This window comes from Ranitomeya imitator, chromosome 7 (assembly GCF_032444005.1).
Source record: "Ranitomeya imitator isolate aRanImi1 chromosome 7, aRanImi1.pri, whole genome shotgun sequence".
Taxonomy (NCBI): Eukaryota; Metazoa; Chordata; class Amphibia; order Anura; family Dendrobatidae; genus Ranitomeya; species Ranitomeya imitator.
This window is the reverse complement of record NC_091288.1, coordinates 12,775,358-12,847,446: the sequence shown is the minus strand read 5'-3', so window position 1 is coordinate 12,847,446 and position 72,089 is coordinate 12,775,358. Positions and strand designations below refer to the sequence as shown.

The 72,089-nt window shown below is 44.8% G+C and overlaps 3 protein-coding genes across 4 annotated transcripts; 1 reads left to right on the top strand and 2 right to left on the bottom strand.

The window, feature by feature from the left end:
• Nucleotides 1–20,140: 20,140 nt before the first annotated feature.
• LOC138644388 (keratin, type II cytoskeletal 8-like) lies at nt 20,141–39,443 on the bottom strand. Its single transcript, XM_069732703.1, has 9 exons — nt 39,084–39,443; nt 29,850–30,058; nt 28,514–28,574; nt 28,019–28,114; nt 27,681–27,845; nt 26,608–26,733; nt 25,752–25,972; nt 24,658–24,707; nt 20,141–22,297 (listed from the first exon to the last, which is right to left on the bottom strand). Exons 1-9 carry the CDS (start codon nt 39,441–39,443, stop codon nt 22,155–22,157), a joined length of 1,431 nt encoding a protein of 476 aa, XP_069588804.1. The 3' UTR covers nt 20,141–22,154.
• Nucleotides 39,444–40,998: 1,555 nt separating this feature from the next.
• Nucleotides 40,999–52,523, top strand: LOC138644389 (keratin, type I cytoskeletal 18-like). 2 transcript variants are annotated; one of them, XM_069732704.1, is made up of 8 exons: nt 40,999–41,520; nt 43,025–43,107; nt 44,179–44,335; nt 46,520–46,684; nt 48,444–48,569; nt 48,738–48,958; nt 50,402–50,430; nt 52,386–52,523. In XM_069732704.1, exons 1-8 carry the CDS (start codon nt 41,143–41,145, stop codon nt 52,475–52,477), a joined length of 1,251 nt encoding a protein of 416 aa, XP_069588805.1. In that variant the 5' UTR covers nt 40,999–41,142; the 3' UTR covers nt 52,478–52,523. The 2 variants fall into 2 exon arrangements, with proteins under 2 accessions (XP_069588805.1, XP_069588806.1); XM_069732705.1 differs by having other exon boundaries at nt 50,402–50,445.
• A 1,937-nt stretch (nt 52,524–54,460) lies between these two features.
• Nucleotides 54,461–68,144, bottom strand: ARPC2 (actin related protein 2/3 complex subunit 2). The gene is made up of 10 exons (XM_069732702.1): nt 67,899–68,144; nt 65,393–65,427; nt 64,370–64,482; nt 61,441–61,486; nt 61,030–61,216; nt 59,699–59,792; nt 59,395–59,521; nt 59,128–59,228; nt 58,907–59,007; nt 54,461–54,807 (listed from the first exon to the last, which is right to left on the bottom strand). The coding sequence occupies exons 1-10, from the start codon at nt 67,970–67,972 to the stop codon at nt 54,783–54,785; spliced, it is 903 nt and encodes a 300-aa protein (XP_069588803.1). The 5' UTR covers nt 67,973–68,144; the 3' UTR covers nt 54,461–54,782.
• Nucleotides 68,145–72,089: the final 3,945 nt, after the last annotated feature.

Genomic DNA, 72,089 nt, shown 5'->3' with positions numbered 1-72,089 from the left:
CTGCTGAGCCGTGTATCTAATCCTATCCTGTGTGATACTGACTGCTGAGCTGTGTATCTAATCCTATCATGTGTGATACTGTCTGCTGAGCTGTGTATCTAATCCTATCATGTGTGATACTGTCTGCTGAGCTGTGTATCTAATCCTATCCTGTGTGATACTGACTGCTGAGCTGTGTATCTAATCCTATCATGTGTGATACTGTCTGCTGAGCTGTGTATCTAATCCTATCCTGTGTGATACTGACTGCTGAGCCGTGTATCTAATCCTATCCTGTGTGATACTGTCTGCTGAGCTGTGTATCTAATCCTATCCTGTGTGATACTGTCTGCTGAGCTGTGTATCTAATCCTCTCCTGTGTGATACTGTCTGCTGAGCCGTGTATCTAATCCTATCCTGTGTGATACTGACTGCTGAGCCGTGTATCTAATCCTATCATGTGTGATACTGTCTGCTGAGCTGTGTATCTAATCCTATCATGTGTGATACTGTCTGCTGAGCTGTGTATCTAATCCTATCCTGTGTGATACTGACTGCTGAGCTGTGTATCTAATCCTATCATGTGTGATACTGTCTGCTGAGCTGTGTATCTAATCCTATCCTGTGTGATACTGACTGCTGAGCTGTGTATCTAATCCTATCATGTGTGATACTGTCTGCTGAGCTGTGTATCTAATCCTATCATGTGTGACACTGTCTGCTGACCTGTGTATCTAATCCTATCCTGTGTGATACTGACTGCTGAGCTGTGTATCTAATCCTATCATGTGTGATACTGTCTGCTGAGCTGTGTATCTAATCCTATCCTGTGTGATACTGACTGCTGAGCTGTGTATCTAATCCTATCATGTGTGATACTGTCTGCTGAGCAGTGTATCTAATCCTCCTGTGTGATACTGCTGAGCCGTGTATCTAATCCTATACTGTGTGATACTATCTGCTGAGCCGTGTATCTAATCCTGTCCTGTGTGATACTGTCTGCTGAGCCGTATATCTCATCCTATCCTGTGAGATACTGCTGAGTCGTGTATCTAATCCTATCCTGTGTGATACTGACTGCTGAGCGTGTATCTAATCCCATCCTGTGTGATACTGTCTGCTGAGCTGTGTATCTGATCCTATCCCGTGTGATACTGTCTGCTGAGCCGTGTATCTAATCCTATCCTGTGTGATACTGTCTGCTGAGCTGTGCATCTAATCCTATCCTGTGTGATACTGTCTGCTGAGCCCTGTATCTAATCCTATCTGTGTGATACTGTCTGCTGAGTCATGTATCTAATCCTATCCTATGTGATACTGTCTGCTGAGCTGTGTATCTAATCCTATCCTGTGTGATACTGACTGCTGCGCTGTGTATCTAATCCTATCCTGTGTGATACTGTCTGCTGAGCTGTGTATCTAATCCTATCCTGTGTGATACTGACTGCTGAGCTGTGTATCTAATCCTATCCTGTGTGATACTGTCTGCTGAGCTGTGTATCTAATCCTATCCTGTGTGATACTGCTGAGCTGTGTATCTAATCCTATCCTGTGTGATACTGACTGCTGAGCCGTGTATCTAATACTATCCTGTGTGATACTGTCTGCTGAGCTGTGTATCTAATCCTATCCTGTCTGATACTATCTGCTGAACTGTGTATCTAATCCTATCCTGTGTGATACTGACTGCTGAGCTGTGTATCTAATCCTATCCTGTGTGATACTGTCTGCTGAGCTGTGTATCTAATCCTATCCTGTGAGATACTGACTGCTGAGCCGTGTATCTAATCCCTTCCGGTGTGATACGATCTGGGGTTGCACTCAGCACTACAGCCCCTATTATGTGTTTTTCCCTCTTTTTATGCTGTTTGGTTTATCTACAATTGTGGCAGAGATTTGTCATTGACACATTGAGGTTTTCCCTCTGATATTTGCCGTTTTGCATGGGACTGCCAGCATCATCCACAATATTCTGTAATCTAGGGAGACCCCACAATGTTCAGACTGCTCCCGCCCGGCTCTGCTGCATCCCCGCGTACACAGACATATTCTGATCATCGTCAGTGAAGACTTTCGGGCTCCTCCGTCAGTTTCTTGGTGTCTCAGACGCAGCAGATGGGCCGACGCCGTGTACAGGAAGCACCCGGGAGAAGCCGGCTCCGCTCGGCCCACAAGCCATAATGCAATCCGATAAGTGATCTGGGGAAAAAGGAACTTTCATTTGTTTGCAACGATGAAGTGGTTTGAGGCCAATGCTGTAATAGGACATTGTGATGTCACTGAGGGGTCTCTGCTGACTGGTGAGGAATAATCCCCCCCGCAGAGCTCAGCATAATCCGGTATTACAGGGTGGCCCATTGTTTAGACATCATCCATTCCTTCACTATTGCTTCCCTGGCAGGTGCTGGCCCTCCGCTGATCCGATCAGCAGGTTCATCTCTGTCGGACTCGACGGCCCCGTTATGGACGCCCTGATTGGTAAAACATTGAATTTTCCACTCATCTATGCCGGGTCCTGAGGCTCTAGGGGGCCGAGTCATCAAACTCCAGTTAGAAGCAGCGGAGAAGCCGGGTCAGGCCGGTGCTTGGCTATGCCGTAAAACTCAGCAAAAGTGACACCATTTCTTAACCCAGAAATGCTACTCCAGTCCCACACTGGAATACCATCTGTGGTGAAGATGCTCAAAGTTCATTAACTCTCATACTACAGCGAGATCTTCATTAAGACTGCTGTACACTATGTCATTTCTAATGAATCAGCCCCTGTAGACTAGTGGTGTGCCAGTCATGCAGGAAGACCAGGGCTACAGCCAGCACTAGGGGGAGCTCACTACATACAGATTTATACAGCCACCACTAGGGGGAGCTCACTACATACAGATTTATACTGTCACCACTAGGAGGAGCTCACTACATACAGATTTATACAGCCACCACTAGGGGGAGCTCACTACATACAGATTTATACAGCCACCACTAGGAGGAGCTCACTACATACAGATTTATACAGCCACCACTAGGGGGAGCTCACTACATACAGATTTATACAGCCACCACTAGGAGGAGCTCACTACATACAGATTTATACAGCCACCACTAGGGGGAGCTCACTACATACAGATTTATACAGCCACCACTAGGAGGAGCTCACTACATACAGATTTATACAGCCACCACTAGGGGGAGCTCACTACATGCAGATTATACAGCCACCACTAGAGGGAGCTCACTACATACAGATTTATACAGTAACCACTAGGGGAAACTCACTGCATAAATTTATACATCCACCACTAGGGGAAACTCACTGCATATAGATTTATACAACCACCACTAGAGGGAGATAGCTGTCTTTGGGTTCAATCTATGCAGTGAGCTCCACCTAGTGTTGACCAAAGGCAGACACAGTTCATCAATTCTCTTTGGCTGTGTAAAGAGAATCAGAACAGTTTGGGGGCCATTAATTATGTGCACTACGCCAGTATTAATGAATGGAGCTTATTTTTGTGTTTATGTCAGATTTGGCGTAAGTTCCTTAATAAATCCCCCCCTATGACCCTTTACAGAAGCGTTGTGACATTTCCGTCCACATTCACTGGATTTCATTTCTCTGGATGGTTCTGCACTTTTTGGGTTTTGTTATAATCGGCTCCTTCTTGGAGAGTCATGGAAACACAAGACTGGCAGTACCCGTGGTCCCGGCCGCTGCACAATGACAACTTTACAATGTTTGACTCGGGAGATGGCGTCTGCGGCACCTGAGCTCTCGGCTCGTAAAGACGGCAAATACAAAAATGTCGAGCGCCGGATCTGGCGCTGTCACACGGGAGGATTAATGTGTTTGCTGTAAGGACTTATTCATACAGGTAAACAGTCCCGTTAAGTAGCAGCCGGCTCAGCGCTCGCTCCATTACCGGGTGCAGATGGCCGGACGCGCTCAGCCTCCCACCACTGCCATTAGGGCCTTAATAGAATTTCATCCAGAAGCCGAATAAAGACTGAAAGGAAATGGAGGCGTGAAAAGGCGAGAAAAGGCCAATTCTACTACGACTTCCAGAAATTGTGGAGGCAACTGCATACCTGAGCATAGCTGAGCATTGTCCTCCAGAGCTGCACTCACAATTCTGCTAGTTGTCATAACTAAAGACAGCAAGAGAGCTCACAGACATCCTCCTAACAGCCAGGATACTGGGATAGTGAGTGCAGCTCTGGAGGATCATACTAGATAACTAATGTAACGCACAGCGGCTTGTAAAAGTCTCGGCACCCCTCGTGAAAATTACTGTAATTGTGAACAGTCAAGAAAGTTCAGATTATCTCTAAAAGGCCTAAAGTTACAGATGACACATATCCTGTATATTGCCTAAAATACCGAGGAAATGTGTCATCTGTAACTTCAGGCCTTCGAGAGATAACTTCATCTTGAACTTTCCTAATTGTTCCTGTATTATCCTCCAGAGCTGCATTCAGTATCCCACTATCCTGGCTGTTAGGAGGATGTCTGTGAACACTCTTGCTGTTTCCAGTAATACAGGATGTAACTCAGGATTAGTAATGTAATGTATGTACACAGTGACAGCACCAGCAGAATAGTGAGTTCAGCTCTGGAGTATAATACAGGATGTAACTCAGGATCAGTAATGTAATGTATGTACACAGTGACTGCACCAGCAGAATAGTGAGTGCAGCTCTGGAGTATAATACAGGAGGTAACTCAGGATCAGTAATGTAATGTATGTACACAGTGACTGCACCAGCAGAATAGTGAGTGCAGCTCTGGGGTATAATACAGGAGGTAACTCAGGATCAGTAATGTAATGTATGTACACAGTGACTGCACCAACAGAATAGTGAGTGCAGCTCTGGAGTATAATACAGGATGTAACTCAGGATCAGTAATGTAATGTGTGTACACAGTGACTGCACCAGCAGAATAGTGAGTGCAGCTCTGGAGTATAATACAGGAGGTTACTCAGGATCAATAATGTATGTACACAGTGACTGCACCAGCAGAATAGTGAGTGCAGCTCTGGGGTATAATACAGGAGGTAACTCAGGATCAGTAATGTAATGTATGTACACAGTGACTGCACCAGCAGAATAGTGAGTGCAGCTCTGGAGTATAATACAGGAGGTTACTCAGGATCAATAATGTATGTACACAGTGACTGCACCAGCAGAATAGTGAGTGCAGCTCTGGGGTATAAAACAGGAGGTAACTCAGGATCAGTAATGTAATGTGTGTACACAGTGACTGCACCAGCAGAATAGTGAGTGCAGCTCTGGAGTATAATACAGGATGTAACTCGGGATCAGTAATGTAATGTATGTACACAGTGACTGCACCAGCAGAATAGTGAGTGCAGCTCTGGAGTATAATACAGGATGTAACTCAGGATCAGTAATGTAATGTATGTACACAGTGACTGCACCAGCAGAATAGTGAGTGCAGCTCTGGAGTATAATACTCAGGATCAGTAATGTCTGTACACAGTGAGTTGGACATATCACTGGTCTCTTCCTTTCCACTATGGTGTCGTCCTCTGTGTGCGGCACATGACGTACATCTGCTCCGTACAATATGGCTGCATTCCTGCCCTGCTCGGCCGTCACCCCACTTTCCTCTCGTCTCTCCCTCCCGCCCCTTTGCCTTTTTTTAAACTTGTTAAGTGCTTCCTCTGTTTGTTTTGTTCTTCCATCCAGGACAGTGTTTATATTTCTCTGGCTCATTTCCAGCAGTGAAAACCATGAATTTCCGTGAAATGAAGACGTCAGCGATGCTCTGCGGGGCGACACTGAAGCCATGAGTGAAAGTCCTGACATTGCAGAGGGTTTGACCTGCGTGATATCACACTGAGAAAAACAGAGGAGGACACTTCATTTATGGATTCTTTAGCTATTTCTGGTGGAGGGGGATCCCGGACATTGTAAGACCCCTGAACCATTATAACCATTGCCAACAATTACACTATGTAACAATTTTTCTTCCTGGCTTCCAAGTGTAATATTTCAACTGCTTATGTTTAAAGACTATGGAAAAACGACTTCATTCAGCACAAACTTTGATTTTATGACCACAGGGCAGAACAATTTCATATTTATTATGTATAAAAAAGGAAATTACACTATAACTATACATTTTTATAAAAAAAAATTTTCTTCTGTGATCAGGACATTGAAATTTTGAAATTTGTCTGTTTTCGGGAAAATTCTCCATTCATATTCAATACTGAGGAGTCTTCATTCTCCTGATCACAGAAGCAAAGTTTTTGTGGAACAACAACTATTTACTATTTGTTTTAGGCATAACGGGTTAGGAAAACACAATTTGCACCCAGGAATAATAAAAAATACAAATGTGTTACATAGTGTTATAAAACAGTCTACAGGGAGCTCCCCCTAGTGGGCACATGTAGAATTTTACATATCACTATGGCTCTGCAGGGGATTTGAAGCTCTCTGTCAGAATAATGGAGATCTTATTGCCATAAAGATATTAATCGGTGCCAAAAGGGATGTGAAGATTTTTTAAAGTGACGACAGATATTCACTGTACATAATAATAATTACCCTAAATATTTTATGTCATCTCTCATGTAAAATCTCCTTAATTCACCCAGAAAATCAACAGTTGTAATAGAAAGAAGTAGATAAAATGGATAATAATGTGTAAAGGAAAAAAACAAGGTAGAAAATAAATATAAAACTATAAGTAAGTAATAGCTACATTGTTGCAGTATCAGAATATTGCATTAGTCTTGTCACAGGACCAAAATGAAGCGAGCACCTATGGGAGATGCAGAGTTAGCGCCTACAAAACGTGTTCGTGATGCTCAATTATCACCAATAATGTGCATTGTGCTGTACAAGAAGCTCCGGGGGCTCAATGCAACAAACGGGACCCTCCAACTCTGACAGTGAGAGAGGTCTGTGCTCTTATGGACCAGAGGGACCATGGACCCCCACTGGCACCAGCTGCTCCATGACCACAAACTCCATCCAACCTGCCCATAGATGGTCTATAGCAATGTAGCACGAGCCTGAAGACATCGAACTGTCTGGAATGAAATAAAGAAAATAAAAATACAGAATTCAGATAAATATAATGGTAAAACTGTAAATGTGGAGGTTCGGGGAGAACAATACAGATTCTGGACCACTGATCCTGGAGGTGAGCAGAGGACATCAGCTGGAGATGGTGACCAGAGACCAAAGCTCAGAGGAATCTCTCCGATCAAGACGACACAGATCAACGTTTATCTAATTTCCCAGAACCTTCCGTACGAGAGACGACGAGACGACTGACGTTATTATTCAATTACCAGAACCATGAACATTGGGTGACCCCGACGGTTCCAGCCGCTGCCGCCCTGCGCTGTCATTTATAACATTATAACAGGTTATAACATTATAAGATAATAATAAGTAACACTAACAGCAACAATAATAGGAATATAGTAAATAATAAACACAGCGAATAATATAAAAATACATAGAAAATTGTCCAGAAGGAAATAAAGGTAAGGGAAATGTAAATTCACGAATTTAATGTAACTATAATCTGATGTAACAGATACATCCCAGCCCGACAGTACACAACTATTCTGAGCCATTGTACTCCCTAGTAAGAGATGTGGATATTATCAGTTGTTATCTGCTATAATACCTCCCCCAAGTGGATACAAATATAACTGCTATAATACTGTACCTATGTACAGAGATCTAACTACCATAATACTGCTCCTATGTACAAGAATATAACTACTATAATACTGCCCCCTATGTACAAGAATATAACTACTATAATACTGCCCCTATGTACAAGAATATAACTACTATAATACTGCTCCTATGTACAAGAATATAACTACTATAATACTGCTCCTATGTACAAGAATATAACTACTGTAATACTGCTCCTATGTACAAGAATATAACTACTATAATACTGCCCCTATGTACAAGAATACAACTACTATAATACTGCTATGTACAAGAATACAACCACTATAATACTGCCGCTATGTACAAGAATATAACTACTATAATACTGCCCCTATGTACAAGAATATAACTACTATAATACTGCCCCTACGTACAAGAATATAACTACTATAATACTGCCCCTATGTACAAGAATATAACTACTATAATACTGCCCCTATGTACAAGAATATAACTACTATAATACTGCTCCCATGTACAAGAATTTAACTACTATAATACTGCCTCTATGTACAAGAATATTACTACTATAATACTTCCCCTAAGTACAAGAATATAACTACTATAATACTGCTCCCATGTACAAGAATATAACTACTATAATACTGCCCCCTATGTACAAGAATATAACTACTATAATACTTCCCTGTCATGATTCCAATGGCAGGGAATCACAAAAGGACAAGCACCAACGAGCTCTAGGGTGATGGAACCTGAGCTGACCGCGACCCTAAACCTGAACACACAAATAACAATAGCCGGGGAACGTGCCTACGTTGATCCTAGGCGTCTCGCACCAGCCGAAGATCTAACTTCCCCTATTAGAAGAAACACAGACCTCTCTTGCCTCCAGAGAAATACCCCACAGAAATAGCAGCCCCCCACATATAATGACGGTGAAATGAGAGGAAGGCACATACACAGTATGAAATCAGATTCAGCAAAATGAGGCCCGCTAAAACTAGATAGCAGAGGATACAAAAGTAAACTGCGCGGTCAGCAAAAAACCCTTCAAAAAACCATCCTGTAATTACTTGAACTCATGTTCCAACTCATGGAACATGAGGAGCAATTACAGCCCGCTAGAGCAACCAGCAGCAAAGAAACAATTATATGCAAGCTGGACAAGACAAAAATAAATCAAAACGTGGAACAAGAAAATCAAAAACTTAGCTTGTCCTGAAGATTACTGAAGCCAGAAGCTGAGGTAACAAAACACTCTGATAACCTTGATAGCCGGCGGGGAAATGACAAGAAAGCCCGGTTAAATAGGAAACTCCCAAATCCTAATAGAACAGGTGGACACCAGAGACAGCAGAACACAAATCACCCAGTACCATCAGTAACCACCAGAGGGAGCCCAAAAACAGAACTCACAACAGTACCCCCCCCTTGAGGAGGGGTCACCGAACCCTCACGAGATCCACCAGGGCGACCAGGATGAGCCCTATGAAAAGCGCGAACCAAATCATCAGCATGAACATCAGAGGCAACCACCCAAGAATTATCCTCCTGACCATAACCCTTCCACTTGACCAAATATTGGAGTTTCCGTCTGGAAACACGAGAATCCAAGATCTTCTCCACAACATACTCCAATTCTCCCTCCACCAGCACCGGAGCAGGAGGCTCAGGCGAAGGAACAACAGGTACCTCATACCTCCGCAACAACGACCGATGGAACACATTATGAATAGCAAACGATGCCGGGAGATCCAAACGAAACGACACAGGGTTAAGAATTTCCAAGATCCTATAAGGACCGATGAACCGAGGCTTGAACTTAGGAGAAGAGACCTTCATAGGAACAAAACGAGAAGACAACCACACCAAGTCCCCAACACGAAGTCGAGGACCCACGCGGCGACGGCGATTAGCAAACTGCTGAGCCCTCTCCTGGGACAACTTCAAATTGTCCACCACATGACTCCAAATCTGATGCAACCTATCCACCACCATGTCCACTCCAGGACAATCAGAAGGCTCCACCTGACCAGAGGAAAAACGAGGATGAAACCCCGAATTACAAAAGAAAGGAGAAACCAAGGTAGCAGAACTAGCCCGATTATTAAGGGCAAACTCGGCCAGCGGCAAAAAGGTAACCCAGTCATCCTGATCAGCAGAAACAAAACACCTCAAATAAGTTTCCAAGGTCTGATTAGTTCGCTCCGTCTGGCCATTCGTCTGAGGGTGGAATGCAGACGAAAAGGACAAATCAATGCCCATCTTAGCACAGAACGTCCGCCAAAATCTAGACACAAACTGGGATCCCCTGTCAGAAACGATGTTCTCAGGAATCCCATGCAAACGAACCACATTCTGAAAAAACAGAGGGACCAACTCAGAGGAGGAAGGCAACTTAGGCAAGGGTACAAGATGAACCATTTTAGAAAAGCGGTCACACACAACCCAGATGACGGACATTTTTTGAGAGACAGGGAGATCCGAAATAAAGTCCATAGAAATGTGCGTCCAAGGCCTCTTCGGGATAGGCAAAGGTGACAACAATCCACTGGCTCGAGAACAGCAAGGCTTAGCCCGAGCACAAACCTCACAAGACTGCACAAAAGAACGCACATCCCTAGACAAGGAAGGCCACCAAAAAGACCTGGCCACCAAGTCTCTTGTACCAAATATTCCAGGATGACCTGCCAACGCAGAAGAATGGACCTCGGAGATGACTCTACTGGTCCAATTATCCGGAACAAACAGTCTTTCCGGCGGACAACGATCAGGTTTATCCGCCTGAAACTCCTGCAAAGCACGTCGCAAGTCTGGGAAGACGGCCGACAAAATCACCCCATCCCTAAGGATACCAGTGGGCTCAGAATTTCCAGGGGAGTCAGGCACAAAACTCCTAGAAAGAGCATCCGCCTTCACATTCTTTGAACCTGGCAGGTATGAAACCACAAAATTGAAACGAGAGAAAAACAGTGACCAACGAGCCTGTCTAGGATTCAGACGCCTGGCAGACTCAAGGTAAATCAGATTTTTGTGATCAGTCAAGACCACCACACGATGTCTAGCACCCTCCAGCCAATGACGCCACTCCTCAAATGCCCACTTCATGGCCAAAAGTTCCCGATTACCCACATCATAATTCCGCTCAGCGGGCGAAAATTTTCTAGAAAAGAACGCACATGGCTTCATCACCGAGCAATCGGAGCTTCTCTGTGACAAAACCGCCCCCGCTCCAATCTCAGAAGCATCAACCTCAACCTGAAAAGGAAGCGAAACATCTGGCTGACGCAACACAGGAGCAGAAGAAAACCGGCGTTTAAGTTCCTGAAAGGCCTCCACAGCCGCAGGAGACCAATCAGCAACATCAGCACCCTTCTTAGTCAGATCCGTCAAAGGCTTAACAACACTAGAAAAATTAGTTATAAAACGACGATAGAAATTAGCAAAGCCCAAGAACTTCTGCAGACTCTTAAGAGATGCAGGCTGCGTCCAGTCACAAATAGCCCGAACCTTGACGGGATCCATCTCAATAGTAGAAGGGGAAAAAATATACCCCAAGAAAGAAATCTTCTGGACTCCAAATAGACACTTTGAGCCCTTTACAAACAAGGAATTAGCCCGCAGGACCTGAAACACCTTCCTGACCTGCTGAACATGAGACTCCCAGTCATCAGAAAAAAACAAAATATCATCCAAATACACAATCATAAATTTATCCAGATATTCACGGAAAATATCGTGCATAAAGGACTGGAAGACTGAAGGAGCATTAGAAAGTCCGAAAGGCATCACCAAATACTCAAAATGGCCCTCAGGCGTATTAAATGCGGTTTTCCACTCATCACCTTGCTTTATTCGTATAAGATTATACGCACCCCGGAGATCAATCTTAGTGAACCATTTAGCCCCCTTAATGCGAGCAAACAAATCAGTCAACAAAGGCAAAGGATACTGATATTTTACGGTAATCTTATTCAAAAGACGATAATCTATACAAGGTCTCAAGGACCCATCTTTCTTGGCCACGAAAAAAAAACCTGCTCCCAAAGGGGACGAAGATGGACGGATATGTCCCTTTTCCAAGGACTCCTTAACATAATCCCGCATAGCAGTATGCTCTGGCACTGACAGATTGAACAAACGACCTTTAGGAAATTTACTACCAGGAATTAAATCTATAGCACAATCGCAATCCCTGTGAGGAGGAAGCGAACTGAGCTTAGGCTCCTCAAAAACATCCCGATAATGAGACAAAAATACAGGAACCTCAGAAGGAGTAGATGAAGCGATAGAAATCGGAGGTGCATCATCATGAACCCCCTGACAACCCCAGCTTAACACAGACATTGATTTCCAGTCAAGGACTGGATTATGAGTTTGTAACCATGGCAGACCAAGTACTAGAACATCATGCAAATTATACAGTACCAGGAAGCGAATCACCTCCTGATGAACGGGAGTCATACGCATGGTCACTTGTGTCCAGTACTGAGGTTTATTCATAGCCAAAGGTGTAGAGTCAATTCCCTTCAAAGGAATAGGGACTTCCAGAGGCTCCAGACTAAACCCACAGCGATTGGCAAATGACCAATCCATAAGACTCAGGGCAGCGCCTGAATCTACATAGGCATCGACGGAAATGGATGATAATGAGCAAATCAGAGTCACAGACAGAATGAACTTAGACTGTAAAGTACTAATGGCAACAGACTTATCAACCTTTTTTGTGCGTTTAGAGCATGCTGATATAACATGAGCTGAATCACCACAATAAAAGCACAACCCATTTTTCTGCCTATAGTTTTGCCGTTCACTTCTAGACTGAACTCTATCACATTGCATTATCTCAGGTGCCTGTTCAGAAGACACCGCCAAATGGTGCACAGGTTTGCGCTCCCGTAAACGCCGATCAATCTGAATAGCCATAGTCATGGACTCATTCAGACCTGTAGGCGCCGGGAACCCCACCATAACATCTTTAATGGCCTCAGAAAGGCCATCTCTGAACTTTGCAGCCAGGGCGCACTCATTCCACTGAGTAAGCACTGACCATTTCCGAAATTTTTGACAATATATTTCTGCTTCATCTTGCCCCTGAGAGAGAGCTAATAAAGCTTTTTCAGCCTGAATCTCTTGGTTAGGTTCCTCATAGAGCAAACCCAATGCCAGAAAAAACGCATCCACATTAAGCAACGCAGGATCCCCTGGTGCCAATGCAAATGCCCAATTTTGAGGGTCACCCCGCAGGAAAGATATAATAATCTTAACCTGCTGAGCAGGGTCTCCAGAAGAGCGAGATTTCAAAGAAAGGAACAGCTTGCAATTGTTCCTAAAATTCAGAAAACTAGATCTATCTCCAGCAAAGAACTCTGGAATAGGAATTCTAGGTTCAGACATAGGAGCATGTACAACAAAATCTTGTATATTTTGAACCTTAACAGCAAGATTATTCAAGCTGGAAGCTAAACTTTGGACGTCCATGATAAACAGCTAAGGTCAGAGCCATTCAAGGATTAAGAGGGGGGGGGAAAAAAAAAAAAAAAAAAAAAAAATCAGCCAGACTGCAATTAGGGCTAGGCAGCAACCTCAGAGGAGAAAAAAAAAAAAAAAACTTCCTCAGACTACTTTTCCTCCTACTTCAGCCCAAACATTTTGGGCCGGCTATACGGTCATGATTCCAATGGCAGGGAATCACAAAAGGACAAGCACCAACGAGCTCTAGGGTGATGGAACCTGAGCTGACCGCGACCCTAAACCTGAACACACAAATAACAATAGCCGGGGAACGTGCCTACGTTGATCCTAGACGTCTCGCACCAGCCGAAGATCTAACTTCCCCTATTAGAAGAAACACAGACCTCTCTTGCCTCCAGAGAAATACCCCACAGAAATAGCAGCCCCCCACATATAATGACGGTGAAATGAGAGGAAGGCACATACACAGTATGAAATCAGATTCAGCAAAATGAGGCCCGCTAAAACTAGATAGCAGAGGATGCAAAAGTAAACTGCGCGGTCAGCAAAAAACCCTTCAAAAAACCATCCTGTAATTACTTGAACTCATGTTCCAACTCATGGAACATGAGGAGCAATTACAGCCCGCTAGAGCAACCAGCAGCAAAGAAACAATTATATGCAAGCTGGACAAGACAAAAATAAATCAAAACGTGGAACAAGAAAATCAAAAACTTAGCTTGTCCTGAAGATTACTGAAGCCAGAAGCTGAGGTAACAAAACACTCTGATAACCTTGATAGCCGGCGGGGAAATGACAAGAAAGCCCGGTTAAATAGGAAACTCCCAAATCCTAATAGAACAGGTGGACACCAGAGACAGCAGAACACAAATCACCCAGTACCATCAGTAACCACCAGAGGGAGCCCAAAAACAGAACTCACAACACTTCCCCTAAGTACAAGAATATAACTACTATAATACTGCTCCCATGTACAAGAATATAACTACTATAATACTTCCCCTAAGTACAAGAATATAACTACTATAATACTGCCACTATGTACAAGAATATAACTACTATAATACTGCCTCTATGTACAAGAATATAACTACTATAATACTGCCACTAAGTACAAGAATATAACTACTATAATACTGCCACTATGTACAAAAATATAACTACTATAATACTGCCCCATGTACAAGATTATAACTACTATAATACTGCCCCTATGTACAAGAATATAACTACTATAATACTTCCCCTATGTACAAGAATATAACTACTATAATACTTCCCCTAAGTACAAGATTATAACTACTATAATACTGCTCCCATGTACAAGAATATAACTACTATAATACTGCCACTAGGTACAAGAATATAACTACTATAATACTGCTCCTATGTACAAGAATATAACTACTATAATACTGCCCCTATGTACAAGAATATAACTACTATAATACTGCTCCTATGTACATCTATATTTGCAGTAGTCTTTTGAGTCCAGTCTCTGTGACTTTTATTGCTTATCATTTTGCAGGTTTATTTCTTGTTCCTTATGCCTGAGAGTCATGTACTGTTTTGCACATTAATATTTCCCAGATGTTCCCAGACATTATATATAAGTCCATGTTCCTCTCAGTGACCTCCTTTGTTGGTGTTTGTTATGTCTCGGGGTCTTGGTGGTCAGTCGGGGGATTTGCTCCTTTGGTCGGTGTGTGCGGCACATTATGGACCTTTCTGTTCTCAGACTTTCGCCGTTCCTTTATAAGGCAGCGATTCCTTTCCTCGGGTCGTGAGACCCATTATTTGCCCGATAAGCTGGGAATGAGCCGCCATGGCTGGATGCTATTTATACTGATTACAAATGATGCTTTCATCTCAGTGTAAATCCCGTCCGGCTGACATGTCGCAGGGTCCGGGCCCCCCGGGAGTTCACAGCAATGTTTCTGATCACGCGCCATTACATTGACTCATTATAGATAGAAGGATCCAGGACGGGCAACCAATCACCGGCGCGTCACCACTTTCCATAACAGACCGAGGTCTTAGCTCAGAGATCATCTCAGAGTCAAAATCTTAAAGGAAATGTTTAAAGGCTGCTGGGATATAGGATGAGGAGCCCCGTACATACACGATAGGATGTCATGGTGGACAGATCAAGAACGTTACTCACAAGGAGGCAACAAGCTTGATGTTACATCCGTACGAGCCACCGACAGATTGTACAGAGGAGCCGTCCGAGGCTCGGTCCAGGAGACGTGGTTACATCACTACATCACACCCGCTGTGCCGGGAACAGAGATCTCTGCTCATCTGGAAATTGGTACAGGTGTTTTTTTTTTACCAATGAAGGAGAAAGAGGACGGGCAGCATCATATTCTGAGTGTGAACTGGGGCCATCATATTGTGAAAGTGACAGCAGGGAATCTGAGCCCCCGGGATGTGTTGTGGAGCAGCAAGCTGTTAGTGTAAGGCTATGTGCACACGTTGTGGAGATTTCCTGCGGATCCGCAGCATTTTTTTCTGTGCAGATTCGCTGCAGATCCGCAAGTGATTTACAGTACAATGTAAATCAATGCGAAAAAAATGCTGTGCTAATGGTGCGGAAAATTCCACACGGAAAACACAGTGGATTAAAAGAAGGAGCATGTCAATTCTTTGTGCGCTCTTGCATCGTTTCTACACCCATTCCATTATAGGAAAACGCAGGGGTAAAAACGCATGAAATCCGCAACAAAAATGCACAAAATCCACATTAAAAACGCGCAGATTTTAACCTGCGTTTTCTGCCAAGAGATGCAGAATCCGCACAGAAAATTCCACAGGCAAATCCGCAATGTGTGCACATAGCCTTAAAGGAAATGTAAGACCAGCGATGCAAGTGGGGGGACATCATACTGCATGGAGGCCATGAAAGGACTGTTACATTATGCCAGGACCCAATGAGGCTTCAGCAGGGGCACTATTTTATGTGGGTGCACAGAGAGGGCTGGGTGGGCCAGGAGTCTGCAAATGGGGTCTCATGTCCTTCAGGGTCAGGATGTTAAAACTCAGGCAGTGTTAGACTGGGGTGTCAGGGGCCCATCAGTGACATTCGTTCTGGGGACCCATGATCACTTGTACTGATGCTCCTATATAATAATATACTGGCCAGTCTGTTACATGGCTGATGAGATGCCGCACATTGAGCATAGAGTGCAGAACATAGTAACATTCATAGTTATTAAGGTTGAAGGAAGACTATAAGTCCATCTAGATCAACCCATAGCCTAACCTAACTTGCCCTAACATGTTGATCCAGAGGAAGGCAAAAAAAACCCATGTGGCAAATAGTAAGCTCCAGATTGGGGAAAAAAATTCCTTCCCCACTCCACATACGGCAATCAGACTAGTTCCCTGGATCAACGCCCTATCAAGGAATCTAGTGTATATACCCTGTAACATTATACTTTTCCAGAAATGTATCCAGTCCCCTCTTAAATTTAAGTAATTAATCACTCATTACAACATCATACGGCAGAGAGTTCCATAGTCTCACTGCTCTTACAGTAAAGAATCCGCGTCTGTTATTATGCCTAAACCTTCTTTCCTCCAGACGTAGAGGATGCCCCCTTGTCACTGTCTCAAGTCTATGATTAAAAAGATCATCAGAAAGGTCTTTGTACTGTCCCCCCATATATTTATACATTAAAATAAGATCACCCCTTAGTCTTCGTTTTTCCAAACTAAATAGCCCCAAGTGTAATAACCTATCTTGGTATTGCAGACCCCCCAGTCCTCTAATAGTGCACAGTATTCTAAGTGTGGTCGCACTAGTGACTTGTATAGAGGTAAAATTATATTCTCCTCATGAGCATCTATGCCTCTTTTACTGCATCCCATTATTTTATTTGCCTTTGTAGCAGCTGCCTGACACTGGCCACTGAATATGAGTTTGTCATCCACTCATACTCCCAGGTCTTTTTCATTGACGGTTTTGCCCAGAGTTTTAGAATTAAGCACATAATTATACATCTTATTACTTCTACCCAAGTGCATGACCTTACATTTATCCCCATTAAAGCTCATTTGCCATTTATCAGTCCAAGCTTCTAGTTTACATAAATCATCCTGTAATATAAAATTGTCCTCCTCTGTATTGATTACCCTGCAGAGTTTAGTGTCATCTGCAAATATTGAAATTCTACTCTGAATTCCCCCTACAAGGTCATTAATAAATATGTTAAAAAGAAGAGGGCCCAATACTGACCCCTGTGGTACCCCACTGCTAACCGCGACCCAGTCCGAGTGTGCTCCATTAATAACCACCCTTTGTTTCCTATCCCTGAGCCAGCTCTCAACCCACTTACACATATTTTCCCCTATCCCCATTATTCTCATTTTATGTATCAACCTTTTGTGTGGCACCGTATCAAAAGCTTTTGAAAAGTCCATATACACTACATCCACTGGGTTCCCTTGGTCCAGTCCGGAACTTACCTCTTCATAGAAACTGATCAGATTAGTCTGACATGAACGGTCCCTAGTAAACCCGTGCTGATACTGGGTCATGAGGTTATTCCTCTTCAGATACTCCAGTATATCATCCCTTAGAATGCCCTCCAGGATTTTACCCACAGTAGAGGTTAAGCTTACTGGCCTATAATTTCCGAGTTCAGTTTTTGTCCCCTTTTTGAATATTGGCACCACATTTGCTATACGCCAGTCCTGTGGTACAGACCCTGTTATTATGGAGTCTTTAAAGATTAAAAATAATGGTCTATCAATGACTGTACTTAATTCCTGCAGTACTCGAGGGTGTATCCCATCCGGGCCCGGAGATTTGTCAATTTTAGTGATTTTTAGACGCCGCCGCACTTCCTGCTGGGTTAAGCAGGTGACACTTAGTGGGGAATTTTTATCACTGATCACATTGTCTGCCATGGGATTTTCTTGTGTAAATACTGATGAAAAAAAGTCATTTAGCATATTGGCTTTTTCCTCATCCTCATCCACCATTTCACCCACACTATTTTTAAGGGGGCCAACACTATCATTTTTTAGTTTCTTACTCTTTACGTAGCTAAAGAATATTTGGGGATTATTTTTACTCTCTCTGGCAATGAGTCTCTCTGTCTCAATCTTTGCTGCCTTGATTTGCTTTTTACAGAATTTATTTAATTTTCTGTATTTATTTAATGCCTCCTGACTACCTACTTCCTTTAATTCTCTATATTCTTTCTTTTTGTCCCTTATTGTGCCCCTTACAGCTCTATTTAGCCATATTGGTTTCCTCCTATTTCTGGTATGTTTAATCCCATACGGTATATACTGTGCACAGGTCCTATCCAGGATGCTAATAAATGTCTCCCATTTTCTTTGTGTATTTTTGTGTCTCAGGATATCGTCCCAGTTAATTGCACCAAGATCCTCTCTCATCCATTGGAAATTTGCCCTCCTGAAGTTTAGTGTCCTTGTAACCCCTCTACTACACATCTTATTAAAGGATACATGAAAACTTATTATTTTGTGATCGCTATTACCCAAGTGACCCCCAACCCTTACATTTGATATGCGGTCTGGCCTGTTGGTTAATATTAGGTCTAGCAGTGCCCCCTTCTTAGAAATAGTGTTCATCTAGAATGGTGAGAGGGCCAGTCCTGCACAGGGGCCCACCGGAGGATTCTCCTGTTCCCCAGGGGCCAGTCCGAGGCTGCACTCAGGCACCATTCTACAGCCGTGTCTGGGGTGGCACTCTTCTCCACACTCAGGCATATGCTTGCAGTCTCTTCCATTGTGTATCCTCACCCTTCACTTTCTGGAGTGCGTCTCGCCCTCGTCCCTCTTCTGCGGCAATCCTCGCCCTTCTAATGGCAGCTCTCTTTGTGCACAGCTGTGTTGGTCGTCTGTCTGCTCCACCGGGGACAGACCTCCCAGCTCTGAAGGGCAGAATGCAGTGACATCTTGTGCAGTGCAGCGTGTGACCTTTTATATTTTTAGAACTAATCCACACCCCATACAGAAATGGTGCCCCTAGTGAAGCCCCTCATTGCTCCCACCCAGGCTATTGCCATGCAGCATGAGACCCCACACAAGCCCCCAGTCCATCCTTCTCCCCAAACAGACACCATCTAGTGTCGCCATTGTGCTTCCTGTAGAGACTCAGATGGTGCCGGTGAATGGTGGAGCGGGAGCCGACGGTCTCTATTCCATCATCATATTCAAGTGTTGCGCCATCCTAAAGACGAAGATACAATGTAAAAATGGAAATAATGCCAAATCCAGGACTGGATCTTGGACGGCGCAGGCGCTATAACAGTCAGGGTATGTACACACGTTGCGGATTTCCTGCGGATCCGCAGTGTTTTTTCCCACGCAGATTCGCTGCAGATCCGCAAGTGATTTACAGTACAATGTAAATCAATGGGAAAAAAATGCTGTGCTAATGGTGCCGAAAAATCTGCATGGAAAACGCAGCAGATTAAAAAAAGGACTATGTCACTTCTTTTTGCAGATCTGCAGCGTTTCTACACCCATTCCATTATAGGAAAATGCAAGGGTAAAAAAATGCATGAAATCCGCACAAAATCCGCTGCAAATCCGCAAAAAAAAACACGCACAAAATCTGCAGAAACACACGCAGATTTTGACCTGCGTTTTCTGCCAAGAAATACAGAATCGGCACAGAAAATGTCACAGTCAAATCCACAACGTGTGCACATAGCCTCAGTGCTACGCACCCCCACCGCTGGCTGCATCAGGCGCCTCCTCCTATATCTGTCCGCACCATGAGGCTGACCTCTACCCACAGGAAAGTCCTGGCTTTTATTTGCACTCAGAGATGGTAGAAGGAGCAGGAGGACAAGCACCGAACTGATCTATGACCCATCCATTGCTGCACATTCTAAGACAAAGTGCAAACCTCTCAGCCACTGCCAGGGGCCAACCCCATATTCTAGACCCCCTATCCGGATGCTCTAATATAGGTTTACAGTTATAAAGTTTCATCATTTAAAAAAAAAAAAAAAAATGAGGAGCTTTAAGTTTAATGCAAAGTTATTAAAAGCTAAGAAATACAAGAAAAAAAAACAAAAAATCTTAATACAAGTTTGCGTCATTAAAAACAATTATTGAGCCAATGAAAAAGTTGAGGGCGATTAAGGCATCATATACACAAATTTCCTAAAATGTGTTATTTATGTTAACAGCATCCGCTCTGGCAGTTTTGTTATGTTGTTTTTTTACTTGTTGCTGTTTTGAATTCTTCCTGCTGACTATCTATGGTACTTACATGCAATGGCCACTAGATGGAGCCATGAAAACCCTGATTCTTCAAACAGGAAGAAATCACACAAATACAAAGAATATGGAAATCATGGCTGGGACAGCGGGGGAGGTCTTGGTACAAATTGTTTATTAATGGGGGGTTAGGGTTGTTTTCATCCCCTCACAACCTAATAATGCTGCCGCTTAAGTTTTAAAATAACATTCAGACATTCTGTTTCATTGTAAAAAGGAAAAGTTTTGCAACTTTCTAATAAACTTTGGGCCAACTTCATTATTGCCTTCTTGCCTTTGTTTGCTTCAGTTTTATTTTTTTATTTGTGCCTTTTTTAATGTGTGGTGGTATTTTTGCTTTTTTTGTGTAAAATTCTTCAAAATGATGCATGCGATTTATGAATTTTACTCGCTGACAAAAAAGGGTCTTCACCTTTGACTCTTCCAAAAAGTGTTGCAAAATTTGCGCAAGAAAAACTGGGGGAGGACGTACATAAACCAGTCCATACAAAATCACTACAAAGGGAAGAAGACTGGAATAAATTTGTGCAAAAAAAGTCACAAAATGATGAATCCACAAAAATCATCCCGAAAATTTAAACATCACAATGAACGAGGAATATGAACCAAAAGCAAAACTGGACAAAAAAGGCAGAAAAGCAGAGATGTGATGATGTTTTATTCACTCACCTGTTTCAGGATCTCTGCTTGCTGTCAGTTATTAGTCACTTACATCCAGAGGCTGAAAACCTGCACAGATCTGATGCTTCTCGCTGCTTTGTTATAATTCTCTACACAGGATACAATTGTATCACCAGCAGAAGTCTTCTATTATAGTTTGTTTCAATGTATCAGTGCAGGTAAAATTCATCTCCCTGCTCTGCGGAGGCTTCCTAGACTGGATACAATTGTGACAAATCCTCAGCTGTGAGTAATATTAGATCTATCCAGATGTTTATCCTTTAGATGTAAACAAACGTCCCCACAGCAAACAGAGATATCGACAGAGTGAAACAAAGTATATTAATAAGTTCTACATTGAACGGGGCATCGATACTAAACATCACAGGAAAAAGGCAGAAAACCAGAACACTGCAGCAGCCCTAGGACAAAGGTGCAAAATACTGATGAACAACAACCACTCCCATCATCCATGAGGCCGGTGGGGCTGCTTAGTATTATTAATGCACATGGTAAAGGCTCGTATATGGAGTATTTTTCATCTTTGCAGGATGCAGCCGGCCCTGTAGTGTTGGGGGATTGGGGTGTCCCTGTGGGGTGCACTAATGTAGTACTAGGCGGCCACGTGATCTACTAGTATGGGCCTCACTAATAGGCTGTACGCGTGGCGCACTACAAGTGACAGTGTGACTGGCGCCCTATACAAGCCTTATCGGTGTGCATTTATAATACTAAGCACCAATCTCCCTGTCCTCATGGATGATGGGAGTGATGGTGGGTTCTCATCAGTATCTCCACCTTTGTCCTGGGGCTGACGCCTCCTGCTTGCATTAGTTTTGGCCCCCGGTATTAGTGACTTCTGTCGCTTTTTTTCTAAGATACGTTAAATAGCTCCAGTAGCGAAAGTTGCATTTTCCTGGTGTAGTTGTGATTGGTGCGGCTGCATAGTATGAAGGTGCCGGACGCGAGGCCAGCTCTGCTTCATCACACATTATTAGGTCAGTGTGGGGGACATCAGCAGTGACAGGTGGGGGCTGCAGGGCTCAGCAATGGGGGTCCGCACAGTCGGCTCTGCTGTACACGGTTCATTCCCGGGAATAGTGATTCGCCTCCGACACTTGTTTACCGTCGGAGGTTTCAATCGTCTTCACCAGAACAACTTTCTTGGCGTTCGGGGAATTTCGTGCCAAAGAAGAAGAAGTTTTCCCATCATAATTCAAGAGACCGGCTGCAGAAAGAAACAATTAGTATCACACAGGAAGGGATTAGATACGCGGCTCAGCAGTCAGTATCACACAGGAAGGGATTAGATACGCGGCTCAGCAGACAGTATCACACAGGAAGGGATTAGATACGCGGCTCAGCAGACAGTATCACACAGGATAGGATTAGATACACAGCTCAGCAGACAGTATCACACAGGAAGGGATTAGATACACAGCTCAGCAGTCAGTATCACACAGGAAGGGATTAGATACACAGCTCAGCAGTCAGTATCACACAGGAAGGGATTAGATACGCGGCTCAGCAGTCAGTATCACACAGGAAGGGATTAGATACACAGCTCAGCAGTCAGTATCACACAGGAAGGGATTAGATACGCGGCTCAGCAGTCAGTATCACACAGGAAGGGATTAGATACACAGCTCAGCAGTCAGTATCACACAGGAAGGGATTAGATACGCGGCTCAGCAGACAGTATCACACAGGATAGGATTAGATACACGGCTCAGCAGTCAGTATCACACAGGATAGGATTAGATACACAGCTCAGCAGTCAGTATCACACAGGATAGGATTAGATACACAGCTCAGCAGTCAGTATCACACAGGAAGGGATTAGATACGCGGCTCAGCAGACAGTATCACACAGGATAGGATTAGATACACGGCTCAGCAGTCAGTATCACACAGGATAGGATTAGATACACAGCTCAGCAGTCAGTATCACACAGGATAGGATTAGATACACAGCTCAGCAGTCAGTATCACACAGGAAGGGATTAGATACACAGCTCAGCAGACAGCATCACACAGGATAGGATTAGATACACAGCTCAGCAGTCAGTATCACACAGGAAGGGATTAGATACGCGGCTCAGCAGTCAGTATCACACAGGAAGGGATTAGATACACAGCTCAGCAGTCAGTATCACACAGGAAGGGATTAGATACGCGGCTCAGCAGACAGTATCACACAGGATAGGATTAGATACACGGCTCAGCAGTCAGTATCACACAGGATAGGATTAGATACACAGCTCAGCAGTCAGTATCACACAGGATAGGATTAGATACACAGCTCAGCAGTCAGTATCACACAGGAAGGGATTAGATACGCGGCTCAGCAGACAGTATCACACAGGATAGGATTAGATACACGGCTCAGCAGTCAGTATCACACAGGATAGGATTAGATACACAGCTCAGCAGTCAGTATCACACAGGATAGGATTAGATACACAGCTCAGCAGTCAGTATCACACAGGAAGGGATTAGATACACAGCTCAGCAGACAGTATCACACAGGATAGGATTAGATACACAGCTCAGCAGTCAGTATCACACAGAAAGAGATTAGATACACGGCTCAGCAGACAGTATCACACAGAAGGGGATTAGATACACGGCTCAGCAGACAGTATCACACAGGATAGGATTAGGTACACGGCTCAGCAGACAGTATCACACAGGATAGGATTAGATACACGGCTCAGCAGACAGTATCACACAGAAGGGGATTAGATACACGGCTCAGCAGACAGTATCACACAGAAGAGGATTAGATACACGGCTCAGCAGACAGTATCACACAGGATAGGATTAGATACACGGCTCAGCAGACAGTATCACACAGGATAGGATTAGATACACGGCTCAGCAGACAGTATCACACAGAAGGGGATTAGATACACGGCTCAGCAGACAGTATCACACAGGATAGGATTAGATACACGGCTCAGCAGACAGTATCACACAGGATAGGATTAGATACACAGCTCAGCAGACAGTATCACACAGGATAGGATTAGATACATGGCTCAGCAGACAGTATCACACAGGATAGGATTAGATACACGGCTCAGCAGTCAGTATCACACAGGATAGGATTAGATACACGGCTCAGCAGTCAGTATCACACAGGAGAGGATTAGATACACGGCTCAGCAGACAGTATCACACAGTATAGGATTAGATACACAGCTCAGCAGTCAGTATCACACAGGAGAGGATTAGATACACGGCTCAGCAGACAGTATCACACAGGATAGGATTAGATACACGGCTCAGCAGACAGTATCACACAGGATAGGATTAGATACACGGCTCAGCAGACGGTATCACACAGAAGGGGATTAGATACACAGCTCAGCAGACAGTATCACACAGGAGAGGATTAGATACACAGCTGAGCAGAGAGTATCGCACATGATGGGAATAGATGCATGAGTGCCAGAGTAACCACTTAGAGCTCTCATATTTTTGTTACTGGGGTCTGCAATCAGCAGCCAGACCTCACCCATCATAAAACCCACAGATAATCCCAGCACTGAAATACCGAGGAAAAAACACTGAGAAAACACTCACCCAATTTATCCACTGCAGAGATCTGAGAATTCGAGGGATGATTGTTCAACCTAAATAGAAACAACATTGTCACACCAAAGAAAAGTAAGTGCCCCCCGCATGATAGGAGCTTAGCTGCACTAATGGGAGGGAGACTGATTCCACTAACAACCAGCAGAATACTGAGTGCAGCTCTGGAGTATAATACAGGATGTAACTCAGGATCAGTAATGTAATGTATGTACACAGTGACTGCACCAGCAGAATAGTGGGTGCAGCTCTGGAGTATAATACAGGATGTAACTCAGGATCAGTAATGTAATGTATGTACACAGTGACTGCACCAGCAGAATAGTGAGTGCAGCTCTGGAGTATAATACAGGATGTAACTCAGGATCAGTAATGTAATATATGTACACAGTGACTCCACCAGCAGAATAGTGGGTGCAGCTCTGGAGTATAATACAGGATGTAACTCAGGATCAGTAATGTAATGTATGTACACAGTGACTGCACCAGCAGAATAGTGAGTGCAGCTCTGGAGTATAATACAGGATGTAACTCAAGATCAGTAATGTAATGTATGTACACAGTGACTGCACCAGCAGAATAGTGAGTGCAGCTCTGGGGTATAATACAGGATGTAACTCAAGATCAGTAATGTAATGTATGTACACAGTGACTGCACCAGCAGAATAGTGAGTGCAGCTCTGGGGTATAATACAGGATGTAACTCAGGATCAGTAATGTAATGTATGTACACAGTGACTGCACCAGCAGAATAGTGAGTGCAGCTCTGGGGTATAATACATGATGTAACTCAGGATCAGTAATGTAATGTATGTATAAAGTGATTGCACCAGCAGAATAGTGAGTGCAGCTCTGGGGTATAATACAGGATGTAACTCAGGATCAGTAATGTAATGTATGTATAAAGTGATTGCACCAGCAGAATAGTGAGTGCAGCTCTGGGGTATAATACATGATGTAACTCAGGATCAGTAATGCAATGTATGTACACAGTGACTGCACCAGCAGAATAGTGAGTGCAGCTCTGGGGTATAACACAGGATGTAATTCAGCTCAATGTCCATAAATGCATCCTTTGCACTCACCGGGTCTCTTCGCCCTCCAGCAGTTTCCGGTACGTTGCGATCTCAATGTCCAGCGCCAGCTTTGTGTTCATCAGGTCCTGGTATTCCTTCGCTTTGCGCGCCATATCCTGCTTCGCTCTCCTCAGGGCGTCCTCCAGGTCCTGCGCGTGGCCCTTGGCGCTCTGGATCGCTTGTTCCCCATTCTCCTCTGTGTGGGTGATGTTGTTCTCCAGACTGGTCCTCTACAAATGAAGGAAATGGGTTGAAAAATGGATCTGAAGCCTCGGGCAGAAGCTTCATCCCTCGGGGGCTTCATTTATACCGTGTAGTTATCTATATTTGTCACCTATGGGAGGGACGACTCCATGGAACTGGGCAGATTGTGGGTCCACTGCACGACAATATACAGCAATGGAGCATTGTGAGCCACCGCCTATAGGGGGCAGTAGAGAGGACGCCCAGGTCTGTCTGTCCAGATACTCGGAGATTCTGCGACTTCACCAATCTACACCGCTCCACGGCTGTTGGTGTCAGTATGGCAGCTGTACACACAGCTGGAGGCAATGGTGGTCCCTGGTGAGCTCTATAATGGCATAGTGATACGGCGGATCCCTGTACCCCCAGGTGCCACCTAGACGTTCACTGCCACCTTTAACAGCAGCTATTATCGTATATTAGATTGTATATAAGGGGCTGAGCACCCACCACATGCGGAGACCGTCCTTTTTGGGCCATTGTCGGGGCGGTTGTGGGGGCACCATGTGTTTGGTGTTGTGGGCACCATCGCTGGCACTGTCTGTGTGCCACCTTGTGTCCAGCACAGAAGAGGTGGCTCCTTGGGGATCTGAGAGATCGGGCAGACTCCGGACCCCCGTACCTGATTCTTTAGGGCCTCATTGTCGCTGTTGACACGTTGTATCATCCGGTGGAGATCCGCCATCTCGTTCTTCAGAGTCTTCAGCTCATCACTCGCCCGCTTACCCTGATTCACCAAATCATCAATCTGTGGACGGAGTCATGAGAACATGAGCTGACAGATAACAGGGGGTCCTATATACTTGGGGGCCACCGTATTACAGGGGTCCTGTATACTTGGGAGGCCACCATATAACAGGGGGTCCTGTATACTCAGGGACCACCGTATAACAAGGGGTCCTGTATACTCGGGGAACCACCACATAACAGGGGGTCCTGTATACTCGGGGAGCCACCACATAACAGGGGGTCCTGTATACTCGGGGAGCCACCATATAACAAGGGGTCCTGTATACTCGGGGAGCCACCGTATAACAGGGGGTCCTATATACTTGGGGGCCACCGTATAACAGGGGGTCCTATATACTTGGGGGCCACCGTATTACAGGGGGTCCTGTATACTCGGGGGGCCACCGTATAACAGGGGGTCCTGTATACTCGGGGAGCCACCATATAACAGGGGGTCCTGTATACTAGGGGGGACCACCGTATAACAGGGGGTCCTGTATACTCGGGGGGCCACTGTATAACGGGGTCCTGTATACTCGGGGAGCCACCATATAACAGGGGGTCCTGTATACTCGGGGGGCCACCGTATAACAGGGGGTCCTGTATACTCGGGGGGCCACCGTATAACAGGGGGTCCTGTATACTCGGGGGGCCACCGTATAACAGGGGGTCCTGTATACTCGGGGAGCCACCACATAACAGGGGGTCCTGTATACTCGGGGAGCCACCACATAACAGGGGGTCCTGTATACTCAGGGGGCCACCGTATAACAGGGGGTCCTGTATACTTGAGGAGCCACCGTATAACAGGGGGTCCTGTATACTCGGGGGGCCACCGTATAACAGGGGGTCCTGTATACTCGGGGGGCCACCGTATAACAGGGGGTCCTGTATACTCGGGGCCCATAGTAATCCTGCCACTATAGTGCACACAGACCCCCGGGACCCCCCAGTCGACGCTCGCACCTTGCTCTTGTACCAGTGCTCGGCCTCCTGCCGGCTCTTCTCCGCCATGCTCTGGTACTGCGCCCGCACCTCGTCCATGATGTGCTTCATCTCCAGATCCCGGCTGTTGTCCAGCTCCACCGTCACTTTGTCGCTGTGGACCTGAGACTGCAGCTCCTGAATCTCCTGCATTTACATAAAAAGCCTGGACATATTTCCTGCACTGATACATTGTAACAAACCATCAGAACGGAGAGAGAGAGAGTTGTGCTGCGGATGTGTTTAGCTCCCAGAGTATGGTTTAGACTGGATCAACTGTAACAAACCCTCAGCTGTGGACCCCACAGTCAGTTCATTACCTCCTTATACAGCTGCTTCAGAACCTCAATCTCATCGGTCAGACTTTCCAACTTGGATTCATTGTCCACTTTATGCAGATAGGTGTCGTCCAGGTCCTGAGGGGTTAAAACAGCTCAATGTTTTATGGGAAGACCCTAAAGTTAAGTGTCGGTACCTTTAACCTGAGTCCTTATTTCAGGGGTGAAGCACAAGGCTTGTGATCTAATGTTGGGGAGGTCCGAGACTTTATATTTAAATTTGGATCAGTCCATAAATATTAAGTACAATTCACTTATGCAGAGAAGCAGAGTCACCGCTAATGATTTCATGTTCACCATTTTGGGAAAATATTTTGGTTTCAAGCTTATTACAATTTTGATACATTTTTTTCCCCTGTGTCACCTGCAGTACCACTTTTCACCATTGCTGTGGCCAATATTTGCCATAGATATCAATGCTATAGCGCCCCCACCTCCAATTAAGCTTTATCAAATAGCAAAGTAATAAGTGCGCACCTTCTTCGTCAGCACAAAGTCATTTTCTAATTGATTGCGCTTGTTGATTTCATCCTCGTATCTGCAGAAAAAAAAACAGAAAGTGAAGTGGGTGCAGATGTATGCCGGAGGGGGGAGGAGAGGTGGGGAGGGGGGGCGGTTATAGTTATAATACACTGTCCAATGTTTAAAAGTACAAATTCTATTTGTCGGATCTTTTCTGATGCTTTTGAACAATATTTGTTCTCTTTGTTTATAGGCGCTATAATGAGGACCTGGATATATGAACCAATGACTCCGGGGCCTCCACCATGGTTGGGTGTTATTTATTACAGCAGTATTATCATGACACTGTATGGCAATATTATATTTGCACTATATGGAGATGTTATCTAGTTATACATAACATTATATTAATGTCATTATAGTGTTACTATTTCAGCACTATATAGCAGTAATATTTGGATTCTGTAGTAAGGCACTACTATGTTAGCACTATATTGCAGTATTATATAGGTAATATTTGATACTTATTTTCGGGCATTATTTAATGATTTAGTTATTACTTGAGCACAACCTAGCCATATTATCATGGCACTGTGTGTAGCACTATTCTGTACCTGATAAATGGCCGTATTACATGGGCAATGCATGGCCCTGTACGGTGGTATTCTTTAGTCGTACTGTATAATTTTATAGTTATTATAGCGTTATTATTTGAGCGCTATTTATCAGTATTATCATGGCACTGTGCATTATTATTATTTATTATTATAGCACCATTGATTCCATGGCGCTTTACATGTGAGGAGGGGTATACATAATAAAAACAAGTACAATAATCCTAAACAATACAAGTCATAACTGGTCCAGGAGGCGAGGACCCTGCCCGCGAGTGCTGTGTGTGGCACTATTCTACATGCACCACATGGCATTACTATAGACACTGTATGGTGGTATTTTTTAGTTATATATTTAGCTATGTATTGTAGCATTATTATTTGATGGCTACATAGCAGTATTATTGTGTAAGGCACTATTACTATATATACACAATGTATGGCCATGTGACATGGGCCATGCCTGATACTATTTACTTCTGATAGATCATGTTTTATAGTTATAATTTATTATTTGAGCAGTACAGCAGTCATCATTGCACTGTTGTGTGTCGCCATTATTCGTGCACCCTATGGCAGAATTATAGGGGCAGACTGGAGCAGTGGGGGCCCTAGGCAGCTGCTGGCCAGTATGCCAGCAGGTGTCAGTGCCTGGGCCCACCAGAGAATCCTCCGGTTCTCCGGTGGGCCAGTCCGAGCCTGGGGGCAGTTATTTGGCGCTGGGTCACAGGGCATACCGGCTCTTCAGCTCCTCCACCACCGCTTGCATGTTCTGCAGCTCGGCCTGCAGCTTGTCCTTCTCATGCAGGAGGCCATCGATCTGCTGCTTCAGGTGATTGCCGGAGGCCAGCGTGATCTGATCGATGTTGGACTTGTACGTGTCCTTCTCCTTCAGGAGTCGCAGTTGGGTCTTCAGGATCTTGTTCTGTCTCTCCAGGTCCCGGACCTGTCAGATAACAATCACATAATGAACACTGATTATCATATCTAACAGGTTACCCTGGTGATTGGATTCATCTGCTACCATGGAGACACCTAACTCTGCATGGGAGCTGTATACACAAAACGGGAGAAGCAAGATTGCTTCACTGTGTACTTTAATGCATTTGAGCAATGAAATGACTGTAAAGATGGAAACAGACCTTATAGTAGAGACATTGCAGGGAGGGAGGGAGGGCTGCATTTATTGCTGGTACTTGTAGTTCAGCGCAAAAGATAAAGTGTTTGCAGGGGAAAAGTCTGCAGTTCCTGCTGGTATTTGTAGTTCAGCAGAAAACAGCGCTTTTGCAGGAGGAAGGTCTGCAATTACTGCTGGTACTTGTAGTTCAGGCTTTTGCAAGGGGAATGCTTGCAATTATTGCTTGTACTTATAGTTCAGCAGATCAGGTTTTCCAGGGGAAAATCTGCAATTATTGCTGGTACTTGTAGTGCAGAATTTTGCAGGGGTAAATGCTACAATTATTGCTGGTACTTATAGATCAGCAGAAGACAGAGCTTTTGCAGGGTGAAGGTCTGAGGTTATTGCTGGTACTTGTAGTTCTGCAGAATTGAGAGCTTATGTTATTTGTACTTTTCCCATTTCTTTAGAGGACATTTTCTTCAGTTCAATCACTTATTATTGTGGGAGACGTCCACCAGAAGGCGCCGGAGAATCGTCCTGGATATTTTACAATTTAAAGGGAACCTGTTACCCCCAAAATGGAAGGTGAGCTAAGCCCACCAGGATCATGGGCTTATCTCCAGCATTCTGTAATGCATTCTGTAATGCTGTAGATAAGCCCCCGATGTATCCTGAAAGATGAGAAAAAGAGGTTATATTATACTCACACACAGGCGGTCCTGGTACGATGGGCGTCGCGGTCCGGGGCCTCCCATCTTCTTACGATGACATCCTCTTCTTGTTTTCACACCGCGGCTTCGGCCCAGCCGTACTTTATCTCCCTGTTGAGGGCAAAGTACTGCAGTGCGCAGGTGCCGGGAAGGGTCAGAGAGGCCCAGCGCCTGCGCACTGCAGCACTTTGCTCTGCCCTCAACAGGGAGATAAAGTACGCCGGAGCCGAAGCCGCGGCGTGAAGACAAGAAGAGGATGTCATCGTAAGAAGATGGGAGGCCCCGGACCGCGACACCCATCGGACCAGAACAGAACCGGGACTGCTCCTGTGAGTATAATCTAACCTCTTTTTCTCATCTTTCAGGATACATCGGGGGCTTATCTATAGCATTACAGAATGCATTACAGAATGCTGGAGATAAGCCCCTGATCCTGGTGGGCTTACCTCACCTTCCATTTTGGGGGTGACAGGTTCTCTTTAATATAACAACAAAATAACAAAAGAAACAACAGAAATAGAAAAACAAGATTTCTAAAAACATCGGAGCTTTGTGCCTTTATCATTTTATTTATTTTCTTGGGCTCCTTAGTATAACTTGGTTGCACAGTGATCATTGTAAAATTCCAAATTATTATAACTGCAAAACTAAAACGCTTCCCTTGGAGGAAAAAGTTGCATAGAAAAACTTCTGAGCATGTAGGAATGTTAGTAATGATTAGGATACCTGCCCTCATGTATAGAAACAATGGGGTTGTGTGAAAATTCTGAGCTCACTGCAACTGTCAATGTAGAACAATAAAGTAACAGAACAGTGTAATATTACAATACAACTAACGCAGGATTATTCACATCTTATAAACAGCTGCAGCAAAATTACAAATTCAATATGTCGACAGTCACAATTAACTAATAAATCGTACACAATTTGAGATAAAACTTTAAAAAAAAATTAGATACATATTTCATTATATCATTCAGGCTTAAATCTGGGCAGTCATTAGAGTCAATGTTTGGCACAAGGTGACAGAGTTTTGCTAATCTGGTAATATTTTAACAATATTCAATTTCCAACAGAATTGCCTCAGTGTAGTTACTATGCATGTCCACTAGATGGTGCTGTGAGAGTGAATTAAGGACCCAATTCACTTCAGCATTTTTCTATTTTTCAGTTCATGTTTTTTCCAAATTCCTAAAAATGTTGCATGTGGGTTACAATTTTTGCGCAAAGTTAGAAAAGCTCTTTATTTTTGTTTTTGGCCTGTTTTTTGCTTTTTTTTTTTTTTTTTTTTTTTTTTTCCAACCCTGCTGTTCTGTTCGGGTTCATGTGACCCGAAATGAAATTTGAGACCCTGCAGATTTTTTATTATGCAAATCTGAAACTTGTGATTGACTTGTCCTCATTTGAGGGGTTCTTATTTAGAGGGTCGGGCTCTTGAGGCGCCATATGTCTTTGAATGCACGCAACTTCGACACTTGTACATCCACTGACAAACATGCGGATTTCACACGGACACTGTACCCTTCTGAAGAAATTCATGTAGCCCCATCTGGACCCGCACGAGCCATTTCGGTTCTTTATAAATTACTGACGTGGGAACACTCCACCTTTCTGCAGAGCACGGGAAACTGAACTTCAGCAAACATTTACGAGGGAACAATGGGACAAATGCTTTCACCTTTCTCACAAATCTATCATGGCTACAGAATAGTCTCTGGGGGGTACGGGGGTCCCTTCTGCCCACATAGATGGTATCCTGAGGTCTCTGACTTATGCTGGCGTTGTGAGGCTCATGAGGGGACAATGTCCCACATATGGTGGTCTTGCCCAGTCCTGAAGGTCTTCTGGGAGGAGGTCATCGGGAGATGACAAATGTGGCTTTTCAGGTTTCCCCTATCCAAAAAAAGTTTCTAAAAAAATCACTGTTATGACATCAACTACAAGCTGACAGTGATCCCACGTGACTGGAAGAAAATAGAGCCCCCTTCTACGGAAGAGAGGTTTGTAGAAATGGCCACTTCTCACCGCATGGAATCCCTGACCGCCCAAACACGGGAAGAAACGCTGCAGCCGCCTCCATTGGGAAACCGTCCTCTCATCCCCAATGTACAGGAATAGGGTAGACTGATTTTGGGGAAATCCTTGTGTTCGAGCTAAAATATAATATTTCTGACAATTGATCTGACTGATCTTTCCCTTTAGATAAGTAGGGAGTAGAGTTTTTGTGGATCTAACAGGTTGTCCTGGTCTCCTTGGTCTCCCCAATGACCCTCCTCTTCATATCCCCTCTCCTTCTATATCTTTCCATCAATATTTCTAATTTCCAAAAGTAATGCCAAGTGACGGGGATGTGTGACTGTGCCCCATTTATATATTAGAATGATTGTCTATGCTAAATGACTTAATCGGACTGTGCATGCTCATTCTCCGGACTGTGGCGCATTACCTGATTGTGATTTTTTTTTTTCTTATATGAAAAACAATAACATTTTGAATTTGAAAACAAAAATAAATCAACTGACACATTTCTGACCTAAAAAATAAACAGGAGAATAGAAATAAAATAGACTTTAAAAAAGGTGCAAATTAAAGGGAACCTGTCACCCCGTTTTTTCAAGATGAGCTACAAATAGAGTCAAATAGGGGCAGAGCTGTGCTTTACATTAGTGTATTTTGGAGCCTTTATTCCCCACCTATGCTGCTGAAATACCTTTGTAAAGTCGCCGTTTTGGGCTGTCACTCACGCTGCTCAGGTCATATGGGCGTGGTGACAGCGCGGTTTCTCCCCCAGATCTCCGTTGGTGGCGTAGTGGTGTGCGCATGTCCAAGTGGCTAATCCACTGCGCAGCTTGAAGGAAAAGAGCGCGATCTGCGCTATTCAGCCGTTTATCGGTGGGCGCCGCCATCTTTGTGAGGCCGCGCGTGCACAGATGGTTCTTCTCGGCTTCCCGGGGCTTCAGGAAAATGGCCACGGGATGCCGTGCATGCGCACATGGAGATCTCGGCGGCCATTTTCCTGAAGCCAAGTTCGCATCTCGGCTGCAGGAAAATGGCCGCCGCGATCGCCATCTGCACACGCACGGCATCCCGCGGCCATTTTCCTGAAGCCCCGGGAAGCCGAGAAGAACCATCTGCGCACGCGCGGCCTCACAAAGATGGCCGCGCCCACCGATAAACGGCTGAATAGCGCAGATCGCGCTATTTTCCTTCAAGCTGCGCAGTGGATTAGCCAGTTGGACATGCGCACACCACTACGCCACCAACGGAGATCTGGGGGAGAAACCGCGCTGTCACCACGCCCATATGACCTGAGCAGCGGGAGTGACAGCCCAAAACGGCGACTTTACAAAGGTATTTCAGCAGCATAGGTGGGGAATAAAGGCTCCAAAATACACTAATGTAAAGCACAGCTCTGCCCCTATTTAACGCTATTTGTAGCTCATCTTGAAAAAACGGGGTGACAGGTTCCCTTTAAAAGAAGAATTAGGCACAAATGTAAAAGGCAAAAAAAACACCAAAAAAACACCAAAAACTAAACAATAAAAGGTGCAAATGCAACAATGAATCTGCCCTGAGTGATCGACCAGAGCTAAGGTCCATTTCTACAGCATGTGCATCGTTCCTAACAACATCGATTTCGAGAACATCTTGCCCCGTCGGTAGGCAGCCGATCACCCAACGAAAAAGTGAAACTCTCGTTTATTGGGTGTAAATGATCTTTTGAGAAGCACAAAAGGTTGTCGTTCTCGGCAGCACATGGTTCTCTGTAAAGCGAGAACAATGGCAGCCTGTGCACACTGGGCCATCTATCACTGGTTGCTCCCATAGTATGTCCATCCTTCATCGCGAGGAGTCTCACATGGGCGCTGCAGAACGGCCATTTTGCAATGTTGCAGCCCATTTGCACAGGCAGATTGCACTTCACGATGTGCATTGAATGATCTGTGATACATCACCCGCTGCACATTGGCTGCCATCGTTCTTGGTTTACACAGGACAATGTGCTGCCGAGAACGACAGCCTTTTTTTATTGCACATGATGCATCCAGTCCCTTCTGCAAAATAGAAATCACCATAATTGTAGCTAAATCAGCATAGTTGGGGGGGGTTCTGCTGGTAGCATGCACTGGGGTCCAAAAGTTTTGTTAAGTCTCTCTCTAGCCAATTGTTCCGTGGCCTTCGTGGCCCTCTCTGCCCCTGACGAAGCCACCATAAGTGGCGATGCGCGTTGGGCTACGGCCCTCCCCTTGTTTTGGACCTCATCCTGGCTCTTGTGACTTCCAATATGACTGCTCACATTTTCCTGTACCGTAATGTATATATATTGTTTCCCTCTGTATCTGTGCCTGGGTTGGTCGTGTTCAATGATTAGCATCTGTATAATATGTGCATGAATGGCTCCTGTCCTTTGCAGATCATACTATATCGCACGCCTTAGCTGGATTATGCACTTTAACTATCATCATTATTATTATTATTAAAGCTTAGGTATGTCATAGCTGAACCTTCCAAATGATATTTACTTTCTTTGGGTATTTTTGGTGAATTTTACGTATTTTCCGACATATCCACCCACTCGCCCGGTGATACAGTGGATTGAGCATCAATTTGCCCTACCAGGTGCCAGTATCAGCAATTGTGTTTGTTTTTGACAGCTATTTGGGTCACACATACTAGTTTTGTACATATTGTTGGGACGAGCCTTCATTTTTGTCCTTTTTGTGGGGGGGGGCTGTGTCAATCTGAGAATTGTTTATGTGTTTTTATAGCAATGTTGGTCTGTGTGCACACTCTAATAAAGTTTTCGTTGTTTACAATTCCGGTGATCTCCTTATCAGCATGTTCTTTTTCTCTGTGCAGATTTAATGATTTTTTTGCACGCTGTGGGATCGATCCCGACTCTATATTTGACTTTGATCCATGGTGCCCTCCATCTTTTGTGTATATATACCTCCTGGCACTGTGCCCACTCCAGTATCTGTACCATGAGATTATACACGACCACAAACCGCAAACATCGCGGACTGAGCACACAGGTGTGTAATCGCCCTGTACAGGAGGTTGGCAGCACAATGGCAGCGGGGAGGGTCCGGCCCTGCGGATTATGCAGTCTGTGTTTACTGAGGGCATTAATCACAATCACCCAGTAATGAAATAAGATCCGACCATTATTCCTCTGATGCCAACAATCATTTTCCCACCATTCTGTGAGCGTCTCCTGCCCAGGATCACAGGAGTCCTGCGGTTTGTGTGCCACATGGGATCACAAAACATGGACGTGCTCCAGACCCTGAGAAAACATCGGAGGATTCTGGCTGCATCTCAATAAAGCGTAATCATTGTAGAATGAAAAGTTCCCATATTGATCGTGAGTTACAAGATCTCTGATTGTTGTCAAAGAAGAGAAATCGTCTTGTTTCTCTCCAGAATTGTACTGATGTGTTTAGTGGACAAATGATTAGAATCCTAGAATGTTAGAGTTGGAAGGGACCTCCGGGGTCCTCGTGTCCAACCCCCGGCTCAATGCAGGACTCACTAAACCATCTCAGACAGATGTCTGTCCAGCCTCTGAAGACTTACATTGAAGGAGAACTCACCACCTCTCATGGCCACCTGTTCCACTCAGTGATCTTCCTCACTGTCCAAAAGTTTTGTCTAATATCTAATCTGTGTCTCCTCCCATTCAGTTTCATTCCATTGTTTCTCGTGTTTCCTTGTGCAAATGATGATCCCTCTACACTGTGACAGCCCTTCAGATATTTGAAGACAGCTATTAAGTCTCCTCTTATTTTTTTTGCAGCTAAACATTCCCAAATGCTGTAACAGTTCCCCGTAGGACATACTTTGCAGTCCGCTCACCATCCTGGTTGCTCTTCTCTTAACTTTCTCCTGTTTTTCAATGTATTTTTTTAGAATGTAGGGCAGCTCAGTGGCTCAGTGGTTAGCACTGCAGCCTTTCAGCGCTGGAGTCCTGCGTAGGTTTCTTTCGGGTTATCCGGTTTCCTCCCACATTCCAAAGACATACTGATAGGGAATGTAGATTGTGAGCCCCATCGGGGACAGCAATGATATGTGCAAACTATAAAGCAATGCGGAATATGTTAGCGCTCTATAAAAATAAAGATTATAATTATTATTAGAATGTGGAGCCCAGAACAGGACACAGTATCCAGATGAGGCTTGACCAAGGAGGATAATTATTTCACGTGATCTGGACTCTATGCTTCTCTTAATACATCCTAGAACTGTGTTTGCCTTTTTGCTGCTGTATCACACTGTTGACTCCTGTGCAGTCTGTGATCTATTAATATACCCAAGTCTTCTTTACACATGCTGTTGCTTAGTTCTATTCCTCCTATTCTGTATATACTTTTTTCATTTTTCTTGCCCAGATCTAGACTCTTGCATTTCTCCCTGTTGAAAACCAGTTAGATGTTGCCCACAGTTCCAGTTTGTTTAGATCTTTTTTAGTCATTTCTGTATTCTCTAGTATTAGTTATCCCTCCTAGCTTTGTCATCAGCAAATGTAACCAGTTTACCCTCAATTCCTTCATCTAAATCATTAATAAAGATGATGAACAACACTGTGGCCAGGACAGAGCCTTGTAGTCCACTCTTGAAACACTCTTCCAACTGGATGTGCAACCATTTATCACCACTCTGAGTATGATCACAAAGCCAGTTTTAATCCATCTAACCGTGGCCTTGTCAATCCCATACTTGGTCATTTTTTTAAAATAAGGATATTATGAAATATTTTACCAAATGCTTTGCTTAAGTGGATATATACTATATCTACCGCATTTCCCTGTTCCACCCAGTCAGTGATTCCATCATAGAAGGAAATTAGATTAGTCTGGCATGACTTGTTTGCTACAAACCCATGCTGACTGATTAATTACTGTATTCTTATCCAAGTACTGACATACATGATGTTTAATAATTTTTTCACAGATATTTCCTGGCATAGAAGTAAGGCTCCCTGGCCTGTAATTTTCGGGTTCTATCTTATTTACTTTATTGAAGATAGGGACACCATTTGCCCTTCTCCAATCTTCTGGGACTTATCCTGTCCTTCAGGATTTTTCAAAGATTCTGGCTAGTGGTTCTGCAATTTCCTCTTCTAACACTTTCAGTACCCTAGGATGTAATTCATCTGGACCAGGATATGTACATTCATGTAAATTAGCTCAGTGTTCCCTCACCATCTGTTTATGGATAGAGTGGATTATTTTATTCTTTGATGGCACAGCAAAGATCAGTTATTACATTTGCTTTCTTAGAGAACACAGATGCAACATAGGAATTTAAAAGTTCGGGCTCTCAACATCATTTCTGACCACTTCACCCGTTTCATCCTGTCAACATCTTATAGCATCTTTGACTTTTCTCTATCATTTCCAGTTGTGGACTTAAGGTTACATTTAGGGCATTGTTCACAATGAGAATTTAATTACAGCAGCTTTCTAGTCCTCACCGCAGTCCGTGCCGCCGCTCCCATTATTTCACCGTTCCTCCACTTCACTGTTACTTTTTTATACTGTGACTTTCCCAACCCCAAAGTCCGCAGCTTCTCTGTCTTGTGGGGATGTCGTCCCTTAGGCTAGGGTCACATTGCGTTAGTGCAATCCGTTTAGCGCTAGCGCATTGCGCTAACGCAATGTTTTCTATGGGGCTGCGGTCGGGGTCGCGGTAACGTCCCCGCTCTCGCAGATCCCCGATCTGCGAGAGCGGAGAACGGACCGCGGGCGCGCCTCGGACGCTGCAAGCAGCGTCCGCGGCGCGCCAGGAATCACCGGCGCGTCGCTAGCGCGTGCCGAACATGGCACGCGCTAGTGAAGCGCGTTCCCATTGCCTTCAATGGGCGCGTTAACGGATGCGTTGCACGGCGTTAATTTCGCCGTGCAACACTGTCCGTTAAACGCGGTCCCATAACGCAATGGGAACCCAGCCTTATAGAGGCTGCAGGGAATTTATGCATATCATCCATAAAGAAATAGTGACCCCAAAACATGAATGTGTCCTTATAATCACCTCCTCTACCCAACTGGGAAATGGCTGATAACAGGGAACAATAGATTACATCCAACTACACTGCAAATTAATTCCAGACTGATGCCCCCCCCCCCATAAACCTTTACCTTGTCTATGAAGTTGACGAACTGATTGTTGAGCCCCTTGATCTGCTCCTTCTCCTCGTTCCTCATCTGGTGCAGTTTGGGGTCCACCTCCAGGGTGGGGAGAGAAGAGAGCAGGAAAGTGCTGGACCCCGGTGTAACCCGGGAGAGGTTCAGGCCACTGATGGTTCGCTGCATTCCAGGCTGGTAGCCGGTGCTTGCCCGGAATATGGCGGGGCGCCCTGACAGCGAGCCGTGGGATCTACTGCTGAACCCCCGGGTGGCGCCATAGCGGTTGTTGTATTGACTCATGGTGCCCTGTGGTCGGGAGAAATGGCGGACTTGGTGCAGGCAGCGAAGAGTGGAAATAACACTAAGCAGCATCACATGGGACCTGCTGGTTTTTCCTTCTGGTTTATTGACACATTATTAGAATGAACCTTCCTCTTCCAGAGATCAGGGCGGATCGTGGCTCCAATCCACACCCTTCCCTAGATGTCACCACCTAATCAGCAAATGCTCCCTCCATTCCCCGCCACTGTGACCCACGGTGAACGGAGACCACCAATAACTAGCACATGGACACTGGAACCACCACCTATCGCTTCCTACAAGAAAGGTGGTCCCACGGTAATAATATATTATAGGGTCTGAGGAACACTTTGTCCCATATTTATTAAATAGATTTGTAAAAAATTAAGCCTCAAATGTTGCAAATTGCACAAAAATTAAAGTTGTAAAAAAGTTGTAAATTGTGCAAATGGCTGGAATAGTGAGCACGGTTTACTGAACAAGGATTAGTCAAAAAACTTTTAGATTTCAATTTCTTAATTCAGAACAGTCGCCACATGAAAAAAAAAATGGATAAAAGAAAAATGGATGCTCCTTTTTAATATATTTGGGTGCAATTTGCTCAAATAAAAAAGTATTATAATTATTATTATTATTATTATTATTATTAAAGTTGACATATAAAAAAATGTGCTCCTTTTTATCAAAACTCTTGGCCGATCCTCAATGTTGGAGTTGATACATGATAAGGGGTGGATATATAAAAGCAATTTCCAAAATAGACTATTAAAGAAAGACAGTCAAGTCTGGTCAGGCTGTAACTTGTAGTTCCCCTCCGCAGTCGCCGAAGTTACTGAATGTTTCAATGTCCCCTTTTATTATGTCTGTTTGGAGATCTGGAAAAACACTCACATATATTCCATCTAACAAATGTGCAAAAATTAAATGAAGTGGGAAGGAGAAGGAAAAAGAAGAAATAAAATAAAAAATGGAAAAGGAAAAAAGAAAATCAGGAAATCACCTCCAGGAGTAAAGGGAAGGACGATGGCAAAATCTGACCCATCATACACATCCAGCAGCTCCTGAGGGCTATATAGACCCTTGGTTTATTTTCTACCATGATGACCCTCTTAACCCATTATCTACCAATGTCCTTTTTTCGGGACGCCTAATCTTTTGCTTCTAGCAACTAAGATTTTATAATTTTTTTGATTAGGTCCAATTTTTTGTGTTATGTTTGTAAAATGAATGTTTTCAAAATAGGAAATCATGTCATTGTCATTTTGAATTGAATATTGGGACGCCCTTTTCTGAAAAATCCGTAAAATGAAAATTTCTAATTTGGAAAGTAATGGGTTAATAGGATGGAAGATCTTTCCATTGTTCCTTAAACACGACTTGGGAGTATAAAAAAAAAAAAAAAAAAATCAAAAGAAGAAAACTTGACGCAGAATTTACAAACATTCTAGATACCAGGGGGTGAAAGTTTAGGAAATGGGGACAGACGGGTTACGTGGCCGGTCGCCCTGCACCAATGTGAAGCTACAGATTCCAGCACACGGGGAGTTGTGTTGCACGGTCTGCGCCTCCCCCTCATTAATATTACTGCACATCCTGGTATATGCGCTCACCTGCCTCACCTGTGATCAGTCCTGCACAGAGTCTCCATACAACCCCAGCTCTGCTCCTTCTGCAGCCCCCCAAGGCTCACGACACCATCACTGAGCACCTGAACCCCTCAGGAGGACCCTAACTTAACCACTCCATTTATTTCCTACGTCCTATCTCCTTCATGTCTTTCCAAATGTCTTCCGGAGCCCCAAGTTGGCGCAGCAGCTCCTCAAGCCAGATGGGGTCGGGGGATTTCAGGATGTCGCCCTCCAGGTTGCAGTCATTGCGTTCTGGCTTGGATCTCCAATCAATGAAGTCGGCCATGGAGTCTTCGCTTCCTTCGCTTCGCTCCGGGTTGGACACTTTGCTGCAGAACAACCATCAAGAGGTGATGCAGGAGCTGAACGAACGTCTCGCCGGTTACCTCCAACGCGTCCGGGGTCTGGAGGAAGAAAACCGAAAACTGCAAGATGAGATTGAGGACATCTCTGCCAGGAAGAACCCGGCGCCTCGAGACTGGGAGACTCGCCAGGCACCTCTGCAACAGCTGCGAAAGCAGGTGAGACCCCATGAAAATTAGGGGGAGACAGTCAAATGGTGGCAAATACCAGCCAATGCCCACGGTGTCCGTGAGCGCCATGTATCAGCGGTGTAATCACATGGACCATAGTGCCCTCCTGATGCCCCGAGGCGCAGAACACAAATGTGACTGCAGCTTCCCCAGTTGTGTACAATCGTGGGAGATCAGTGATCAGGATGCAACTTCTGCAGCCGCACAGGGGCCCTAGAGGTCAGGGGGCCACGTCGGTCTCCAAAGCAGGTGGAATTGTGCATTATGAGGGGCTATCAGACTGCCCTTATGAGGTCCTTGCCCAGGGTCCTCCTCGGTGTCACCTCATGGTCCAAACTGTGTCTAATAAGTTACTTTCCCAGAGATAATTGGTTTCTGTAAATGCAGGAACAGATCATGATACATAATAGGGATCGGTGCAATGATCACAACCACCATCCTCTTGTCTGTGGGTTTGCACTGATGGATCCTATCAGATCTCGTCCTGCTCTTCTGCTGTGCACAGTTATCCCTGGTTCTGCCCGCTGTCAGACATTACCGGCATTGTGCTCCGTGCGCTCACAATGTGCAGTTGTCTGTACTCTGATAGCAGAAGAAAATGCAAAATACCAGCGTGATATGAGCATCCGTCTGTGGTTCATCCACCATCCCCCAAAATATCACCATACACTATGCAAATACTAATACAGTGCATTAATACCGCCATACAGTGCCAAAATTATGTAACGACATACAGAATAAGTAATAGCACCAGATATTGTGGAAACACTAGTAATATAATGTATTAATACATCTAAACAGTGCCCAAATAATATTACCACATACTGTGCATTAATACCACCAAACAGGGCTCAAATAATGTCATGATATACGGTATAAATGATCTTACCATATATTGTACAAATACTAGTTACACATTAATACCACCATACAGGGTTCCTATAATAGCGCATTACAGCACCCTATAGAACCCAAATGACACTGACATACACAATTAATACTGCTATATAGTGAGAAAATAATATTGCCATAAAAGTCACAAATAGCGTGATACAGAGCCCAAACAATACTGTCATAGTCCAGATAACTACATCGTGCCCACAGAAAATATTGTTCCAAATACGTTTGCTTAAATAATACTACTAAACAATGCATATGGCATTCAAGCAATACCCTCCTGGAGCTCCAAAATACGACCATACCCTACTCGCAACACCATGCCATATGGTGCTAAAGTAAAAACACCCCATACTCTCAATATCAGTAAAACACTAAAGAGAAAAAAAAAAGTGCAATAATATCACGTATACAGTACCCAAACAATGCAACAATCGCTCTACACAGTGCCCATGTGATGCCACCATTTAGGAGTAAAGATATCACCACATAGGAAGGGGGATCGCCAGATATCAGAGCCCAATCATCAGGATTTTATAGCAGATCTAATAAGGATCACTTCCTTCAATTTTCACTTTCTGGGTTCTTCTTGAAGGTGGAAGATCTGAATATGGACAACGCCAAACTCCTGCTGCAAATTGACAATGCCAGGCTGGCAGCGGACGACTTCAAAGTTAAGTGAGTAACTGCTAATGTCCTAGGTAGAGATGAGCGAACCTCTGGATATTCGGGTTCGAGGAATTCGACCAGTTCACAAAAAGTTTGGTTCGGGTACCCGAATCCCATTTAATTGAATGCGGGCCCGAACATTCAGTGTGCATGACAGCGCGACAAACACTGACTCTGATCGGTGGTAAAATCATTACCGCTGGTCAGAGCTAAGTATCCCATGCTGTCAGATGACAACATGAGCCTGCAGCTGTGATCAGAGTAAAAGGTTTACCTCCAGTCACTGGGAGTAGTATTCCCATCACCTGACGCCATCAGCCTATGCCTGCTGTCACTAATAACAGTGAGGGCAGGCGGCGGCTGATGGGAGTATGGAGTGGGCTCCTCTATATTTTTAATAACCAGCCAGGCAAAACTAACAGCTGCAACCCTTAGCTGTCAGCTTTGGCAAGGCTGGTTATCAAGAATAGAGGGGTCCCCTTGCAGTTTTTTTTTTTAATTAAATAATGTAAAAAACGGTTCTCCATGCATGTGCTGCGACTGTGACACAGCCACGACACATGCAGCTGCGGCGCCGATAAGCTGATCGGCCGGCGCAGTCCAGGAAGCCGGGTTTCCTCCGCAGCTTATTCGGCAAGGGTTATAGCTTGCCGAATAAGAGGGAACTTGAGCAAATTCGCTCATCTCTACTCGGGAATCCGAACATGAATCTGAATGAGTAACGTTCGTGCCGACTTTGATGTTGGCGAAAGATTTCCGAACAAGTTCACTCATCTCTACTACACTTCGAGTTCACGTCAGAGACCGGAAATGTGACATCTTCATATGAAGTCTAAGAAATAATCGTCATCAAACAAGACGTAAAACTCCTCCTGTTTCTAATCGTTTGCACTACGCTCAGCAGCACAAAGTATTTCAGGAGACGTGTTCTCACCTTCTGTTACATATTAGTTGGTGCAGGGTCCCCAGCAATAAAGACTCTATGCTATGAAGTTCCTCAACTAACAGAAACATGACATTTATACATGAAATGTAATATGTGTGACCACAACGCACTGTTATTAATAATGGTGTCTGCAGGCTGGAAGCAGAACAGGTCATCTGTGATGGGGTGCACAAGGACACCCAGGGACTGCGCAAGATGATAGATGACACCAACTTCCTGAGGATGAAACTCGAGTCTGAGGTAGAGAATCTGAGAGAAGAGCTGGCTCATCTACATAGGGATCACAAGGAGGTGAGTGCATGCTGTAGATAGCCTACGTATAAGAATACAACTGCTATAATACTGCTCCCCTATGTACAAGAATATAACTACTATAATACTGCCCCCTATGTACAAGAATATAACTACTATAATACTGCCCCCTATGTACAATATAACTACTATAATACTGCTCCTATGTACAAGAATATAACTACTATAATACTGCCCCTATGTACAAGAATATAACTACTATAATACTGCCCCTATGTACAAGAGTATAACTACTATAATACTGCCCCTATGTACAATATAACTACTATAATACTGCTCCTATGTACAAGAATATAACTACTATAATACTGCCCCCTATGTACAAGAATATAACTACTATAATACTGCCCCTATGTACAAGAATATAACTACTATAATACTGCCCCTATGTACAAGAATATAACTACTATAATACTGCCCCTATGTACAAGAATATAACTACTATAATACTGCTCCTATGTACAATATAACTACTATAATACTGCTCCTATGTACAAGAATATAACTACTATAATACTGCCCCCTATGTACAAGAATATAACTACTATAATACTGCCCCTATGTACAAGAATATAACTACTATAATACTGCCCCTATGTACAAGAATATAACTACTATAATACTGCCCTATGTACAAGAATATAACTACTATAATACTACTATGTACAAGAGTATAACTACTATAATACTGCTCCTATATACAAGAATATAACTACGATAATACTGCCCCCTATGTACAAGAATATAACTACTATAATACTGCCCCTATGTACAAGAATGTAACTACTATAATACTGCCCCTATGTACAAGAATATAACTACTATAATACTGCCCCCTATGTACAATATAACTACTATAATACTGCTCCTATGTACAAGAATATAACTACTATAATACTGCCCCTATGTACAAGAATATAACTACTATAATACTGCCCCCTATGTACAATATAACTACTATAATACTGCTCCTATGTACAAGAATATAACTACTATAATACTGCCTCTATATACAAGAATATAACTACTATAATACTGCTCCTATGTACAAGAATATAACTACTATAATACTGCTCCTATGTACAAGAATATAACTACTATAATACTGCTCCTATGTACGAGAATATAACTACTATAATACTGCCCCTATGTACAAGAATATAACTACTATAATACTGCTATTATGTACGAGAATATAACTACTATAATACTGCTCCTATGTACGAGAATATAACTACTATAATACTGCTCCTATGTACAAGAATATAACTACTATAATACTGCTCCTATGTACAAGAATATAACTACTATAATACTGCTCCTATGTACAAGAATATAACTACTATAATACTGCTCCTAGGTACAATATATTACAAATATAATACTTATCTGATTCTGTCTCCTCATTATTATTTATCTCAGTTCAGTAATGTCACTTGATGAGAAATCCTCCCCTTCTGTGTACAGAGTTGTCATATTTATCTAGCGGGTGCGCTCCTCATCCGGGATCGGCCCTGTATATTCTGTATGTTTGGTTTTCTTTCATCTGACATTATGTAGCAGTGTGGGGCTTTCTGCTCACAGATTACATACAGAAGTTGAGTAACTTTGTAAACACTCGGCTTCATCATGTACATTGTACATCTTCTCTTACACTCCAATCACATCCAAAGCTGCATTCAGAATTCTGCTGGTTGACGTATGAAATCTGTCACCATTTTGCTGACAAACAGAAAAAGACAAGATTGAACAGGAGCGAGCGAAGAGCCGCTCTATATAACAAATTGCAGCTGCGCTCTGAAATGTTATATGTAAACATTGAATATATGAAATCGCATTATTGCTGTAGAAAGCATGTTAAATAATGAAGGTGCTTAGTGCACAAATTGGCCAATTTATTTGTGCCCAACAACAGCGTCAAGGTGTACCTCTTTGTTGGGACCCTAAACCTAACATGATGCCTCTCCCGGGCTGTAAGCCTACAGTGATAAGGACAGGCAGCATCAAGCTCTATGATGCAGGTTTTCTACAGCAGTGATGCAGTTCCAGTCTCATATATTCAGTGTTTACATATTATAGCGCTTCCGAGTGCAGCTTTCATTTATTAGACACGGATATTAGTTCCGCCATCTAGTGATCGTATCTTCCTTTTCTATTTTACAGGAAGTGGCGGCCATGCAGGCGCTCATAGCCACTAATGATGTAAGGGTTGAAGTGGACGCACCAAAAAAACCAGACCTGAACGAAAGCATCGCTCAAATCCGCAGCCAGTATGAGAAAATGGCCGAGCAGAACCGGGCAGATGCGGAGAACGCTTATCAGAACAAGGCAAGAGCAAAAAATACAAGTCAAATCAAATTTGCCCAGTATATATCTATAACGCACAAATGGAGTCATTGTAACAATGTAGTATAATATTAAATAATGTATTATTCTTAATGGGGTAGCTCACTTTTAATTATCTCCTGATGCCACATTTTTGAGACATATGTGGCGGCCTAAGTGCTGGGACCACTCATATCTGGAAGAGAGGGGCTTCTAGTAATTTTGTTTGGCCACACAGTTAAGTGAACCTTCTGCAAATTGGGTGCCAAAATCCCAGAGTTTAAAAGAGTATTATCAGCCCTTTTAGGGTATGTGCACACGTCAGGATTTTTTCCTGACAAAATCCAGAGAATTCTGCCAGAAATCCGCGTGCTTTTTTTGCGCGGATTTCTTGCGAAATTTGCGCGTTTGACGCTTTTTTTGCGCGGATTTTTTGCGGATTTTTCCGGAATGTCCATTTTGATAGGAAATCCGCAGAAAATCCGCAAAAAGATAGAGCATGTCCGGATTTTTTGCGGTATGAGTTTTTTTTGCGGAAAAAAACGCTAACATATGCACAAAAAATGCGGAATGCATTATAAATGATAGGATGCATAATGTTAGCTTTTTTTAGCAGATTTATAGCGTTTTTATGGCTAAATTCCGCAAAAAAAAAAAACGCTAAAAATCCGGAGGTGTGCACATACCCTCAATTTGAGGTTCCACTTTATGAACCATTATGTTGTGATTATGTTGTCGTGTTATTCTGCTGTCTAAGCACTCCAGGCTAAAAAAGAAGGGGAGAGGCACAGAGAAAATAGCAATTGGCATAATACAGTGTATCAGTTTTGCTCCTTTATCAAATGAGGACTTTGTAGCTGCAGATTAGACTGGAGGGTGTGATCCAGGGTCTCCGCAGGGCGATGAAGCCCCAGTTACTCCCTCTGTGGTTTCTGGAACTTCGCTCTCATCAGGATATAACTGGACGATGAGTTTACAATTAGGCTATGTTCACACGTTGCGTTTTTTTTCTTTACTGCTCTCTTGCCAATAAAGAAACTGCTCACAAAAAACAGGTTTTGCTGCTTTTTGTTGTCTCTTGTGCATGCTGATGTAGTTTAGTTCCTCCCCAAAGAAAATCATGATGCAACTTCCTTGCGCCAAACCCTGATACCAAAATAGGGAAAAAGGAAAAAAATGGGAAGAAAATAAGTCAGCTCACCAATCCCTCAACAGTGCAATGATGTCCATGCACGGAGCCGCCTTGGTCAAGGGCGTAGTCCAGAACCTGGTTCTGTGTTGTATAAAATGTTAATATGTGGTTCCATTATCATGCCATGACTAAGACCTGATGGTCGAAACGCGTCGGCGTTGACCACCTGGGACCCCCATCCTTTCTTTTTTTTTTTTTGCAAATGTTTGCATTTTAAAGTGTTTTCAATAAATTGACTTTTTAGAAGATCCATGCTGAAGATTATTTTTTCTTTTTCATTGCAAACCCTGATACCTGCATTTTTTTGCTGCGTTTTTTGCACTTACCCATTACTTTTTATGGGTGAAAAAATGCTTCAAAAACGCTTAAAGAAGTGACGACAAGCTGCAGTTTGCAAAAACGCAGCAGTTTTTCCAAATCATGAAGGAAAAGAAATCAATATTTGTGCATTTGATTCCTGAACTTTCATTGCTTTTTCTGGTACTGTAAAACGGCTTAAAATTGGCATAAAAAGGCAGCAAAAAATGCAACATGTGAACATGGCCTTAAAGTTCTTCTTCTTTGCCGCAGTTTGATTCCCTTTCCAAGGAGACAAGCGCGAACACAAAGGCGCTGGACCAAGCCAAGACAGAGGCGGCCGACCTCCGGCGCCAGCTACAGGCTTTAGAGATGGAACGTCAGACCCTCCAAAAAACGGTGAGGAGGACCCTCGAGTGTGGGATTTAGGATGCACTGAAGAGAGTGGAAAATGTTTAAGTGTTGTTACTTGTCGCTTTGGCATAAAATTCACATACAAATTGCGCCATTTTGGTTTACAGGATGCCGTCTGCCCCATGACTCCCCTTCATTTTGCTTCATTCCCAGGTGGACTCTTTAGATCACGTCTTGAAGGACACAGAGAATCACTACGGATCCAACCTGACGGAGCTGAATCGCCTCCTGACGCGCCTCCAGGACGAGCTGGCCGCCTGTCGTTCTGACATCGAGCGGCAAGTCAGGGACTACGACGCGCTCCTGAACCTAAAATCCAAGCTGGAGAATGAGATCCACGCCTACCGCACCCTGCTGGAAGGAGCCACAGACAAGTAACAGCCGCAAGCAGAGCTCAGAAAGATGACTCTGCTCTCACTTTAGATATTATTAAAAATACCGAAATTATATAATTATTATACACAGCAGATCTCTAGCAAAATAGGCCATAAACTTCCCACAAGTACCGTGCGCATTCTCCGCAGATTTATCCATTGCTTAAGTTAAAAGGAATAAAATCTGCAACATAAATTCACACGCCGAGCGAAAATCTAATCCACATGCAGGAATCTTATTGCATGCCGGATTTTATCTGCGCAAATCAAATGCTAAAATCCGCAACATGTTGGTCCCAATTACATTTTTATCTATGGGGGAGATCGATTAGGGGCTTTTATTTAAGGTACTAGATGGTGGCCCAATTCTAATGCATCGGGTATTCTAGAATATGTATGTAGGTATGTATATAGCAGCCACATAGTACATAGCACAGGCCACGTAGTATATAGGAGTACTATGTGGCCTGTGGTATATACCATATGGCTGCTATATACATACATATTGTAGAATACCCAATGCGTTAATATAGGCCACGCAGTAAATAACACAGCCCACACTGTATATAGCAGCCACGCAGTATATAACACAGCCCACGTAGTATATAACACAGCTCACACTGTATATAGCAGCCACGCAGTATATAACACAGCCCACGTAGTATGTAACACTGGCCACGTAATATATAGCACAGCCCACATAGTATATAACACAGCCCACGTAGTATATAACACAGCCCACATAGTATCTAAGTGGCCACGTAGTATATAGCAGCCACGCAGTATCTAACACTGCCCACGTAGTATTTAGCAGTGTGGGCACCATATCCCTGTTAAAAAAAATAATTAAAATAAACAGTTATATATACTCACCCACTGGCGGGATCCAGCGTAAATCCAGCAAACCTCTGGCAATGCGCGCGCGGCTGCCGCCATCTTGCGTTCTCAGGATGCATTGCGAAATTACCCAGATCACTAAGTGGTCTCGCGAGACCACTAAGTCTTCTGGGTAATTTCGCAATGCATCTCTGCATAGGCGGCATCAATCGTAAAAACTTGGTCACACAGGGTTAATAGTGGAGGTAACGGAGTTACCCGCGGCATAACGCGGTCCGTTACCGCTGGCATTAACCCTGTGTGAGCACTGACTGTGGGGAGTATGGAGTAGGCGCTGACTGCGGAGAGTATAGAGCTGGCGCCGGTCACTGACTGCAAGGGAGTAGGGAGGGACTAATCGGACTGTGGCCGTCGCTGATTGGTCGCGGCAGCCATGACAGGCAGCTGGCGAGACCAATCAGCAACTTGGATTTCCATGACAGACAGAGGCCGCGACCAATGAATATCCGTGACAGACAGAAAGACGGAAGTGATCCTTAGACAATTACATAGTAGATGTCTTGGAATATATATTATTTAAACTAATATTCAGATTTTGCGTTTCAGGAACGGTCCAGAGTCTCCAGCAAAAGGCGGTAAGTGAATATTAGGTAAGAAAAGGAAAATCTGAACTTATGAAAGGATTATAAAAAAAAAAATCACAGAATTAGTAAGAACAAGTAGCCGATGGGGCTGATAATTGCTGCACAATGATCCCATCCTTAAAATATTTTCTCCTGGATTCGCTCCCCTAATTTTCTCCTATTGTGAGACTTAGGGCTCATACCCACTTGCGAGAAAAACGGACGAGTGCAATCCGATAAAAAAAAAAAAAAAAAAAAAAAAAAAAAAATCGGATTGCACTCTGACCAATGTTATTCAATAGGTGGCATCTCATTTGCTATTTTTTTCTCAGCTGAAATCGGACTGAGAAAAAAAAAATTGCAGCATGCTGCGAGTCTCGCCAATTCAAGTCAATCAGTGCGGAATACGGACCATCCATTTTCCGTCCCTTTTTTACAGAGACATTACCATTCTGTGGCACAGAACACTGTAAATGGTCCTGTAAATGATTGTACAAAAATAGTTGCAGAGAAAAAAAACCGCATTGCATACAGATGTCATACGGATGGTGCGATTAAAAATCGCATTGAACTCGCATGACAATTGCATAGTTTGCATCCAATTTTTTCGGTCCAGATTACGGACCTTTTTTTTTTTCTTTTCTCGCAAGTGGGTATGAGCCGTAATAGTGACATCAGCAAAGGAACAATCCCGCTATATAACCCTAGCCTAATATATACTGCATGTAAGGAAATTGCTTACATTGCAATTGCTTATTAGCTGCTATTCACATCTGAATGGTTTTTAAATTAAATTATATTGATTTTTGGTCTGGCTAGTAAAGAATATGGGATGATCCTCTATGGTCACTGCATATATAGCCCCCATAGATATGTACATGTGAATGCCCCCATTCCTCCTTTAGATGATGGAGAACTGAAAACTTTTTATATATGGAGATCGATCTTTAAACATTTTGTACCCAAATCATTATCGCACTAACACCTTTTATTGTCTAGTTTTTGGTGTTTGTTTTTTTAACTTGCACTCTTTCTTAACTTCTATTTTATATTTTAAGGTTTCCTTTTTCTTTTCATTGCTGATAGGATTTGCAAATGTTTTCATCTGATTCAATTGCAAAAATGGTTTGCCAATGTGCATCAGCAAAGTTTGCAACATTTTAGCATCGTTTATGACTTTACCCCAAAAGTTAGGATAAAAGATTGAAATAAAGAACAATTTTAAGGTCGAGCACATTTTTGAACTTGTCTGTTGAGAGCAACAATCTGCAACTTCTATGATTTTACACTTAGGTGTCTGACGTAGATTTTTACCTGCAGTGGACAAGTTAACCGTCTCGGACCAGTTGCACAACAAATTTACCCTCTTGGGCTTCCAATTCATAATTTTGGATCTTACCTTATTAGCGCAGAAAGCGACACTTTAGTTTAACTGTGCAAAAGATTTTGCACTCCACTACTGGAGCACCACTGCACAAAGATGGGTAGAGATTTTGCAGTGATAAATGAATTACACCAAAATATCTCTATAATGAAAACCGCAGACAAAATAGTGAAAAAGTCAAAACCAAGTAAAGATAACTTAAATGTGCAAATTAAACAATGATCAAATAAAGTCACTGTTAAAACCATGGTTATGCCAGAAAAAATACGCAGTGATGAATCAGGGCTTGTATATTGTTACCATTTTAAAACACATGCTTGCTGCCAATGACTAGAACATTGTTACAGCTGATGGTTTCTAACAATTGTATCAAACCAGGCCAATACTCTGAGCTGAACACATCAGAAGAGTCTCTCCTTTCCGGAGTGTTACAATGTATCAGGCTAAAGTCTGCATGGTGTAGCTCCCAGAATACAACTGTAACAAACCCTCAGCTGTGAGAAGATTCCCAGATCAGTGGAATTTTACATTATATTCACTAATTGAAAAGCTTACTGTGATTAATTCTGTGTCTCCCCCACAGCACCAAGCACTATACAGAAGGTGACTGTGACCCAGCACGAGATCGTGGACGGAAAAGTAGTGTCTGCGTCATCTGAAGACACCATTAAATAAGATGGCGAATGTGAACAGGATCTATAAATAAAACTAATAAGAACTACTTATCTGTGGCTTTGTATTAGTAATGCAGAAATAGAACAACGATTCCCTGCTGTTCTAATGTCGCGTCCTGGAATATAAGAATTTCCAGACCATCAGATTCTGGACTATTGGACTCTATATTCAAATAAAGGGAAGAATTTATTAATGTCTTTAGGTCACTATAATACAGAGAATAATGGTATTATTTGCAACACTTCACAAGTAGCGAGAAAAGTGGGTGAGGTTAGGACGGGTATGAACATCACTTCCGAGCACATTATAAACCACGAGTCGTCTCGCTCTTCCTGACCGGGGCATAGTCGATCGGGGAAAATGGCAGCAATATAGTTATTGGACAATATAGTTACTGTGCAGAATGTCTGCTAATCCGGCATATGACAACTGGTGTCGATTAGTCCGGCACTGGACTAAAACTGTCAGACACAGACCAGACTGACTCCAGGTATTGACAACAGGATGGAATTTCATGCAACGCCAGATTATCGGAATTTACACATATTTGGGTTCAGAGTATGAGAACCCCTACTAAGAGTTTATCAGAATGGCACTGACCTGGGCCAATTCATGTGCTAAACGCTCTCAATTTTTCATATTTCTAGTGCAGTTATGCAGTTCAATTTTCAGGTTTCCATGTTTTAGCGCCGCAGTGTGCTGCCTTATTTGACTGTATACGAGTTGGCCATGACATATTCTTGAATTCCCGATGCGTTAATACAGGCCACGCAGTATATAACACAGCACAAACAGTATATAACACAGCCCACACAGTATATAACATTGCCCACATAGTATATAAGTGGGCACGTAGTACATAGCAGCCATGTAGTATATAACGCAGCCCACGCAGTATGTAACACAGACCATGTAGTATATAGCAATGTGGGCACTATATGCGTGGTTAAAAAAGACTTAAAATAAAAAATTAACATATACTCACCTTCCGAGGGCCCCTTGTAGTCCTGGCGCCTGTGTGTGGTGCAGGCGGCAGCTTCCGGCCCCAGGGTTGGTATGAGCGCAGGACCTGTGATGACGTCGCGGTCACATGACTGTGACGTCATGGCAGGTCCTTCTCGCATAGCATTCTTAGCACCGGAACCTGCCGCTTGCACTGCCGAGGACAGCGGGCGACGTCGGAGGGTGAGAATAACCTTTTTTTTAATTATTATTTTTAACATTAGATCGTTTTACTATTGATGCTGCATACACATCATCAATAGTAAAAAGTTGGTCACACAGGGTTAATAGCTGCGTTAATGGAGTGTTACACCGCGGCATAACGCGGTCCATTAGCGCTGCCATTAACCCTGTGTGAGGGCTGACTGGAGGGGCGTATGGAGCGGGCACTGACTGCGGGCAGGAAGGAGTGGCCATTTTGCCCCCGAACTGTGCCCGTCGCTATAGATATAGATAGATATATATATCTATAGCGACGGGCACAGTTCGGGGGCAAAATGGCCGCTCCTTCCTCCCCGCAATATATATATAGTATTTTTTTTGCAAGATTGCTGCTTGCTGACATTGAATAGCAACCTTGTGGCTCCATATTAACCTGCACAGCAAGTATGGAAGCCGAGATCCTGAAAAGTGAAGAGAATCGATACTTTACTGTACGTCCTATAAACTACAAAAAAAAAAAAAAAAAAAAAAAAAAACACCAATAACTTTCATTTGCCAAATTAGAGGATTTTCTTGGTGCCCCCCTCCCCCCCAGCGATGTGCTGTAATCTCGCTACAGCTCCTCCGCAGGAGAAAGTAAGAATTACACATCGCCCACTGAGATCAATGATTTGCCCATGTTGGGTCCTGCAAAAACGTTCTCTTCTCTGGCAAAATAATGAGGATCCCCCTCCCTAATGGAGTTTATAGACCCCTCCCGCCACCCCCCCCCACATCTCCTTTAAGAGCCATGTTGTGAACAAGTTACATAACGACACATAGGATAGAAAGATTTATTTAACAATTCCAAAAACATAATTTGCACAACGAATTTTCACCAGGATTTTCTTTTTGTGTGTGTAAGAAACGAGTACAGAAAGCAGAACATGTCGCCGGGTAGAGGGACGTGAAGAAATGGAGCACGTCCCGTTCCTGCTTTATCCGATTTCGGTCTTGGCAAAGCACGGCTTCAAATAGATTGGATTTCACTAAACGTTACCCCGAGGGTCACACTGGAACCGTTACGCCTGGAAATCTGACACCAGGGGTGATTGGTGCTTTTTTTTTTTTTAACGGTATTGAATTGTTGTCAGCCACGCGGTCAACGAGCGGCAAAGGTCTTTCCCCTAAAAATAAAAAATAAAAAGTTTTCGTTAAATTCCTTTAATCTAGCATCTGGTAATCCAGCATATGGAAGTTTACACATTTCTCAGAGGACCTGCAATATTCCGACAAGGCTGTTATGCTGAAATAACATATAGAGACGCTGCTATCTGCTCATCCTGGGAGTTGTAGCTTCAGGAGCGGCATGAAGGTCACAGGGTACAACCAACAGCCCCAAACAATCCCTTTAAAGGTGGAGCGGCAGCGCTCCAGGCATCCGGTTAGTAAATGTTTATTACAATGCCGTGTCTCAGACCGTATGATAAGCCGTCCCTGAGTTAATCCTCCTGGAAATGTAGCAATAAACTGACACCTGGGTGTTACAATTCTTCTCATCAGTATGGATAATTATCTGCATGGATCTGACTGCGTCAATCCAAACTAGGAAAAACCCCAAGAACGAGAGGAGTGAGAGCGCCCAGATAGAAAATAGATCACACATGTCCAAGAGGAGCAACAGAGGGACGGGAGGAAAACCAGAAAGCTGACAGGGCCATAAAATACAGGATCCTCAGCTTTCATTAAAAAAAAACGCACAAAGACCCCCTCAGTCTACATGTACTACTAACATATATTGACCCATTTGTGGCAATTTTTGTTTTTAACAAGGTCAAATATAATTTTTGAAATTGAGTTCCAAGAAGCATATATTGCACCGTTTGCCTTCTATAGTCTTTATTGTAAGGCTATGTGCACACGTTGCAGATTCGGCTGCGGATTCGCAGCTGTTCTCCATGAATTTACAGTACCATGTAAATCTATGGAAAACCAAATCCACAGTGCCCATGGTGCGGAAAACATTGTATTTTCCGCAGCATGTCAATTCTTTGTGCGGATTCTGCAGCGGTTTACACCTGCTCCACAATAGGAATTCCATGGTAAATCCGTTTTGTTTTACCTGTGGATTTTTCAAAAACGATGTGGAAAAATCAGCAGCCAAATCTGCAACGTGTGCACATAGCCTTAGACTGTCTAATGCCGGCAGAAGAATGAGCCAAATGAGAATCAGTCAGTGAACTCGTTCTTATAGGGAGTTTGATGGGGTTATAAATCAGCAGAAAGGAACATAGAAGGTGTATGCTCCCGCCACAACAAGCTCAATGATGGATTCTTCATTAACTCGTTCTGCAGACAGCTTAAGTCAGGGTAACTCCGAGGCTATAGGTGGGAAATGGTGCAAAGCTTTTAATAAGACCCAATCTCAAAGATACCTTGGATAAAATGTATCCATATCTATTAAAGACTCTTGCAATTTATCACCGCCCCTTTAACAGTAAGAGGCGAGAACCCCTAACAGCCCCTCTCTGCTGGAATCAGACAGTATCTGAGCGAGCGGCACCTAATCCATAAAGGGACTGAACAGATCTCTAGAGACCACCAGCCACAATGAGGGAACATTTATGTAGCAAGTGTCAAACTTATATTGTGATTTTGCTGTATTTTATGTCTTGCTCATAAGTTGTAAAAGAGGCGCAAAGTAGTAAAAAAGAAAAATGCGTTTAATAGTATGGAATGTGTGTGAATTTGGGATAAATTTGGTGCAATTTGTAACGTTGTCAACTGGTAAACACAAAATTCTTATGACGAGTTCCCCTTGCACTTTTATTTCTGGCTGTATCTTTGGGCTTGGTTCACACTCTCTGTACTTGGTGCAGATTTTAAAGAGAAGAGGTTGATTTCTGCTCACACTGATTAAACCAGGTTTTGTGCTACATGTTTTTTTTTTTTAAATCGCATTCCTTATTGAAAAAAAAAAACCCAAAAAATAGAAAACTCAATTTTTACATGGCAGCCACTGGTGCATTTAGGCTCATTTTTTGTCCTTTCAGATTTAGGAAAAGTTTTCAGCACAGGCAGGATTACAATGATGGGTAATACTTATAAACCGGATCCACTCATCATATTGGGGGATGTCACAGCACACCTGCTCCCCCTTCCTTCACACTGAATTCTGCACATGCTCATTAGATGCTTCAATGGAAAAAAAAAAAAATGAGTGGGTCGGTCTATTGCTCCTAATTTGCATGCGGATGTCATAAAATGACATGAAAGAGGAGTCTTAAATACCCCAGTGGCTGGTGTGAAAACGACAAGATTTAACATTTTTTAATAAAGATAGTAATACGGGAAAAATAAAAAAAATATATATATTGATCGCATAAAGCTGAGTTTAACCAACAGGTCTCTTTCCGATGACAATCCCTGAACGCCAGGATTATATCCACGAAAAAGCTGCAGTATTTTACAGTACAAGCAAAAATAATTTTCAAATAAATCTCATCCACATGTTGCATTTTAATGTGGAATCTGCACAGAAATTGACTTTTATTACATTTTTTTTTTTATAGCTGCAATTTCTGTTGTGGAAACGCTCCTTTGTTGGCACGAATGTTAAATGCAGGCCTGAAATTGTTTTTTTTTTGCTCTTTCCTAACAGAAATAAATGCACATTAAAAAGCATGAATTACCTCAGAAAATAGCCCCCAATTTTGACATGCAGAAATGCTGGAGGATTTCAGTTTAGAAAAATGCATAAAATCCAAACCCACAAGGCGTAAACCGGTCCCTGGAGGACTCTGATGAGCTCCTGATACATCTCCAGCGTAAGATCATACGTTGCATTTTGCTGCAGATGTTTCAGTAGTGTGCGAGAACAAAAATATGCTTTTGTTACACATGAATTTTGCTGCAGGATTCAGCCTAAATATTGAGAAGTTGGGGGGCTGCACCCATTCTATGCAAACTGTCTTCAGGGGAAGAGGACTGGATCTCTAGTGCCACCTATAGGAAGTAGCGATCCTAACAGTCAATGTCGACCCTTTAAACGCACCCAATTCTATAAGACACTGCAGATGTCGGAACCACAGCACAATTTCTGTGCAGATATTTTCAGCTATATGTAGGGGAGATTTGTTGAACTTGGATCCACTTTAGCTGGAACTATGTTACACTGAGGATTTTCTGCAAACAAAATTGTGGAAACCTGACACCGAATATGCAAGGAGTGAACTTACCCTTACTATGTAATCCAAACAGAGCAGCAAACATAGTACCGCCACGTCAGGAGATGGGAATGTCTGATATTGAATGTTATCTCTGCATCACCCGGGGCTTATAAATACCACTGGCCACAGGTATGTGCAGATCTTATCGCCACCATCACACAAACCTGGCACCGTCCTCACATGCGACTATTTGGTTTTATTAGGGTGTAGAACAAGGAAGAAACATAAAACATTGCGCGGTTTATTTGTTGTGTAACGTCACGTTCTGCATCTCCATTTCTATACACCTCTACTCATATCTTAACTAGTGATGAGCGAGTGTACTCGTTGATCAGGTGGTCTCCGAGTATTTGTGACTGCTCGGAAAAATAGTTTTTATTGACACAGCTGAATGATTTACAGCTGCTAGCCAGCCTGAGTACATGTGGGGGTTGCCTGGTTGCTAGAGAATCCCCACGTGTAATCAAGCTGGCTAATAGCTGTAAATCATGCAGCTGCGGCAAGGAAAACGAAATCTCCGAGCAGTCACAAATACTCAGAGACCCCGAATGCTGCTCACAGCTGAGACTTTGCTGCAATTTAATCTACATCGCCTGGTGTGAGGTACATACACCATAAGCACAAATTTCTGGTTTGTTTGTCCTTACAAAGTATTGCCGCAAGTAAAATGAGTCAGCCGTGAGTAAATTATATAGACTGGATACAAGTGAAGCAAACCCTCAGCTGTAAAAAAGAAATAAACTACTTTTCATTGTGAGGATATAAACAAGAATATTCCTGTTCACTGACAATAAGCAGAGATCTTGAAAACGACAAGGAAACAAAGAGAAAGTTGAAGGAACTTTTTTTTTTGTTTTTTAAATTCTGCAATGAATTAAAGGAGTATTCTGGTTAAAAGACAAACAATATCCACAGGAGAAGTGATAACTACTGGAGTGGTGGTCTCCAACCGGTAAGATGGGTACACTAAAAAAGGGGGAATTGGTAGGAGTCACAGCACCAATCAAGAAGTTATCACCCGTTTTTAAGAGGCTACCCCATAATCATATCAACTCACGATATGGTCTTCATCTCCTTCCTCTCTGCGTCCGGACGAGCTCTGTTCAGAACCTTGAGGAAGTCTGAGGTTTTTGCTCTCATGCGAGTATGAATGTAAGCCTTTAAAGAAAGAAGAAACAAGGGCATTAAATGTAAAACCTCACATTTTTTTTGATGACGTCAATAACGGCCATAACATGTATCGGGGCACCCAGGAGCGGGGATGTGCAGAGAACCCACCTTGGAGCACTTGATGTGGTAGTGCAGGTAGTCCCGGAACGTGTGAATGAGATTGATGGTGTTGTCCCGTGCGTTGGCGTTGGTGTGACGTGGGAAGAGCACTAAGGATACAAAAGAAGACGTAAGAAATGCAGGAGTCATGTGGGGCATTAGTGCTGCTCAGCCCTTTCCAGAAATCCACATGTAAATGACCTGCTGTGAATGAAGGTGCAATCAGTGATTGTCTGCAGTGTTGATATTATAGTCGTGTCCATAGTGTGCACTCACCAAATGTGATATATCCAATGTTATCTCCCACTGCTGCGTCCGTGTCCTTCAGCTCCAGGGGAGGCTCCCGATGGCTGAAAAGAACCTGAGGTGCGGTGTGACTGGCGCGGCGTCCCTCCTTAAACTCCTGCAAATAAAGACTGGGTGAAAGACGTTCCCTAACTACTCAAGCTCATCTGTACTGGCAACAGGTGAAAACATATCCAGAGGGTCACCACCATCAACACAACTCTAGTCTGTGCTGTACTCGAAGACAAGACTGACCACCGACGACAATATTACTATACAGCAGTCACATACTAACCTGCATGAAAACCTTCCCTATAACCACATCATCATCGTCCTTAAATACTGTGCTGAACACCACCGTCACCCGGTCCTTCTTAGCTTCCACATACCTAGAAGTAATAACTGATTTAAATGACAGACAAGTGACAGAATAGTATTATACAGTACATAGGGCGCAGTATTATAGTAGTTATATTCTTGTACATAGGGGCAGTATTATAGTAGTTATATTCTTGTACATAGGGGCAGTATTATAGTAGTTATATTCTTGTACATAGGGGCAGTATTATAGTAGTTATATTCTTGTACATAGGGGCAGTATTATAGTAGTTATATTCTTGTACATAGGGGCAGTATTATAGTAGTTATATTCTTGTACATAGGGGCAGTATTATAGTAGTTATATTCTTGTACATAGGGGCAGTATTATAGTAGTTATATTCTTGTACATAGGGGCAGTATTATAGTAGTTATATTCTTGTACATAGGGGCAGTATTATAGTAGTTATATTCTTGTACATAGGGGCAGTATTATAGTAGTTATATTCTTGTACATAGGGGCAGTATTATAGTAGTTATATTCTTGTACATAGGGGCAGTATTATAGTAGTTATATTCTTGTACATAGGGGCAGTATTATAGTAGTTATATTCTTGTACATAGGGGCAGTATTATAGTAGTTATATTCTTGTACATAGGGGCAGTATTATAGTAGTTATATTCTTGTACATAGGGGCAGTATTATAGTAGTTATATTCTTGTACATAGGGGCAGTATTATAGTAGTTATATTCTTGTACATAGGGGCAGTATTATAGTAGTTATATTCTTGTACATAGGGGCAGTATTATAGTAGTTATATTCTTGTACAAAGGAGCAGTATTATAGTAGTTATATTCTTGTACATAGGGGCAGTATTATAGTAGTTATATTCTTGTACATAGGGGCAGTAGTATAGTAGTTATATTCTTGTACATAGGAGCAGTATTATAGTAGTTATATTCTTGTACATGCGAGCAGAATTATAGCAGTTATATTCTTGTACATAGGGGCAGTATTATAGTAGTTATATTCTTGTACATAGGGGCAGTATTATAGTAGTTATATTCTTGTACATAGGGGCAGTATTATAGTAGTTATATTCTTGTACATAGGGGCAGTATTATAGTAGTTATATTCTTGTACATAGGGGCAGTATTATAGTAGTTATATTCTTGTACATAGGAGCAGTATTATAATAGTTATATTCTTGTACATAGGGGCAGTATTATAGTAGTTATATTCTTGCATTATTAAGGGTGACCATATCGGCTCGGTTATAGTTCGGGGCTCGTCATGAAGGACTCACATGGTCTCGTCCTCCCGGTAGTGGATTACGGCTCTCCTCTCGCCATCTTTTCCTTCTTCCTGGAATCTGAAGTATTTCTCAAACACTGAGGCGAAGCAGTTCCTCTTGAGCATACCGGCCTGGTGGATCATGGCGTCGCGGTTGGAAGGAAGATTCTCCAGATCAAAAAGCAAAGATACATTGTAACCTGAGGAGAAGAGAGAAATCCATCACATGGTGGCACCAGAAAATGTTTTTTTTATCAGTGCTTTCCAAAGATCACAATATAAAGTGAAAAAATGCATTGTACACTGGTATGACAACACTATGCCAGTTCATGAGCTGTATTGTGGCGTGGTGAAAACGAGGCCGATGTGCCTGATAACATACAGAAATGCATGTTATCAGGAAAAAAATCAGACAAAATCTTACCAGGCTCAGGAGAGGTTAGGAAACTTCCATAGATGTTCTTCAGTACCTGAGAATTAAGAACAAACAAAACGATCAGCTATCAGAGCAACTATAAAGTATTAACTGTGTGAACAAAAAGGAGACGTACACTCGCCAGGGTCTGCACACGGCCTAACCACCTGCAGCCGTACACTCGCTGGGGTCAGTATATGGCCTAACCACCTGCAGCCGTACACTCGCTGGGGTCAGTATACGGCATAACCACCTGCAGCCGTACACTCGCTGGGGTCAGCATACGGCGTAGCCACCAGCAGCCGTACACTCGCTGGGGTCAGCATACGGCGTAGCCACCAGCAGCCGTACACTCGCTGGAGTCAGCATATGGCATAACCACCTGCAGCCGTACACTCGCTGGGGTCAGCATACGGCGTAACCACCAGCAGCCGTACACTCGCTGTGGTCAGCATATGGCGTAACCACCTGCAGCCGTACACTCGCTGGGGTCTGCACACGGCGTAACCACCTGCAGCCGTACACTCGCTGGAGTCAGCAAATGGTGTAATCATCTGCAGCCATATACCATGAATATGCATTACGCTGCAGTCCTAGGATGACTGCATACACGTCGGGCTGTGGACAGCACTTACACCAGTGATGTAGCTGAGCTAAGCGACTCAGGAAGTGACACATTTCCTGCCCTGACCGCACACATCACAAGACGTCCTTTCTGCCATACAAGGATCTCTGCTCATTGCTACAGTAACAGATGGGAAGAATATGAGGGAGATCAGCGGCGTCATGTACGACACCAGGAGAACAACCAGCAAAAAAACAGTGGACTGCAAACTGTGGGCAGACACTGCACGCAGAGGTGGAAACAGCCGAGCAAAAATGTGGTTATCGTTTGATTTTTTAATTAGGACCAAATAAAGGGGTTAAAAATGAGAAGTGCATCAATTGTGGAGAAATCCGAGCACAATCCCTGCCGCCTCCTGATTATACCAGCAATGCAGCGGCCGGGTACACGGCACTCAGCGAGCGCCCACTCACCCAGCACTCAATAGCGAGCGCCCACTCACCCAGCACTCATTAGCGAGCGCCCACTCACCCAGCAGGGACCCTAAACTCAATGCGGCCCACGTAATGCACAAACGCCATCACTAGTCCAGGCGACAATAGGGGCAGTCCCACCCCCACTATGACAGCCATGTTTTCTGCATGTTACAGAGTCTTTCCAGAAGACATAACCGCTGTGCCCGAATGTGAAGCCGGCGACTAGATGGAGCCACGGATACACAGCGTCTGGTATAAATATATTCGCTGGTTTTTAGCTTGGTACTATGGGGTTAATAAAGGGGATCCAAAAGAGAATGATAAGGAGCATCCCTCTAGTAGACAACCCAATGACATGACATGGTGTAATACTTAATTTCTCCTGTGGAGGCACTGCAGAGGAAATGAGAACTCAATGTTTCCGTACAGATCGAAGCTGATCACTTGGGGTCCTAGCACTTTGCCATAGCCGCTTATCAGAGCCTAATCACCTGCTGTTGTGTAAGTGGCCAGCCCGACAGTCACACAGAGATCAGTGAAGGGTCTCTGCACTGATGGCCGCCAGCATTGTCTTCACAGAACAACACACAGATTTTCCCACACCAGAAACGTTTTCTGCAGACGTCAGCAGCAAAATAAATCCTGAATAACTTTCTCCTTTTGTGCAGTACAAAAAAAAAAAACCAAACAAACCAACAGGGAACCACAGAAATCCCCCTAATCGGATGCTACGGGGGGGGGGGGGGGGGGGGGGGGGGGGGGGGAGGGTCAATGTAACTACAAATAATGTAATCCCCCTCCCCCACAGGAGATCACCCTGCTGTGCATGAGACTATGGAGGACTGTAAAGGAAAGTGAATGTGAAGCAATGCCCCTGGGGTCTGCTGGTGTGGAGGGGCCGGCGGTGTATCCTCCATTCACCTCCCTGCACTTCGTAACAAACGTTCTTGCTTTACCAAATTCAACATCACTGCTTGCTGCTCATTTCTCCCCAACTACAGGGACTGAAAACTTGACTTTGTCCTGGTGTCACTGCTGAAGTTTGTAACCATGTATCAGTGTTTGATCAGCTGGGACTTTGGGAAGCCTTCAGAAAAAGAATGGGATTTGGAAATAGCAGCGTCTCCCCTTTATGGGGAAAGGAGAGGAATCTTCCAACCTTCAGCTCCATTATATTCACGAAACAATCCCTTTAAAGGGAACCTGTCACCCCCAAAATTGATGGTGAGGTAAGCTGACCGTCATCAGGGGCTTATGCTGTAGATAAGCCGCCGATGTTACCTGAAAGAGGAGAAAAAGAGGTTAGATTATACTCACCCAGGGGCGGTCCTGCTCCGATGGGTGTCTCAGGTCCACTCCGGCGCCTCCCATCTTCATTCCATGACGTCCTCTTCTGGTTTTCACGCCGTGGCTCTGGCGCAGGCGTACTTTATCTCCCTGTTGAGGGCAGAGCAAAGTACTGCAGTGCACAGGCGCCGGAAAAGTCAGAGAGGCCCAGCGCCTACGCACTGCAGTACTTTACTCTGCCCTCAACAGGGAGATAAAGCACGCCTGCGCCGCGGTGTGAAGACCAGAAGAGGACGTAATGGAATGAAGATAGGAGGCGCCGGAGTGGACCTGAGACACCCATTTGACCGGACCAGCAGCAGGACCGCCCCTGGGTGAGTGTAATATAACCTCTTTTTCTCCTCTTTCAGGTAACATCGGGGGCTTATCTACAGCATTACAGCATGCTGTAGATAAGCCCCTGATGACGGTGAGCTTACCTCACCATCGATTTTGGGGGTGACGGCTTCCTTCATTAAACATAACGGAATATATGAAAGAGGGTGAAATAAAATGAATAATTACCCATATGTGGCCCCTGAACCTCTGAATTCTAACTTTTGGCACGCACCTCATCGGCCCCATGATCCTGCAGCTCCTTGTAGAATTTCAGAGAGATGCTGATCATCACCTTCGCCTTGTCGGCATTAGGGTTGGAGATGTGATACAGAACGCCATCAAAGTCTACAAGGGGGAGAGGGAGAAAATCACATCATTAGGTTAATCATCCAGACGCTATGTAACAACCTCAGTGGGAGCTGTAGACTGTACATACAGGACAGGGAGTGGTGTCATATAAACTCATTGGGTCATGTGGATTCAAATGGACAAAGAAAAGAAAAAAAACAAGATACAGATGTGAAGTTTGTGTAACTTTATTGCATGTAGACACCCCATTTCCTCTCCACTATGGAGACTCAGCCGCTGCTGGTGACACAAATCCACCCTGATGAGCAGCAATTACAGGACACGTCCAGGATTACACAACGATAAATCACTAGTTAACGGCTCGTTGTGCTGCTCAATAATGTACGACTGCACTCGATTCTGCTGCAGTGGAGCTTGTAACAATGTATCAGTACAGGAGAGTACATGATAGAAGGGAGATACATGATCCTGCACTGATGCATTGTAACAAACCCTGAGCAGAATTACGCCAGCCCACAATATTCCATCTAGCTCTGAGGCTTGGTGTATTAAGCGCAGAAATGGTGGCTTGGGACTTTTTTTTTGCCTGCAGATTGGACAGTCTCATTAAAGGGAATTCTCATGTTGTACAATGGTTACAAATCGCCAGGATAAGCCATCACTTTGTCATCGGTGGTGGCCCCACTGAACTGGAAAATACAGGGGCTACAGAGCTGTTTTAGTGCTGTGTCCTTGTTTTCCTGGTGCAGTGAAGGACATAAAACCATAAATCAGCTCTGCATCGTCTTCATTCTCCCAGAGCTTCAGACCCCACCGGTCATAAAATGACGGATTAGATTATCCCAGGAACATGCTGTCACTTTATAAAATGGCAATAACAGGTGGAACCACAGACGAGCTGCATTATAACTGACATGATATAAAAAAAAAAAAATAGAAGTGTCACCTGCGAATGTCACCTCCACAGCCTCCGGCTTGTTCCTACAAAAGGAAAGGAAAAAAAAAAAAAATTATGAACAGGTGAAAAATGAAGACTGGAAGCCGACATCAGCTGATCCACCCGATGCAGAAGATAACAGCTACTAACTTCCTACTGCGTCATCTTTGTATCACCACTGACTATACCAGCCTCCAATGGAGAGAGCCTGCAGCCGCATCCCCCCTCTGCCCTATTCGTAGACTGTAAGCACAGGCCTCACTCCTCTTGTGGTGAACCTATGTTATTCTGCATTCTCAGCTCAGAATTATGAAGTGCTGCAGAATTATTATTATTTTATTACTTTGGACTGATCTGTCGGCCACTGAGGAAGATTCAGAACATTTCTAAAGAGACGAACTAAGTGATGGAAGGTGGAGAAGGGAATACGACTGCCGATATCACACGTATACATGCGATTTATGGGAAATATAACGACAGGCGCAATTTACGGCAACATCGGCCCATACAGGTCCAGCGCAGTGCTAGGACAGAGTGAGCGTGGGGGATGGGTGCCGCCAAGAGGGACCGCGCTCGGAAGATGTGCCATGTGGCACCGCCAGGACAGAGCACGCTCAGGAGAGGGGCCACACAACACCGCCAGTATGCAGTGAGGGGGGACGGCTTGACGTTACCAACAGATTTTTAAGGGACTTTCTGGGTTTTGAGTGTTAATGGGCCATTTATTAGCATAAACCAACACTATGGGCAGCACGGTGGCACAGTGGTTAGCACTGCAGCGCTGGAGTCCTGGGTTCAAACCCCACCAAGGACAACATCTGCAAAGAGTTTGTATGTTCTCCCCATGTTCGCGTGAGTTTCCTCCGGGTTCTCTGGTTTCCTCCCATATTCCAAAGACGTACTGATAGGGAATGTAGATTGTGAGCCCCATTGGGGACAGCGATGATAATGTGTGTAAAGCTGTAAAGTGCTGCGGAATATGTTAGCGCTACATAAAAATAAAGACGATGATGATGACTGTTAGATCAGCATCGTCAGACCCCCGATCAATTGTTGGAAGGGGCAGCAAACCTGGTGTGAGCCAACCTGTGTGCAGTTTACTTAAAGGGGTATATTCGGGTAAAAAGTTACTACTGTCCACAGAATCAGTGCTAAAGGGGTCTCTGATATTCCTTAAAGCGTGACATTGGTAATCTGTGCTCGTCATAGATGAAAGCCTTCAATATCTCCAAATTCTGCCCTTCTCTCTAGCACTCCGGGACAGAGGACACCTGAGGCTGATGATTGGCTGCAGCGTTACGTGATCGCTGGTCGGTTCGTTCTTTTCTAGTCTCACGGACGAAGATCAGAAGCAAGGGATAATTATTGCTTCCTTTATAAGCACACCTTCACTGTGAAGCCTTCAGCAGGAGCAGAAAACTACTGCGAGTAGGGGGTCCAACCACTAAGTGAAAGGGCGGGGGGCTACGTCAGGCAGCCTCAGAAAATTAATGAAGCATCTGATAATACTGCCCTGATGATGCATCAATAGTCTAAACCCGGAAAGCCCCTTTAAGTAGACAGCGAGCAGGTAGGTGGGGGGGCTCGTATGGGTGAAGACAGCTGAGCAGAGGGGGTGAGAGCACGGCCCCCCCAATCTGATAATACCACCAGCCCCGGCTTTCACTACACTGGGAACTACTGGAGCCGTGCACATTGCTGGGACGAGTATGAGCACGGCTCCGGGGACAGCGCTCGCTGCGGACACGATGGGGCTTGTCCTGAAATGCAGCAGAGAAGAGGAAGTGACGCGAACGACGTCTCCCCACTTCCTCTACTGAGGGTATATATATATATATGTATCCAGAGGGGACGCCATGATGGGGGCAGCGTCCGCACATCACTGACAAGTCAAACATCCGGGTGGTCCTTTATAACATAACCCATCCACCTGGGCCCCGCCCCTGATAAGCCACACCCATCTACAATAGTAGGCGGGGCAAAGCGTAAAAATGCCAAATGTCTCAACACTGGAGCGTCAGAAAAATCCACGATGGACGGCTGCTCCGTGTGCTTCACTTCATCTCCCTCCCTGCTTGCTGTCAGGGAATGGAAACATTTAAGTACAGAGGGGGAGTAACAGTTTTTCCCGCCTCACAGCTGCGGGTTTGTTACAGTTGCATTTGGTGCTGATAATTCTCTGAACACAGGGACAGGTGGTTACAATGTATCAGTCTGGAGATGACAGGGGCGGGGGTCAGGCATCTCCTGCAGCTGCTGTAACACTACAACTCCCAGCATGGCCCCAACAGCCTGCGCCTCACAGGATGCTGCTGTAACAAACCCCCAGCTGTGAGAAGTAACAGCTCTGGACTGGAATCCATGAATGTGGGCAAACACCACCAGCCTCCCATCTCTGCTTGCTGTCAGTGAATGGCCACATCCCTACAGTCCGGGAGGGCTTCCTGTCACCGCTGGGGGGTTGTTACAGTAGCACCCGGTCCCACCGGCCGCCGCCCTCCTCCCCCGCACTCACCCGGCCGCGGAGTTCTCGAACTTGAGGCTCAGGGTGTCCTCGATGATGCGGTTGTTCACCTCCAGCAGGATCATGGCGGCTCCTGGCTGCGGGGGGATTCACCTCACGGAAGGATGAAGCTGCTTCTCGGTGTCCGTCAGTGACAGGCGGCCGCTCCCCGCCCAGACTCTCGGCTTCCCGTCCTGCGAGGCAGTCAGGCAATATGGCGCCTCCCGCTCACACTTCCGCCGTACAACAACATGGCGTCTGTGCGAAGAAAAAACCAAAACTGCATCTATCGTGACAGAAAAGTATTGTATCATCGATACTTCCACCATGGCGGACACAAATGACAGTTTCTCATTATATTTTTACTGAAAGGAAAACTTTATTTCCACCGTACAACAAAATGGCCACCGGGGGAGATGGAAGGCCCCGGTCAGGCAGTAGGGCTGTCTGTGCGCCGCCTGTCCAGCGTGAGCTCTTCCCATTGATTGAATGACAGGAATTCTCCGTGTTTTCTCCAGTTCACATTTTATTCCGTGACTGAGGACAATCCGTGCTGACAGCCCGCGACAGTGGGATATACGAGGCTGCTGGGGAAACACATTGCTCAAAGGGTTAAATATGTTATGAGGGCGCGTGTCTGAGCCGCACCGCGGGGGAAGGCGCCACAATCCCACCCCGGAGGGGCGCGTCATAACCGCAGCGGGGGCACACTACACAACCTCACCATGGAGGGAGGGCATCATAACCTCAGCGGGGGCACACTACACAACCGCACCGCGGGGGCAGGCACCACAATCCCACCCCGGAGGGGCGCGTCATAACCGCAGCGGGGGCACACTACACAACCTCACCATGGAGGGAGGGCATCATAACCTCAGCGGGGGCACACTACACAACCGCACCGCGGGGGCAGGCACCACAATCCCACCCCGGAGGGAGGTCGTCATAACCGCAGCAGGGGCACACTACACAACCGCACCATGGAGGGAGGGCCTCATAACCGCAGCGGGGGCACACTACACAACCTCACCATGGAGGGAGGGCATCATAACCACAGCGGGGGCACACTACACAACCTCACCATGGAGGGAGGGCATCATAACCACAGCGGGGGCCACACTACACAACCCCACCATGGAGGGAGGTCGTCATAACCACAGCGGGGCCACACTACACAACCCCACCATGGAGGGAGGTCGTCATAACCACAGCGGGGGCCACACTACACAACCTCACCATGGAGGGAGGTCATCATAACCACAGCGGGGGCCACACTACACAACCCCACCATGGAGGGAGGTCGTCATAACCACAGCGGGGGCACACTACACAACCCCACCATGGAGGGAGGTCGTCATAACCACAGCGGGGGCACACTACACAACCCCACCATGGAGGGAGGTCGTCATAACCGCAGCGGGGGCCACACTACACAACCGCACCATGGAGGGAGGTCGTCATAACCACAGCGGGGGCACACTACACAACCGCACCATGGAGGGAGGGCATCATAACCACAGCGGGGGCACACTACACAACCCCACCATGGAGGGAGGTCGTCATAACCGCAGCGGGGGCCACACTACACAACCGCACCATGGAGGGAGGTCGTCATAACCACAGCGGGGGCACACTACACAACCGCACCATGGAGGGAGGGCATCATAACCACAGCGGGGGCACACTACACAACCTCACCATGGAGGGAGGGCATCATAACCACAGCGGGGGCCACACTACACAACCTCACCATGGAGGGAGGGCATCATAACCACAGCGGGGCCACACTACACAACCCCACCATGGAGGGAGGTCGTCATAACCACAGCGGGGGCCACACTACACAACCTCACCATGGAGGGAGGTCATCATAACCACAGCGGGGGCCACACTACACAACCCCACCATGGAGGGAGGTCGTCATAACCACAGCGGGGGCACACTACACAACCCCACCATGGAGGGAGGTCGTCATAACCACAGCGGGGGCACACTACACAACCCCACCATGGAGGGAGGTCGTCATAACCGCAGCGGGGGCCACACTACACAACCGCACCATGGAGGGAGGTCGTCATAACCACAGCGGGGGCACACTACACAACCGCACCATGGAGGGAGGGCATCATAACCACAGCGGGGGCACACTACACAACCCCACCATGGAGGGAGGGCGTCATAACCTCAGCGGGGGCACACTACACAACCGCACCATGGAGGGAGGGCATCATAACCACAGCGGGGGCACACTACACAACCGCACCATGGAGGGAGGTCGTCATAACCGCAGCGGGGGCACACTACACAACCCCACCATGGAGGGAGGGCGTCATAACCACAGCGGGGGCACACTACACAACCGCACCGCGGGGGCAGGCACCACAATCCCACCCTGGAGGGAGGTCGTCATAACCGCAGCAGGGGCACACTACACAACCGCACCATGGAGGGAGGGCCTCATAACCGCAGCGGGGGCACACTACACAACCGCACCATGGAGGGAGGGCCTCATAACCGCAGCGGGGGCACACTACACAACCGCACCATGGAGGGAGGGCCTCATAACCGCAGCGGGGGCACACTACACAACCGCACCACATAGAGGGAGGGCATCATAACCTCAGCGGGGGCACACTACACAACCGCACCGCGGGGGCAGGCACCACAATCCCACCCCGGAGGGAGGTCGTCATAACCGCAGCAGGGGCACACTACACAACCGCACCATGGAGGGAGGGCCTCATAACCGCAGCGGGGGCACACTACACAACCGCACTATGGAGGGAGGGTGCCATAACCTCAGCGTGGGCACACTACACAACCGCACCATAGAGGGAGGGCGTCATAACCACAGCGGGGGCATACTACACAACCGCACCATGGAGGGAGGGCATCATAACCGCAGCGGGCGCACACTACACAACCGCATCATGGAGGGAGGGCATCATAACCGCAGCGGGGGCACACTACACAACCGCACCATGGAGGGAGGGCCTCATAACCGCAGCGGGGGCACACTACACAACCGCACCATGGAGGGAGGGTGTCATAACCTCAGCGGGGGCACACTACACAACCGCACCATGGAGGGAGGGCGTCATAACCTCAGCGGGTGCACACTACACAACCGCACCATGGAGGGAGGGCGTCATAACCACAGCGGGGGTACACTACACAACTGCACTATGGAGGGAGGGCATCATAAGCGCAGCAGGGGTACACTACACAAACGCACCATGGAGGGAGGGCATCATAACCGCAGTGGGGGCACACTACACAACGGCACCATGGAGGGAGGGCATCATAACCACAGCGGGGGGCACACTACACAACCGCATCATGGAGGGAGGGCATCATAAGCGCAGCAGGGGTACACTACACAAACGCACCATGGAGGGAGGGCATCATAACCGCAGTGGGGGCACACTACACAACGGCACCATGGAGGGAGGGCATCATAACCACAGCGGGGGGCACACTACACAACCGCATCATGGAGGGAGGGCATCATAAGCGCAGCAGGGGTACACTACACAAACGCACCATGGAGGGAGGGCATCATAATCGCAGCGGGGGCACACTACACAACCGCACCATGGAGGGAGGGCATCATAACCTCAGCGGGGGCACACTACACAACCGCACCATGGAGGGAGGGCATCATAACCTCAGCAGGGACACACTACACAACCGCACCATGGAGGGAGGGCATCATAGCCTCAGCGGGGGCACACTACACAACCGCACCATGGAGGGAGAGCATCATAACCTCAGCGGGGGCACACTACACAACCGCACTATGGAGGGAGGGTATCATAACCACAGCGGGGCCACACTACACAACTGCACCATGGAGGGAGGGCGTCATTACCTCATTGGGGGCACACTACACAACTGATGCATGGAGGGAGGGCGTCATTACCTCAGTGGTGGCACACTACACAACTGCACCATGGAGGGAGGGCGTCATTACCTCAGTGGGGGCACATTACACAACCGCACCATGGAGGGAGTGCATCATAACCGCAGCGGGGGCATACTACACAACCGCACCATGGAGGGAGGGCATCATAACCTCAGCGGGAGCACACTACACAACCGCACCATGGAGGAAGGGCATCCTAACCTCAGCAGGGGTACACTACACAACCGCACCATGGAGGGAGGGAGTCATAACCTTAGCGGGGACACACTACACAACCG

What these genes read in the sequence shown, in the direction of transcription:
- LOC138644389 (XM_069732704.1), top strand. Translation starts at nt 41,143, where the DNA reads ATGTCTTTCCAAATGTCTTCCGGAGCCCCAAGTTGGCGCAGCAGCTCC. An exon ending in TACATAGGGATCACAAGGAG is followed by an intron (nt 44,336 to 46,519) that starts GTGAGTGCATGC and finishes TCTATTTTACAG; the next exon opens with GAAGTGGCGGCCATGCAGGC. An exon ending in AGAGTCTCCAGCAAAAGGCG is followed by an intron (nt 50,431 to 52,385) that starts GTAAGTGAATAT and finishes TCTCCCCCACAG; the next exon opens with CACCAAGCACTATACAGAAG.
- ARPC2 (XM_069732702.1), bottom strand. Translation starts at nt 67,972, where the DNA reads ATGATCCTGCTGGAGGTGAACAACCGCATCATCGAGGACACCCTGAGC. An exon ending in TTCGAGAACTCCGCGGCCGG is followed by an intron (nt 65,428 to 67,898) that starts GTGAGTGCGGGG and finishes TTCCTTTTGTAG; the next exon opens with GAACAAGCCGGAGGCTGTGG. An exon ending in CCTAACCTCTCCTGAGCCTG is followed by an intron (nt 61,217 to 61,440) that starts GTAAGATTTTGT and finishes TCTTCTCCTCAG; the next exon opens with GTTACAATGTATCTTTGCTT.
- LOC138644388 (XM_069732703.1), bottom strand. Translation starts at nt 39,443, where the DNA reads ATGCTGCTTAGTGTTATTTCCACTCTTCGCTGCCTGCACCAAGTCCGC. An exon ending in ACTTTGTGCTGACGAAGAAG is followed by an intron (nt 28,115 to 28,513) that starts GTGCGCACTTAT and finishes TTAACCCCTCAG; the next exon opens with GACCTGGACGACACCTATCT. An exon ending in ATGAGGCCCTAAAGAATCAG is followed by an intron (nt 25,973 to 26,607) that starts GTACGGGGGTCC and finishes CTTCATTTGTAG; the next exon opens with AGGACCAGTCTGGAGAACAA.